Genomic DNA, 61,525 nt, shown 5'->3' with positions numbered 1-61,525 from the left:
AGCTATTCCGGGAGATTCCGCCCCCCCCCCACTCTCCCAACATAACATAATGGTCATTTTCTTAAAATAGCCTATTAAAATCTCCCAGATTGCTTTCAATATCACCAAGAGATTGATGCCAATTCCAGGTGACTCCAGGCCAATCCTGGAGGGTTGGCAACCCTATATGTAATGCCTTGGGGCCCTCCACAGCAGGGGATCCTTCCCTGTTGCTCAGCCTGGGGCCTTCCAAAGGGGGTTGGGCAGGGGAATCATCACCCTACTGTGCTGAGTAAATGCTCTTCACCAGACATTGGCTGTGAAACACCTTTGAAAGTGAAATTTTTAAATTGGCCTCTTTAAGAATGACTCATGGTGCTGGCAATAAATTACACTGGCTTTCACCTCTAGATCATTGGATCAGATGTAGCCTGGCTTCCTAACAGCGATAAGTTACCATCTCATGGTTGCTTAGAGACCTGTGTGGAAAAAACACCCCTAGAACAAATAGGGCTAGTTTTCTCTCTTGAGCATGTCTGGGCTGCTTAGCCAAAGTAATTCCCACAGTTAATGCGGTGGCTACTGTAGCTTATAAAGTAGGGCAGCTACAGTATGAAGGTGAAAATTCTGAATTGGAATTCTTGTATTGCTTCTCACTGATTTCCTCAGCTTGACATCTTACTCAGAATAGCGATCTACAGGTATCCCTCATAGTTACACATTATGCTCACTCAGTACATCCTTCACTGCAAGCCATTTATTTTCCTCATGTGGAACCCTTTATTTTGCATTTTGGTTTAAAGTGATTGAGAGATTCCCTGACCTAGAAAAGCAAATGATGTACTGAACAGCACCTTGAGAGAAAAAAAAAAGTTCTAGATGGGTTATGAAGAAATCCTTCTTGACTCTCTCAGGTGGTATAACACCGTCTGCTATGAACAGAGACAAAAGACACTGAAACAACAAGATGACTAATTAGATGCGAGACCTTTGTCCCTGTGTTTATTTGTTGGTTTGTTTTGGGGTAAAATGGCAATCCTATCAGCTGCTAAGATTCAAGGGATGTGATAAATGACTGTCTTAGAACAGGTTTCAGAGTAGCAGCCGTGTTAGTCTGTATTCGCAAAAAGAAAAGGAGTACTTGTGGCACCTTAGAGACTAACAAATTTATTTGAGCATAAGCTTTCGTGAGCTACAGCTCACTTCATCGGATGCATTCAGTGGAAAATACAGTGGGGAGAATGCATCCGATGAAGTGAGCTGTAACTCACGAAAGCTTATGCTCAAATAAATTTGTTACTCTCTAAGGTGCCACAAGTCCTCCTTTTCTTTTTGTCTTAGAACAGGTGGGGATGGTTTTAGAAGCAGATGATGAAAAGACTGAAGAGGCAAACCAAAAAAGGAGAGAAGAAGAGAGATAACATTTGGAAGTTAAATTCCTTATTGAGTTGGTTTAAATTGCTGTTCTTAAGACAGATGGAGTTGTTAATAAAAGATTTCCAGGGATGAATGTGGTTCACTGTTTTGAATAAGTGTTTTAGATTACCATAGGCTAGCAGATGCCATATTGTCAGTGTTTAAAGATGTGCAATACTTTTGTCTCTCTTCTTGCAAAGTATAAAACAACATGAAAATTAAAGCCTCAACTCTTTAAAACCCTGTCATTTCTGACCATCAAAGGAGACTGTTTAGTCCTCATCACAGGACTGAGACCTTTTCCTACAAAGCAATTCCAAAATATGGCATAGAACTAACCTCCCACTTGTTCTCCCATTATGCAGTGAAAAGATGCTTGTCTGCTTTGGAGAAGTGGGGTCTTCATATCACAGGACCAACCACCAATGTAATATTGACTGTATCTGTATGGGTGTGGGCACACACACATTAATATGTGCATCTCATCTATATTTTAAACAAAATCCTTTATTTGGAGTCTAATGTTCCATGTTAATGATCGGAGAATTCACTGTTCCATATTTCAGCAAAAATACATTATATGATCCTAAGTGTTTGAATTCTCACTGTGTGCAATTTTTACCATGAATAAAAATCATACAGACAGGTGTCCCTTTAAAAATCAATTTTGTCCTCATACCTTTCACACTGTTGTCCTTTTATTTCCTTGAAATGTGAGTGGTTGCCCTAGTTCATCTGGGAAACAAGCATTTTCTGCAGTGCAACCCCCACCCCAACCAGAGGTTTGGTAGTTCAGTAGACTGATTAAAGGAAGACTGGAGGCAGGGGACAAGGAGGAGAAAATATCAACAAATTCTGATGTTTCTTTTCCCAAAGTCCTTTCTGAATTCAGCATTGTGAGCTGTTGGCAAAAGTGAACATGTAGAACTCAAATGCTGAAGGTTTTCCTAATTGGTTGGGAACGTGAGATGCAGTGGGAGCTATCTGGTCACGTACCACTGAGCTTTTTTTCTGCTTAGAGTGAGCTTCAGGGGAGGCTTGGGATGGATTTGATTTTTCAACAAATACCAGGGCAGGGGAAGGGAATCAGTGTTGTATTCTTAGTCAAGCATTTATTGCCATCACTAAGAATATAAAAATGGGGACTAATCCAAACTCTGCAGAAGGGTCTAATTATTTGTTGTTTAACCTTCAAGTGGCATTTGCATAAATGGCAAATGGATTAAAAATAATTTTTTGTTCAATAAACTTGGTTATTTTTAAAGTGGCTTTCCAAATGGTGAGATAAAATAAATGGCCCACCTTAGAATCAGATTATGAGACTGCTTGTGTTTGCTGCAGTCATTGAACAGCTAATGCATCCAGTACAGCCTGAAGGCTCTGTGCTAGCTAAGGATATTGATCAATTAGTGATGGGCAAACCTCAAAAGATTAATTAGTTAATGTGAATCAGGTGCTTTGAAAATGATGACATGCTTTGTAACTGCTCTGTTTTTGTTAAAAGGGTTAGTGGCCTGACTCAGATAAGCACTCAGACATTGGGATGGTTATTCAAACCTTAGCTGAAGTGCTCTAACCACTCAGGTCTGCAGAACTGGGCTGAACACTCAGGAGTTCAAGCATTCTCTTAATACTTCCTACTTCCAGAATTTGGAGAGAAGTGCTGGGGGAAGGAATTTGCCTGAACCTTAAGAAATGGGGGTTAGGGGAAGAGTGAGTCTTTCCATTTACTTCAGTGGGCTTTAAATCAAGTCCCTGGTGTCCATGCCACTTCCTTTCCTTATCAAGATTTCCCCATGGTGAGCTAGCTGGCCACAAAAACTTTGAGCTTGAGACTAACCTGGTTCAGCTGAATCTGCACGGGGATGAACATGCCATCATTCTATAAAGCAACATGCTGCTTTTAGGTGGGAGAGAGAGATGGGCTGCGTTGCTGATTAAAAGAAAAATGTTTTTCTGCCTGGGTCAGAAACTGCCCCAATAAAATGGAACTCGCTGCTGGCAGTGTAAGAGGAATATCAGAAGGAGAGGAAGAGTAAATAAATGTACGAGAGAGCGAGAGAATATATGATGGCATGCACAAGAGAGACTCCAATGTTGCTGGCACAATATTTGTCCTGTTGGTTCGCGTGACCGATTTATTGATGACAATAAATCAAGTGGAGCCCCATGCTCTGCTACCATGATGCAGGTCAAACTTAGACCACAACAGTCAACTTTACTGAATTTCTAGAGTATGTTCCTTCAGAGCAACTCTATTCCTTCTGAGCAGTGACTGGCATGAGAGAGTGGTCAATAGGTGGTTGAAACAGTGCGTGAAAGAGTGCTAGCATCCCTTGCTTTGATTTATGTTGCATTCCTCTGGCAGAGCATCCTGCAATGCTTGCTGGTCTCTGGACTGAAAGCTTAAGGGAATTCTCTCTATGTCCACTTTTTTTGTCCCTTGTTTATATGCTGCAGGAGCTTAGCTTCTGGCAGGTGTTACCCCGTTTTCATCTATATGCCCTGATTCATTATTCCATATTTGTCTATATTTAACAACATTCAGTATTTCTTAGTCAAAAGGCAGAGCCACGTGACTCAAGTCTTTCAAGATCACACTCTAATCTCTGCTATCCAGCCTTCTCCAATAATGTGGTCTGAAATATTTAATTTAAATTAAACAGATGTACTGTAAATAAAACATGTATGCATCCAATGAAGCGAGCTGTAGCTCACGAAAGCTTATGCTCAAATAAATTTGTTAGTCTCTAAGGTGCCACAAGTACTCCTTTTCTTTTTGTAAATAAAACATGTCAACCCAACCCTGTGCCCTATAATGCCCTGCTAATATCTGTAGGGTTTTATTTGTTTCCAGATTTCCCACCCCGCATCAGTTCTCAGTTGCATGAACCACTTTCTCCCTACTCATCTTTTCTAATTGGCAGAAAGAAGAAATGACAGTGAAGGTTTCCTCTAAAACCTTGGAGCTGTCCAATGTGTGCAGTCACATTATGCATCACATGTAGCCAAGATTCCCCATAAGATGATATGCCACATTCAGCCAAAAAAATGGATTGCATTAGGTCTCATGCAGAGAGGTTATTGTAGGTAGCATGATCCAACTCCACCAAAATAAGAGATTGGGTCCAGTATATGGAATAAACTGCTTCTTTTGAGGAGCTGACCTAGCACCTGAACAATGACCTGACAAATTTCAGAAACTTCTGGAAATAATATTTTATGTGAGCAGACAAATACAAATGGGGAAGTAAATGTTCAGTCAGAGAAGAAGAAAAAGGAAAAGAAAAGTTACTCTTCTTTCTTTAGCTCATTTAAACTCTCTAACTCAATCCCTTCTTGGACTCGAATGTGTTTAATTTCATACACAAGTAACCCTTTTGCCCGTCAGAGTTGGCAGCAACAAGGGCCGGGTTCATTATCTAGGGGTTCCATTCCAATAACACAATGCAAAACCGACTTGAGCCCCCACCCAGTGACCTGGGACAAATATATACCACCCCCGCTGGGCGCCTCTAAGAGGCAATTCTTCCCCTCTCGCAAGCACAGAGTCTTGCACAGTGTAGCAAAAGCCTTTTAATAACAGAGAGAAACAAGGTGGCATTATGTTGGGGAAACACCACCAACAGGATTCATAACAAAACCCATGAGCAAAAACCCACCCCAAGCAAATTGGGCTGTGTCCTTCCCTTTCAGTTTTTGAGTCCAGCAACCCAAAAATCACCCAAAGTCCCAAAAGTCCTACAACCCAAAAGTCTCTGTCCCTGGTCAGTGCAGCCCTAGAGTTCAAAAGTTTATCTGCAGAGTTTTATCTCCCAACCTGGGTGGAAATGGGGGAGTTAATGGGCACCTGGCGTGGTCCGAAGCCGACTGCCCCACCTCTCTGTGGGGCTCCACTGTGCTCCACCAGCCGTCCCACGAATCGCTCTGCTCTGCCAGCCACTCCACTCCAGGTGTCCCGTAAACTGTTCCACTCCACCAGCCGTCCCGCGAGCTGCTCCAGCCGTCCTGCGAGCTGCTCTGCCCTGCAATATATCATCAGCCCCCCCCCCCCACTTAACACAATGCTCAGTGATTTCAGCTCGTAGTAATTTTAGCTCTTTCGTGATTTCAGCTTGTAGTAGGGGAGCCTCAGTGCTGGTGCACCATTGGCCCAAAAGTGAATTCAGCTCAGCAGCCTGTAACTAGACTCCTAGTGGAATCAAAAGTAGCTCTGATATTCTACAGTGGAGAGAGGAGAAGGTGCGGGGGCCCATACCACCAGGCATTAATACCTGTCCCCAGCCTCTCTCAATTCACTGGGTTTTGGAACCCATGACCCTTGCCTAGCGAGTGCTGCTTAGTTGATGGCAAGTTCTGTGGAGATAGAGAAAGAAGGAGGCACACCTTGGGGCCCTATTTCACCCAGGGGTGTTCGCTACTTCCCACCACCCAACACAGATGTAATGAGGTTAAGTGGTGTCCATACAAAATAAGTAAGAACTACTAATTATTCCTCAAGAAAGGCTTTTAATGATTTTTGACTATAATAACAGCATAAACAAAACAAGAAAAGGGAAACCAAAGACCAGCACTGAATAAGGATTAATACAAAAGGCAGATTATATTGAAGACAAGCGCAGGTACATGTAATATTGTGGACCATTTGCGAGTTTCTGAACAGTGACTCTACATATGCTGGCCCTGGTAGGTTATAATAAAAGCCCCAAAGACAAGCATAAGTAAAGCTATTATTCACCAGCTCTATATTCCTGGTGACAAACTATTTCAAAGGCAACATAAAGCTGATGAATGACAGCACTACATACATCCACCGGGACTACTTAAAAGACAAGCACAAATACATGCAAAGCTATTTTGCATTAGCCACCTACTATTGATTTTATGCAACAGTATCGCTACAACTATGGTCAATTCGGCGTGAGTGACCAGACTTCTTTACTCCATAGACTTACCCTGCATTCATCCGAAAATACGTTACCCTTCAGTCTGCCGCTTTCCGCACTGGCCAGGTACAGACAGTCGAGAAGTGCACGTCCCTTCAGTTCAGGGGGTGTGGATATTGAACACACACACACAGAGTCCTATGCCTTTGTTCTTTTTATCTGATCTGACGGCCATGTTTTAGAACAGACCAACCAATCAGGGTGGGCCACATTGTTTATGTGGTTGCCCTAGTTGTATAAATTGATGCATATTTAATTTTTATGTCCAATTGTTAGTTGTTCGTATAATTGAGGCCTATTTATTTTCAGTAGCCAGTTAGATTTTGAATGTGGGTAATTTGGGGTTGATAAGTACATAGGAGTCAGCATAAATTGTTATCTGGTTGCAGCGCGTCTTGGCCACAAGCTTAAGCTTTATTTTTGCTTACATTTTGAAGTATATGGAAGTTTGAGGCCTAACATTTGCCATACTTCTATTCGTTCAAGCTTGACAAGGCAGTTGCTCAATTTATTCACAAGTCCCTCCATCATAACAAAAGGCCAAGTACAGTTCCACTGTCCTTGAGTCACATAATCAGGATAACAGTTTATCAAAGAACAAAGAAACTGGGGCTCCTACAGCAGCCAAAGTGACCATCTAGGTGGGGTGGGTATGCCTATGCAAATGCGATCAGCCCCTGAAGTTCTTTTCCACAACCCAACACAACTCGCCACGAGATGTCAGGGTAGAGCTCATCCTGACACAGACATCTAGATCTTTATTTATGAAGAGAGAGAGAGAGTGTGAGAGAGAATCTCTATGGATAGTGATTCCATGCTTGAATAATAAGAATATAGCTGTAAGGATATATTACCGGCCACCTGACCTGAATGTTGATAGAGACTATGAAATGCTCAGGGAGATTAGAGAGGCTATAAAAATAAAACACTCAATAATAATGGGGGATTTCAACTATCCCTATACTGACTAGGTACATGTCACCTCAGGACAGGATGGAGAGATAAAGTTTCTAGACACCATTAATGACAGCCTCTTGGAGCAGCTAGTCCTGGAACCCACAAGAGAGACAATTCTTGATTTAGTGGAGCACAGGATCTGGTCCAAGAGGCGAATATAGCTGAACTGCTTGGTAATAGTGGCCATAACATAATACAATTTAACATCCCTATGGCAGGTTGGAGAGGTAACAACACCACAGCAGCCCACCACAGTAGCATTTAACTTCAGAAGGGGGAACTACACAAAAAATGAGGAAGTTAGCTAAACAGAAATTAGAAGGTACAGTGCCAAAAGTGAAATTCCTGTGAGTATCCAGTGGTTAAGAGACTGGACACCACAGGGGGAAGCCTTGGCAGTTGGAGCATGCCTATCGCTAGCGTTGCCTGTGGCTGGGAGTGTCAGGGAGCCGACCCCTGGTAGGTACAGACAAAACTATCGCACACTGAGCACAGGTGGTAGCGAGGTGCCTCACAACTCTGGGAGGTGTCACAGAGGCCAAAAACAAACAAAGTTAGTGGACATTTCTAAAAACTTTGACCTTAATCATCTTTTGCAGGGCTGTAACCAGAGCAAGGTGCACAGGGCAGAAAACAAACAAACAAACAAAACAAACAAACAATAACATGCCCCCCCTCTCCCTCCCCCCAATTTCTTCTGCCTTCCATTCAACACAGAGGTTTTTAAACTATGTGATGTAGCCCACCTAGAGGGGCACAACCCACAGTTTGGAAACCTGTCTTCTCCTACCAGGAGCCAGCAGATTTGAACCTGGTGAGAGCTGCCCAGCCCTCTTGGGCCCCTGGCTCTCTGTGCTGCGGGAGCTGAGGTGCTGGCTAGATGCCCAGCAGCCCTCCCTGCCCTGCTTCCCGAACCTGGACGCCTCTGCATGGTCAGGCGCTCCTCAGGCAGGGCGGGCAGCACAGCTCTGGACTGCGCCCCTGACGCGCTCTTGCCTCTTCCCTGAAGGAGCCCGTCACCAACTGGTGAGGCTCCCTGGAGCTGGCCTCTGCTCGCAGAGGCTGGCCGCCATGAAATGCTCCCCAAGGCGCTCACTCTCTGCTGCCCTGGTGCTCATGGCTCTGCTGCTGCTTCACAGGGGTGACAAGAGCCTCGGGGAAAAGGCAAGAGCACATCAGGGTCGCAGCTCAGAGCTGTGCCACCCACCCTGTCTCAGGGGTGCCCTGCTGTGCAGAGGTGGCCTGGCTCAGGGAGCAAGGCAGGGAAGGCTGTTGGGCAGCCAGCCAGTACCCCAGTTCCCACAGTGCAGAGAGTCAGGTGCCCGAGTGGGCTGAGCAGCACCCACCAGCTTTGGATCCCCTGGCAAGAGGCAATTGTTTTCAAACTGTGGGGAGTGGCCTAAAGCCTCTGTGCTTAATGGAGACAGAAATCTCTTCATTACATTCAAGGGGCCCTAGAGAATTATTTTTCTGTTTTTATATAACAGTTTATATTTTACTTGTATACAAGCTGTAACCCTAGATGCTTTACAGCGTTAAATACAAGCCAGTAGATGAGAGACCTCAGAAATTACAGAAACTAGAGGTGTCGTGATGACAAAAGCCTTAATGCTGAGGGCCTGTGGGGAAATTAAAAAGGAACAGTTGAAGGATGGGGTTAGCAAGGGGAAAATTGATTATGGATGACAGGAAGGCAAGAGATTTAGGTATTAAAAAACTACAGGTTAATTTCTGAGAATGAAGAAACAGAGTCACTTTTCATCTAGTCAAGCAGCAGCAAATATGACCTAGCTGCTTGCAAACTCTCTTCAGTATATGTTTGTAAGGGTCTGGCACAATGAGACCTCAATCCCTGTTTGGAGTCTTATGCACTATTATAATATGAATTATTATTAAAAATGAAATACTTTCCCTGGGAAATGAGTGGTAAGCATAGCAGGCTGGAATTCAATGCATGGCTGAAAGTCAACGTTAGGGCTTGGGAGAGAGATTACTGGAAAGACTTGGACTGGGCCTGTCTTAGTTATATTTTTGGGGATGGGGGTAGGAGGGATTGGAATCTTACTAGGATACAAGGATTACTAGGATACAAGATTGGAAGCTTACTAGGATACAAACCAGGACAACTTTTGGAGGCTTGAAGCAGCCCCAGAAGCAGTAACGGCTAGAGTAGTTTTTTCAAAGGAGCTAGGTATCAACCGAACACTGCTCAAAGAAGATGCCAATTCTAAATTAGATCTCTTCAGGCAGATAGCAGGGCTGGGTGGAAAGCAGCTGAGCTAAAAAGATATAGATTTGGCTAGACAGCTCCACCATATGGCCTGTCTGTAGGTTGGTGAAAAATAACCAAGCACCAAAGATCAGGTATGCTGAAAGTGCAACAATGTAAGTGATAGCTAGACCTTAATTAAAATGCAGTAGGGCTGAGTAGGCTATTAGCACATTCTATTGGGGAATGACTGCTTCTGAAGCATCCTAAAAAAGAAAAGGAGTACTTGTGGCACCTTAGAGACTAACAAATTTATTAGAGCATAAGCTTTCGTGAGCTACAGCTCACTTCATCGGATGCATTTGAAGCATCCTAAATAGGCCTGTTTTCCCCACAAAGCAATGCTGTTTTGTAATACCTTTACACAAACACGTCATTGTTCTAATTAAGGAACGCTTCACAGATGTGATGTTATTTTTATGGTACGTGTAGTAAATAATTCACTAAGTAGATGTTTATGATCTTCAGTAAATGAAGGGCTATACAACTGATTCATAAAGTATATACTAGGGGCCATAAGCATTCAATCAGAGAACAACTGCTTTTATAATAAAACATTTTATACAGTAAATGGAGCACATTGTGGAGGAAGTTTGGGTATATCAATGTAAATGCTACCTGAATATAAAAGGGAAAGGAGATTGCACTAATACAGACACAGACATGGTGTAGCTCTTGGGATGTTGATATTAAAATATTGGACAGAAAAAAAATACATTTATCATATTGCTCAAACATGTCTTTTTTGGGGGTGGGGGAGCAGAGTTCCCAAAAAGGAGAATGGAAATTTTACTTCTGAGGGCTACAAAAGAGGATATTGCAGTAAAAGGTGCTACACCAAAACATGTTTGCTAAATTGTATCTTTTATAGACCGTGCACCCTAAGATGATTCACGCAGTTAAATAATGTAGGTATGTAATAATAAATAAATACCTAGATCTTATATTTTGTTTTTCATTAATAAATCTCAAAGCACTTCACAATCTTTAATGTATTTATCCTTTAATGTATTAGTGTTTGTCAGGAAATGTATCGGTTTTCTGATGAAAGATAGCAGAAATTTTTCAACAACACTTAACCCCCCCCCCAACCTGATTTCCTACCAGTTCTAATAAAATACCCGGTCTTCCCACAATTAATGCATGTATGTACCACTGCCCTCTACTGGTCATGATGTGTTAGAACTTCTCACCTATGGCAATCATGTTACCCTCATCAACTGGTGTTATACTCTAATACTGCAGCACACAATACCCTTGCAAAAAGAAAAAAGTTTAGGCCAGAGAGAGGAAATCTGAAAGTAAATGAAGAGCCGTGAAGGTACAGGAAAGTTGTACCTTTTGATGGCAAGATATGCATCTATAAATTAGGATACATCTTTTAATGCAGCCTTGCAATACTGTCATGATTTTCTGAGAGGAACTGCAGGTGCTCAACACCTTAAAAAAATCATCCCACAAATCTAGTCACCAACCTTTTCTAGGATTGATAATAATAATGAAAAACCTAACATACCACTTACCCAAGGGGATGGATGGGTGGGTGGGGGGAAAGATATTTCTCACCTGGGCAGATAGACAAGTAGAATTTTTTCTAAACTGATTTAGGAGTAGATCCTTTCTGCCAGTCACTAGTGGCCATATAGGTGGAAGATCAGGTGACAAGGGTAATTTAGTAAAAGAGAAGAGGACAAAATTCTATCTATCTTTGGGGCATTAGTTGTCTCTTACTTCAAGTGCATATAAGGAGCCTAGCACAATGGGTCTCTGATCTTGGCTGGAACCTGTGGGTGCTACCATAATGCAAATAATCAAGAATAAATAAATAAATGAACCAAATTGTTTGAGGACGAATCTTGCACAATATAACCCAAATACATTTCAGGACAAGAAACTTATCTGAGCAGAATCCTGAAAACAAGAACAGTTTGAAGAAGAAGAAAAAAATAGAAAGATCTCACAGCAGTGTCTTGAGGGCACCAAGTCCAAGTCTCAGAACAACAGAGTGTTTTTAATAAACCAAAAAGAAAAGGAGTACTTGTGGCACCTTAGAGACTAACAAATTTATTAGAGCATAAGCTTTCGTGAGCTACAGCTCACTTCACGAAAGCTTATGCTCTAATAAATTTGTTAGTCTCTAAGGTGCCACAAGTACTCCTTTTCTTTTTGCGAATACAGACTAACACGGCTGCTACTCTGAAACCTTTAATAAACCAGTGTGCACTATTGCACTGATGCAGAGAGCATGGGATGAGAATGAGCTACTGGCATTTCACAATAGACTGAGGCTATTATAATCATTCTTTCTCCTCCTGGGAAGATTAGCATTCAGAGATAGGATACAGGACCATAGCACTATAGCACAGCACTATAGAAGTATGCTTCAACTGCTGAACATAAACAATGTACATTAATGGTGTTTCACAACAGTACTTATCAGTGAAAGGTTAGCTGTTAGCAATGTCTTGACAATAGCACCATAGCACTGTTTGCAGTGCCTTATAGATAGCAATTGACTTCTAGCTGGCAGGCAGATCTGAATAAAGCTACAGATACTGAATCTTTAGACCAGCGTCTTGGCAGAATGCCAGTGTTTGGGACCACATGTATTTGCCTTGGTGTTGTTCAAACCTTATAGATTATTCAGATAATTCAATCAAATGAGTTCAGAAGCACCGTCCTTTCCACTGAACAATGCTCATGAGGAGGCTCATCTGACAGCTTATTTTAGGAAAATTTAGAAATGGTGCACAGGATTTCCAGGTGGACCATATACAGTACTACATGTTAAATGGGACAATTTATCTGATAAAAAAATAATGCAAAGTAGTAAGAGCTGAAATTCAAGACCCACTGGGCCAAATCCCAGTCCTTACTCAAGCAAAATTCCTGATTTAATAAGACTACATTTACAGATTAGGAAACAAAAGCAGAGGTTAAGCAGCTTTCCCAGGATCACCGAGCAAGCCTGAAACAGAGCTTGGAATGATTTTGCAGCGCTCCCATCACTACCTCATACTTTAACCGCTACTAGACAATATTTCCATGTGTACTTACAATAGCCACACAAAACATTTCAGTAAAGCCCCCCACCCAAGTTATGTTAATCAATGGATTTAACTGGTTATACTTTTATTAGTGGAAAGTCACAGATACCCCAGTAACACCTCATGGGGGTAGAGGAAGGGAGAAAGAATACAAAGCTCTGTTCAAATAAATGAGTGATGGGAAGGCTGGGGGAGACCATGCCCTTCTGAACAGATTGTATAAACCATATTGCCATATTTTAGTGCTGGCTCAGTGCAGCTGCTTCTCCTCTTTGGAGAGAATGCTGTTATGCCTTTGGGAAGGAGTTAGAGATGAATTACAAGGAATCCTCTACAGCGTGCCTGAGAAAATGCTTTACCATAAGCAGGGGATCTTACAGGCTGCTTGGGAGCTGACTGCTAGTCTCCATTTCCTTCCACTGCATACTATATAAGGGCCTGATCCTGAAACACTTATATGGGTAGAACCAGTGGAGTAAAGACTTGGAGGATCAGTGTCTGTAGCAGAGTGCAGTGACGGAAAGCTGTTAAAGGGCACTCATGCTCAGTGTTTCTGTGTGCTGCCTTACTCCTATTGAGATGCTGAGCATAGCAAAGAGGGCAAAACAAATGTTCTACTCCTTTCTGGGGGAGCCACACATTAACTAAGACTGGATTTAAAATATCAGAAGTTTATATCTCCCACACCATTCACAATATTTACTAGTATCTATAAAGAACTACTGAAGATTTTCTCTTCTATCACAGAACCAAAATTTAAAGGTAAGCCAAACAATGCCAAACAATTCTGGGGTGGAACACAGCAGTTGCATACCACCACGAAGCACCATTACAATGCACTTTAGACCAGAAAAAGAAAGCCACACTGAGCTGGAACTGCAGGGGAATTTCAGGTAGGCAGAATAAAGTTACCCAAGCTCAAATTTTGCCTGGATAGAACTCACAACTCTAACAAAAAGTACAACAGCATCTTTAAAGAATACACAGGCCCTCCAATTTTACATTTCTCCCTAAAAACACTCTTCTCCATTACAGTATCCCCTAGCATTACAGTATCCCCTAGCACTATGCTGGGATGTTCACAGCAGGTACTCTTCCTTCTGAATCAGTGCAGAACTATGCCACAAGCACAGCTTCCTACAGCAAATGGATATTGCTTCAATATCTAGCTTCCAAATATAGACCCAGCCTGACCCAGTGCTGCTTCTACTCCTCTTAGTCACGGCTCATTTACTAAATGTGTTTAGAATCAGTGTCTTCCATGGGTTAATTGTAGCTGGAACAGAGCCAGCACTAAGACATCTGTCTTCACAAACCATCTACAGATAGCACAATAATACCTATTTCCAAAGGCATTTGGGCCTCACCCTTAGAACTGAAAATAAGATGTGTACAAATGCAGCCTTACGTATTTAAAGCAATGAGTCCCCATCCTCCCCCCACATTAAAGAGGCTGCCAAGGACAAGAAAGGGCTTACCCTGTATTTCTAATGAGAGCTGGCAGGCAGGGGTATTCACCAGCTACCTGAGTTATCAGCCTGAAGCTCAACGCATCTCTAAGGAGACAGTTTACTGTACTCAGGAGGAACAAAAACCGTTTGCATGTTGCATGGCTACCTTCTAGGCTGCAGACAGGGCCACACAAAGGCTATGGAAGCACCCCCCCATCCAAAAAAATTACCACTGAAGGGCAAGCAAGGGGTGTGTGTTAGAAAGCAAGCTCTCCCCATGGTGGTAGCTCGTGTCCTGGGAGGGTAGGGGGCTGTGGAGCTGGGCCTGGCTCCAGGAGTTGCAGCCTGGAATGTGGGGGTCACAGCTTCAATCATTCAAATCAATCAAATTTGGCCTGGCTGGTGACAGAGGGGCTACTGGGCCAAATCTGAGTAGAGTTGCAATCCTGCACTCTGGATCCCCCTGCCATGAACTCATATTTGGCCTGGCTACCTGCAGTCACAATAAAGGAGTGTTCAGGCCAAACTGCGACTCCTTTGTGCCAGCTTATAACACCATTCAGTTTGGGGGCCCTCTCAAATGGCAGGCCTCGGACAAACTGCTCTTTTCCAACCACCCTATCTGCATGGCCCTTGCCCCTTATGATCATTCCAGGTACTTCTGCTTAGTTAGAGATCTTGCTCAGATACTCTGAGTTCACACACTGTAAGAATGTCCTCCAGGGGCTGAAATCAGGAGAAAGCTGGGCACATATATGGAGCTGTTGACAATTAGCACATAGGAGCTGTTGCGAGCAAAGAATCTGAGCTCATCCAGGTTTCAGAGTAGCAGCCATGTTAGTCTGTATTCGCAAAAAGAAAAGGAGTACTTGTGGCACCTTAGAGACTAACAAATTTATTTGAGCATAAGCTTTCGTGAGCTACAGCTCACTTCATCAGATGCATTTGGTGGAAAATACAGAGGGGAGATACGCTGACTTCCTGAGGAAACTACAATCCATTGGTGATCTTCCTAAAAACACCATCCTAGCCACTATGGATGTAGAAGCCCTCTACACCAACATTCCACACAAAGATGGACTACAAGCCGTCAGGAGCAGTATCCCCAATAATGTCACGGCTAACTTGGTGGCTGAACTTTGTGACTTTGTCCTTACCCATAACTATTTCACATTTGGGGACAATGTATACCTTCAAATCAGCGACACTGCGATGGGTATCCGCATGGCCCCACAGTATGCCAACATTTTTATGGCTGACTTAGAACAACGCTTCCTCAGCTCTCGTCTCCTAATGCCCCTACTCTACTTGCTCTACATTGATAACATCTTCATCATCTGGACCCATGGAAAAGAAGCCCTTGAGGAATTCCACCAGGATTTCAACAATTTCCATCCCACCATCTACCTCAGCCTGGACCAGTCCACACAAGAGATCCACTTCCTGGACACTACGGTGCTAATAAGCGATGGTCACATAAAAGACACCCTATATCGGAAACCTACTGATCACTATTCCTACCTACATGCCTCTAGCTTTCATCCAGATCATACCACACGATCCATTGTCTACAGCCAAGCTCTACGATATAACTGCATTTGCTCCAACCCCTCAGATAGAGACAAACACCTACAAGATCTCTATCATGCATTCTTACAACTACAATACCCACCTGCTAAAGTGAAGAAACAGATTGACAGAGCCAGAAGACTACCCAGAAGTCACCTACTACAGGACAGGCCCAACAAAGAAAAGAACAGAACGCCACTAGCCATTACCTTCAGCCTCCAACTAAAGCCTCTCCAACGCATCATCAAGGATCTACAACCTATCCTGAAGGACGACCCATCACTCTCACAGATCTTGGTAGACAGGCTAGTCCTTGCTTATAGACAGCCCCCCAATCTGAAGCAAATACTCACCAGCAACCACACACCACACAACAGAACCACTAACCCAGGAACCTATCCTTACAACAAAGCCCGTTGCCAACTCTGTCCACATATCTATTCAGGGGACACCATTATAGGGCCTAATCACATCAGCCACACTATCAGAGGCTCGTTCACCTGCGCATCTACCAATGTGATATATGCCATCATGTGCCAGCAATGCCCCCTGCTATGTACATTGGTCAAACTGGACAGTCTCTACGTAAAAGAATGAATGGACACAAATCAGACGTCAAGAATTATAACATTCAAAAACCAGTCGGAGAACACTTCAATCTCTCTGGTCACTCAATTACAGACCTGAGGGTGGCTATCCTTCAACCAAAAAACTTCAAAAACAGACTCCAATGAGAGACTGATGAATTGGAATTAATTTGCAAACTGAATACAATTAATTTAGGCTTGAATAGAGATTGGGAATGGATGAGTCATTACACAAAGTAAAACTATTTCCCCATGTTATTTCTCCTCCCCACCCCACCCCCCACCGTTCCTCAGATGTTCTTGTTAACTGCTGGAAATAGCCTACCTTGCCTGTCACCATGAAAGGTTTTCCTCCTTTCCACCCCCCCGCTGCTGGTGATGGCTCATCTTAAGTGATCACTCTCCTTACAGTGTGTATGATAAAACCCATTGTTTCACATTCTCTGTGTGTGAATATAAATCTCCCCTCTGTATTTTTCACCAAATGCATCCGATGAAGTGAGCTGTAGCTCACGAAAGCTTATGCTCAAATAAATTTGTTAGTCTCTAAGGTGCCACAAGTACTCCTTTTCTTTTTGAGCTCATCCAGGGTCTGTAAAGAATCTGGGTGTAGGGAGAACTTTTTTAAAGCAACGTTTTAAAGCCCTGGATTCCTGACTCCTATGTTTGGGGGACCTCACTGGTGTGGTAGGTTTTCCTTCTCCTACAGGAGCAGCGTCTAGCATACAGAATGAGTGAGGGCAAGTAAATCCGCTCCCTAGAGTCTGAAGCGCTGCAGCAGGAAGGCCTGCTGCAGGACCCTGTAGGAAGAGAAATAGAGAGAATAGAAGGAAACAAATGGAAAGGGGGAGAAAGAGTACCAGAGAACTGATTTTTTCAAAGAAGAATAGTCTTGGACCCATTCCACAAATACATTCCCCTCGCAATACTGAAGAAAATATATAGCTCTTATATGGCTTTTCATCATTAGATTTCACAAAGTCAGCCAGCATCATTATCCCTAATTTACAGATGGATAAATTGAGGGACAGAAAAGGTGAACGGCTCGTCCACAGCAGGCCAATAGAAGCTCTGGGAATAGAACCTACGTCTCGCTAACTCCCAGTCCAGGGCTCGCCCTGCGAGGCCTCCACAGGTATAGCACCGTCTGCCAAACACAGCATTTCGACCTTCACCTGGTAGTGGCAATTTAGAAAGCTTTGATGAAGACACTATGCTGAACACCAGCTTTTACTGACAGGAGACTTTGTGTGAAAACTGACAAACAGACTGGACCCTTTTTTGTTTTACAATGTGCTTTCTGGCTGGTGACACATGGGCAATCTTATCCCCAAATCCCACTGTGATGAAAAGCCTTTTTGTCCATTTAACGTTTTTCGTGAAAAGAGCTCCATACATCAAGGACTCCCTGCTTTTACCAGCTCCAGGGAACCCCCTGAGACTGATTTCAGAGGTAAATCACATCATATTTACATTTTTAATGTGTCAGTTATAAGCAAGTACTTAAACATGGCACTCTTCCATCATCTCTCAGGAGTCACTAAGCCTTAACTAATGATGATAATAAAACAGTCTTCAGGAAGGTACCATACCCTTTAAAATCTGAATGGTTCCTAAGCAGAAATATAGCAGTGGGGAGAGTGGGGAGGGAATTGAGTATTAGACTATATTAAGGAGACTACAATGCAGAAAATACATCATAAATCATTCTGCATCTTAAACACCACGTTCATTTTTGGTCACCATCTCTCAGAAAGACAGAGCAGGGTAGGAAAGGAGCAGAAAAGGGCAATAGAACCAATCTGAGATATTTGGGAGAGCAGGAGAGTCCAGATAAGGAGAGACTAACAGCCCATGGAACTAGTTGGTTTAGAAGAGAGCAAGAGGAGCTATAAGAGGCATTGTCATAGTCAGTTCCCTGCAATTACCACTCCTGGTCTCTAGATTTTTCCCTGTGTCCCAGGGTGACTACAGTACCTTTAGGGAACAGGTGCCCTTTTGTCCAAAGCAGGGACTCCACCTTCCCCCAGGAGTCAGAGATTTGCTTTCCTTCGCTGTGGAACGGTCCCAAAATATTAGCCCCAGAAACAATCTTCAACGAAGTAGCATTCTTGTCCCAAACTAGCACTAGTTTATCGAGCTGTGTTACACATACACATGAAGAACCCTTCCTAATTTATCTGCAGTACCAGGATTTCTCCTGGATAGTATTCGGCCCTATAGAGGGAGATAAAAATGAACGCTATAAAGAAGGTCAATCAACTTTTCCTCAATTATAACAAGAAATACCTGAAATTTTAAAATAAAATATAAATTAAAATGAATGCAAAGACCTGCTACTTATCTATCACCGCTGTAGGAGTCGTGCTGTCTGCTACCACCAGATTCTAAGGTGCAACAGGTTTCAGAGTAGCAGCTGTGTTAGTCTGTATTCGCAAAAAGAAAAGGAGGACTTGTGGCACCTTAGAGACTAACAAATTTATTTGAGCATAAGCTTTCGTGAGCTACAGCTCACTTCGTCAGATGTTCAAGGGAACAATGATCTCCTTCCCCTCCACTGATATAAAGCAGAGGGGTGACACCTCTGGGGACAGTCAGCAGGATGAGATTTTTAAATATAAGGCTTAATAAGTACTGCAATAGGTTAATAAGGTTTGTGGAATCCCCATGATTTGAGGTTTTTAAGAATAGGTTAGATAAATACCTGTCAGGGATGGTCTAGGGCAGTGGTTCTGAACCTGGGGGCTGCGAGCAGGTTTCAGGGGGTCCATCAAGCAGGGCCAGCATCAGTCTTACTGGGGCCCAGGGCAGAAAGCCAAAGCCCCAGTGCATGTGGCTGAAGCCTGAACAGCTTAGCTTCATAAAGCCTCAGGAAATTGCCCTGCTTGCTACCCCCTAACACTGGCCCTAGCTTTTATATGCAGAAAATCAGTCATTGTGACACTGGTAGGCCATGGAGGTTTTATAGCATGCTGGGAGGGTGGCTCAGAAAGAAAAAGGTTGAGAACTCCTGATCTAGGGGTCCTGTCTCAGCATTGAGGAATGGACTAGATCAGGGGTGGCCCACCTGAGCCTGAGAAGGAGCCAGAATTTACCAATGTACATTGCCAAAGAGCCACAGTAATACATCAGCAGCCCCTCCCACCCCCCCGCCATCAGCTCCCCTGCCCCACTGATGAGCACCTCCTGATCAGCTGTTTTGTGGCATGCAGGAGGCTCTGAGGGGGAGGGGGAGAAGCAAGGGCACTGCAGGCTCAGAGGACGGGGTGGAGTGGGGGCAGGGCCTGTGGCAGAACCAGGGGTTGAGCAGTGAGCACCCCCAGCACATTGGAAAGTTGGCACCTGTAGCTCCAGCCCCGGAGTTGGTACCTATACAAGGAGCTGCATATTAACTTCTGAAGAGCCACGTGTGACTCCAGATCCATAGGTTGGCCTCTCCTGGACTAGATGACTTCTCACGGTCCCTCTCAGCCCTACATTTTTATGATTCAGTAAGAGCCACAGTCAACATCTAAAAACTCCTGTTTTTTTGTAACACCAGTAGGGCAAGCTGAGGGAAGTATAAGCTTCTCAAGCAGGGAAGTTTTTCTGATCACCTAAGGCAAAAGAGAACAAAGGAAGGTAGACAGTAGGACTGGGAGAGGAAAACCAAAAAAAAAAGCAGTGATTGTGTTGGGGAAGCTGGGACTAGGAAGTATAGGGAAGAAGCTAAATAAAAGGGGAAAAAACCTGAGTCAACAAGAAAAAGTATTTGTTTTCAAATAGGCCCCAAAGCAACAGTCTTTGAAGAACCAGAGTAGAGTAAACAACAGAGCCTGAAATGCAAGGCAGACAGATGGTGCCAATCAATCCATGTAGCAAACCACTGTGCTCAACCTGATGGAAATGACACCAGAGACCTTCTGCTTCAAGGATTTTCCACCTCAGCTTGTGAGTACTATGGCTACAAGGAACCTGAGAACTGAATCTGGGAATGCTTGAAACAAAGCTGCCATGCTAAAGATTTCTGTGGAGAGGAACATTTATGAATTTCTACCCAATTTTATCATCAACCCTTTGTGGATTCTACTTTCTCCCAGAGATTAGAGAGAACCAAGGGTGTCTTAAATTAGGAATGGAAGTGTCAAAGGCTCTCTTCAAATTATAAGGCCAATGACCACCCAGGTGTCCTCTATAATGGAAATAAAACAATGTAAATTTTACAGTAGAACATTGAGAAAGTTTAATATTCAAAATGTGTCTAGCCAGAGTAGCATCTGCAGTTAAATTACAAAAAGAAAAGGAGTACTTGTGGCACCTTAGAGACTAACATTCATTAGAGCATAAGCTTTCGTAAGCTACAGCTCACTTCATCGGCTGCATTGAAGTGAGCTGCAGCTCACGAAAGCTTATGCTCAAATAAATTTGTTAATCTCTAAGGTGCCACAAGTACTCCTTTTCTTTTTGCGAATACAGACTAACACAGCTGCTACTCTGAAACCAGTTAAATTACAGTATCACTGAGATGCCTCTTATCAGGATGAGAGTACTACTGGGAAATGGTACCATTTAAATTTGATAATGATGCAGAGCTGGGTGTAATCTACTTACTGATGGCACTTTATGCCAAATTCTCACCAGCTCTCCCAATGGTTTCAGAGATGTTAAGATGGGGAGAGGATTGAACCTTGTGAAGTGAGAGTGTTTGAGGTGGAGAAACTGTTGCCCAAAGCAACTCTTTGGATTTTCAGTGAAAGAAAAGACCTGAAATATTTCAGGGTGTTTCCTTTCAATCTCTTGGAGGTAAAATGGGATTATATGAAAGTCAATAGTACAAAATGTGACACAAATCCATAAGGATGATTACTGATGTACTCTAGCCTGCAGACAGGTCAGCTGCCAGACCAAGTGCTGTCTATACCATGTTCTAGCCCTGACTGAAAGAGGCCAGAAGGCTGACAAGCTAGGACTGAAGCCTGTTTTTCCAGCTTCTCAAGTAACTTGCTTAGCTAGCAGTTATACAATAGGTACTAATGATGGTTTCTTCAGTACTACTTGGAGAATGGCAGGTTTTAGGATAGTCTCTTGGAGGACGGGAGTCTTATCAGGCCCTTATTGAACCCGGAGGCGGATTTACCATGAAACAAACAGTATAGTGGCATAGAGCCTCCCAGTGACAAGACCCCCCAAAATGCAGGACAAATCTCATCTGACAACCTGCCCGCAAGTCCTGGCTGGCTGCACAGCAGGGCTTAGGCAGGCAGTGCTGGGTTTAAAATGGCTCCAGTGGCTCCATGAAGCTGGGCCCATGCCGAGAAGGGGCCCAGGCCTGCTCCGCTTGCACCGCTCCCCAAGACCCCGCTGGCTCCCCCTGCCCACCACTTGCTCCTCTTGGCCTGCCTGCCAGCTAGCCCTCTCTGCACCCTGGCCTCACCCCCTGCTCCTCTCAGCCCCCTGGCTGGACTCTAGTGCACCTCCAGCTCCAGGCAGTATCTGCTTCCCACCACCTGTGGGACCCTGCCTGTCTCCCTGGAGCTGAGCCACCTGGGACTGGTGCAGAAGCCTGGCCAGTCTCAGCCAGGTGTGAGGGGAGACAGTGCAGAGGGCTTGGCTGGGCCCCTCCAGGCAAGTGCATCTTAAGGGAGCCCAGCCAAGGCAGGCCCCGGCCTGGCTGATTGCACCACTTCCAAGGGGCTGGAGTGATTCCCGGCCCTGGGACCAGCCCTGGCTGCGCTGCCAGCTCAGCCTGGCAAACACAGTTGCCTCCCAGCAGGGCAGTGAGTGCAGCCAGGAGGTAGGGCTTGGGAGAGTGGGTCTGTGGGGACTCTAGTGGGGAGGGTGAGGGTGCTGGGCTGTGAAGGGGCAGGGAGGATCTGTGTGTGATGGGGCACTAGGGAGTGGGGATTCTGTGTAGGGGGTGCTGGGTAGTTGTGGTGGGGCTGTGGGCAGGGGTGATGTTGTGCAGGGTGCTGTGCAATTGTTGGTGGGTCTTGGGGGGGCCTCTGGTCATAGGGAGTCAGAGGGTGTTGGGTGGGGGCGCTGTGTGGTGTGGCATGGGCCTGCCCCCAAGGGAAAGACGTATGCTGGCAGCAACTGTGCATCTGGCAACTGCCTGTTTGTAAATAGTGTCCTCACATTGGGTAGAGCAGGGCCACCCTTGCTATGCTATGTCCCATTGCCCCTGGCTGGGCCCTTGCTCTGGAGATTGACCTCCCCGCACCATGCTCCATTGCCTCCATGGGGGCCCTACAAATAGGTTTGGTGCTGGGCCCACAAAAGGTTAATCTGGCCCTGCGGGCAGGCTGCCTGCATTCGATGTGGCCTCACCCCACTGCCAGAAGTGGCTGACTGCTGGCACATCTGTGTGCCCCTGGCAGGGGAGAGGGGGACCCATGCGCTGCCCCCACCAGCGCACAGAGACCCACTGTCCCCAAGGAGTGCACAGAGATGTGCCAGCAACACTAAGGCTGACCCTGACCACGCTGTCCCTCTCCCTCCGTGCTGCTCCTAGAAGCAGTCAGCATGTCCCTGTAGCCCCTTGAGGGGAGGGAAAAAGAGGAAGGAGTGTCTCCACATGTTGCCCCTGCCCTGAGTGCCAGCTCTGCAGCTCTCATTGGCTGGGAGAGTGGGTCTGTGAGGACTCTAGTGGGGAGGGGGTTAGGGTTAGAGAACTGCAGGCAATGGGAGCTGCGGGGGCAATAGCACAGAGATCCCCTGCCTAGGAGCTGCTCCCAGAAGGGGGAGCCGTGCTGCCCAAGGTTAGCACCACCCCGCCCCCAAGTCCCTGCCCCAGCTTCCCACACCCAAACTTCCTCCCAGAGCCTGACCCCTGCTCCCCAACTCCCTGCCTCAATCAAAGTACCTCACTTTATTTTCATTTACTTTCTATTACTTATAATATAGAAGGATGAAGAAAAAAAATGAAAAGCAGGGGATGGGTGTCTGCAGTGCTACCTGCAGGTACCACCCCCAGAGACGAGAGGATGTTCTTCTTGGCTGGGTCTTGGGGGACGGGGGCAAAAAGGAAGCTACACACAGGGCCCCACTAACTCCACCTGCCACTGACTGAACCAGTGGAATCCCAGTCTCTTCCCCTCAGGTACTGCTTTGTCAAGCACTTGTTTTTCAGTGTTGCACTGTTGGACTCTTAAGCAGCCTGGATGCAACAGTACCACCTACTGGGCTTGCACAAATCAGGGGAAATTATCCTGCTCTGGGGTTCCCAAATGGTGGGTAGTCCACAGGCACAGCTGTGTTCTCCAGTCAAATTAACTCCAACTGACTCATGTAATCTAAGTAAAAGCTATACAAGTAACTTTTGAGCAGTATACGGTGGAGTATAGAAATTGTTTTTTAAAATGCAATGTCACATTTAATTCTCACAAGTACAATGGTGTGTTTCACTTCAAATAACTTAGAGCAACATACACTGTCCACCATTTACAACAGTATAAAATGACCAGCAGTATTTCAATCTGACATGGATATATTTATTTTTCAAAAAATAAAAGGAGGCACTGGTGGAGAAGATATTTACTGGATCAGATGAGTACCTGTTGCCTCAGGGTTATTTTTATTTACAATATTTGATTTTCTAATTAGTAGAGAATAGCGGGGAGTCTATTTACATAGCACACATTCCAATTTTACACTAAAAAATTGAAAAGTATTCAAAGTTGGATTGCTTTAAAATCAATGAATGTTGATTAACATGTTTTTTATACATTGTACATTAATATATGGTGTGCTCCTCTGAATACATTTTGCTCTCAACTTTAATTTAAAAAAGTTTTAGTAGAACCATTTTGTTTCAAAGATACTGAATTTCTTTGAGTGAATAGTGGTAGGGATTTCTATTACAACCATTTACATTAAAATGAAAAGGAAATGTACATTGTTTAGTTTATATGTAATATTTTTCCTGCAGTGGAGGGCCTCTGGCAAAGTAATAAAGAGTCCTGATCTAGCTGATGAGGGAAACAAAAACCCTCCTAAGCAACAAAGATTTGAACTGCACCTTCCCCAATCAAGTTTAAAAGTTCAACTGTGTATATGTAAAATTTCAACAGAAGTTAAAAACTACCTCATCCCTACCTTATACTAAGTGTTACATCCCAACATTATCAAAACTTTATCAGGTGAGGGATTTATAGTAGAGGATATGTGGTGAACTTCATAGTCCAAAGAGAAAGGGACAAATTCTCAGCGTCAACTCAGGTTTGATTTACCACAAAGGCAATGGAGCCTTCTGAAATGGTTTCATACCAGACATTGTGCTGTAAAATGCCACCAATTCTGCTAGAGACCATCCATTATGTCAATGTGGGGAGCCAAAAAAATGATCATATTGTTGAGGACTGCAAAATGACAACTTCCTGGAGGTCTTCATACCTTGAACTTTGTTGATAAGAACACTGGTGCTTGGCTTACAGAATTGCCTACACCAAATCATGCACTGTAACCTCACAAGCCTGGTGGCTCTAGGGCATAAGCCACTCTAAACATCAAAGACTCATTGGTTTATCAGAGCACCTAAAATCATCAGCAGCACAGCTCCATATAAACAGTTTTACATCCATTAGACAAGGACTATGCATAGACTTGTCTGCACTCACCGGTTTGTCTTATAAAATGGTTAAATTTGAAATTAAAAGACTGGTAGGGTCACCTGCTTCATAGTTGAACTTTAGCCCTTTCAGATTCACTTATAGTACTTAAACATTCAAAACATCCTTCCATTCCCACCCCCCCTCCAACAAAATTAGGCTTAAAATATGATATGCAGCTTGGATCAATGCCCACACAAATATAATCTGAAATGGTGGGAAACAAGCAATCTGAATAACAGTAAACTGTGAGAAAACTGAATGCTACTTAAGTTAAAAACTGCACTTGTTTCAGGAGCATCTCTCACTGTTGGGCATGTAGATGTGTAACAAAGGGGCACAAGCTCTTCCCAGTTTTTGTGTTTAGATACAATTTTCAGTTCTCCTTAGCATTAGGCCTTAAATATCTAACTCCCAGCACAATTTTAACATGCAATTGATGAGATTCATGGATGCATTCAAGAAGTGGTCTGAGGTGGTAGTTTGAGCAGCATGCATGGACATATCCCCTTTACTGCTATCTTCCATTATTTGTGATTTTTAAGGAGTTACACCTATATGATGGGAGCCAAATGCACACTGGCTTTTTTATATTGCTTCAGTTTTCCATCTGTCTGGGTTTCAACAGCCCCCATCCTACCAGCTATGGCCAGTTAAATGTGAATATAGGCTTTCAGTACTGACAGCCAGTGAACTTCTGTCTTTACTCCTTCTTAGTCTGTCTCTAGATTTTTTTTGAGTCAATCAACCTGGTTTACTGCCACCATTAACTCTTGGCTCACCAGCCCTGTAAATTGCCTCTTGAAATTATTCAACTTTGCAGGAAATGGCTTCTTTATATTGCTTGTTTTACAGATCCATTGGTCACTTACACCGGCCTGAAGGAAAGTCAAATCAGTGCCCAAACGTACTTTTACTTGTTGGCTAGTACTTTATCATAGCTGTAATTGAATCAAGCCAATTAAGGTGACTGAACTTCCCCTTTGTCCTTCTGAAGTATTCTGACTTCTCTATTTCCTTCCACAGCTGCATTTTTTGCTTATGTATAACAAGCTACTGTTTTGAGACTTCCTGTACTATGGGTCTCTGTTTCATGATAATCTAGACTCTAGAGAGGGATCAGAAAGGGAAACTTGAGCTGACAGTTGATGGGGATCTTAACTGAGGGGCCTGGAAGCAAGTCTTTACTCTTCCCCAAACTGTTGTCTTGGAAGGTCTGAAGACACTTAATATGACCCTAGGAGTGGATTGGGGCAACTGCTTTCTATGGAGTTCTTCTGTCCCTCTTCCCCTTTGAGAAAAAGTGGTCTCACGGTTTGGCTTTTCTTGCCATGAAGGATTTGGCAGTGCTTAAGGCCTCAAGATTTCTTTATACTCCCTGGCTTTCCCTGGAGTGGCTCCTATTGTGCTCTATGAAGCATGTGTGTCTGAAAGAGCACAAAAGACTTTACAAAGTGAAAATTGCAGGTTATATCTTGGGCATCCCAAATCTTGGCAAGTGCCCCATCTCAAGTTTGCCTACGTCTAAAGAAACTAACTGGAAAGTAACAAATTGAGATTTCAGAAAACACCAACATAAATATACCAGAAAGGAGAACCAGAAATGCAAGGCGTAAGAAACAGATCTTTTATTTACTTCTTTCACTGTACTTGTACAGAAGTTAAGACCATTCAGTGGCAGTCCCAACCCACTCAGTGGCCTGTGCTGTGGGAGCTGCAGACCAGTCTTCAGTGGCAGGCTGGGCACTCCAATCCTCTGAAACAACAAAGTGACTATCAGGAACTTCTACAGCAATTGTACTCTTTCTGTGCACCTACTGACAAGTTTCACATGCATATCTAATCATGCATTTGAATAGGCAAGAACGCTTATGGAAACAAAAGTGTGGCTGACTGTTTATGAATCCCATTGGAAGACAATTTGTGACCACTAAGAAGCACTGATCCAAGGGTTTAGGCTTTTAAGACAGGGAAATCTATACAAATTTCCCAGATGAATATACAAAATACTTCCCAATACTCAGCCATGCCAGCCAGAAGACACCTGCAGGAAATGTTTGGCAAATACTATGGAACTGCACCCAAACCTAATGAAAATCTGAGGAAATTCACTCAATGCACATGAAAACTAGTCAGAGCTCTATGTGCACCTCCAAAGTTTCATACAGTTGACTACCACCAACTCAGGTCTTTAAAAAAATCCCCCACATAAGAACTTCTATATTTGCCATCAACTCTTCAAACATTTCTCAAAAAACTCACCAGTTGGGAACGGTTGGATTGGCACAGATGGTACCTGCACCCCCTCAGACCAATCTGCAACCTCAGGCTGAGGAGCAGGAGCAGCAGCAGCCGCTGCAGCGGTGAATTCAGGTGCTGGGGCTGTCCATTCACCCTGGAACTCCTCCTTGGTAACTGCCTTCTCAGCTGCAGCCTGCTCCTCCTTTTCAATCTACCAGACACAAGATTGTGAGAATCTCAGAGGGAGGGAGTACATTCCTATATTCATTAACTTGCACTGATTGAAAACAATTTAAAATTGGAGGTTAAAGTGAGGTTTTAACTATTTTAGTGATTGTATTACAGATGAAACTGTCCTCAAGTGACCGGCAAGGTTGTTTCCATACCCTCCCCTACAAGCACACTCCCAACCCAATCCAGAAGTTTTTACCTCCTCAGGATCTCTGTAGAAGTAGAGGTCAGGCATGACCTCCCACGGGTGTTCACGGGAGATGGTGCCACGCATACGCAGGACCTCACGGGCGAGCATCCACCACATCAGACCCACTGAATGGGCCCCCTGAAACACAAACTGGTGTCTAACCTTGGTTCAAAACCAGTCCTTTAAAAAAAAGATATACGTAGCTAAAATCTATAAAGGAAGAGCACAAAATGGACATACCAACTCCAAACTGCTTAAAAGCACAAGCTCTTGGAACTGACTAATGTTTATTTTTCCCTCAAACCCTTCCTGAGGGTCTTTCACAAAGCAAGATAAAGGCAACTCTCTTGGGCACTGCTCACTTTTCAGATCAACAGCGAAAAGACCACATGAATGTAGAAACAAACAGTTCTATTTATGACAGACATTAGTATGGATCAATCACTGACACCTGGGTGGACTGTACATGGCTCAGTGAGAGTCATCCTCTTGGCTTATGAGGGTCAGACCCCACAGACACCCCAAAAGCATCAAGATTTTAAGAACAGATATGAGTAGTATGTTTATGGGGTAAATGAACTGACGTAGCTAGGAAAGCCTGACCAAACAGACATGATTTACAGCATATTCTTAATATGTTCAAGTTTTGACTTAGATATGAACAAATTTCAGAGGTAAGGGTCTAATCAACATCCTAGGCTCCTGCCCCCTTAAGTCTCACCATTGGGGTAGTTCCAGAGGGAGTGTAGATGTTTCCAGAGCAATTTCTTCATCAGCTGGAAGACTCGTCTTGGTGCTTCCCTTTTATCTCTCATATTTAAGAAATGTCGCAAGAATCACTATCAAACTCCACTCACTGGACCGCAAAGGCCCTTGTGGCGTTAGCGAAAAATCCTGCTGAGGTTACTGTAGCACACGTCCTACACTTGAGAGTTCATTGGCCAGAAACTGACCTCAGCTCCAAGCTCTAACAGTGTGCAGTTCAATCCCTCCTTCACACCATCTTCTCCCCTTCCCACTATGCCAAAGGCTTTAAGTGGTTTTTACCAAATTAGATATGCCACTACTTTCTAGCCCTTCTCTGCAGATAGGGTTTTGAAAGAGTGCATACTAAGGTTTCCATACCATGGATCTAGAGTGAGCGCCAAAGGGAGAAGCACTGAATACTAGAGCAATTACCTTATTATTGCATGGGATAGCAATATCCACATAGCGCAGCGGGGAGTCTGTGTTGCACAGAGCAATGGTTGGGATGTTAACGTAAGATGCCTCAGTCAATGGCTGATGATCAGCCCGGGGATCTGTAACCACCAAAAGGCGTGGCTCACGGAAGGCAGCCTGGATCTGATTTGTGAAGGTACCAGGGGTGAAACGTCCAGCAATTGGTGTAGAGCCAGTGGCAGCAGCAAACTTCAGAACAGCACGCTACCAGGGAAGTAAAAACAAAACCAGGATTATACAGATGGATTAACAATCTCTCTATTGTGGCACTGTGGCAACCAAAGAGGATATGTATTTTTGAATGACCCTCTTTCTATCTTAATTTCCACTGTCTATGAGTGAACTGCTCTGGCATGAAACAGAATGGAATTGTATTCACAGTTATTTCCAGTTCTGCAAGACTGAAATGAAGGAATAAAACTTAATCTGTCAGTGAAATAAGCAGCCAGCCCAGGACTCTGGAAAACAAGGTATCACTTCCTAATCCTAACCATGTGTGACTCCCCAGAGGTCTTCTCTTAAATGTCTCTAATAATCTAGCTTTACCATTTACCTTGCCTCTGTATTTACACTGATCCTCTTGTAACAAATACAGGGTGAGGGTGAAAGGTGTAAGGAAACGGAAGACAAAGAGCAAGGTATCTCTCCCCAAATTTCTATACAGTATTTCAACTTCCCATATCTGGCTGCAGCAAAACTTTAATCACAGGTGAAAAAACTCCGTTAAATTTACCTGTGACAATGTCTCAGGAATATATGACCAAGTCTAATTTATTGAAAAATTCTTTAAGCCTATCAGATTTCTCAACTAAACTGGCATGTGGCAGTGATTGCCATCAAACTCCAGTCACGGAAAGACCGTCTTCTGATGTTAGCAACCATCCTGTCATACTGCTTCACTGTAGCACACTTTTGGCACTTAAGAGGTCGTTGGCAAGAAACTAGAGTCAGCTCCAAGTTTTAACAAGATGTAGTTGAAGTATACAACAAAATACATTCATAATCTGATGCTCTTCTGCTTATATCTTAGACCTATACAATACCTACCTATCATGGCACTATGAATTTGAAACCACTTTGGCCCATCTCTACCAATGCAGAGAGGCAAACGCTAACAGTGGCTAGGCTGGACTTAATTTGAAGGGTATATTCCCTGCTGTATCACAACTGCTTTTATGGCAGCATCTCTAGATTTGGAGAATGAAAGTAGGTCTTATAAAGAGTTTATTACTAAAATGAAATGTGAAAGCATTGCAATGCAGGAAACTCAGATACCATCTCATTCAGCAACAACCCCTACCAACATGCAATGTTGACGGATTCCCAAGGGACTTGGGAAAAGTGACAGCTGCAATACTGGGCCTCCAAAAAGGATGTATAATGCAGGAGCTAGTTTTTCCCAAAGATTACCAGAAGTGAAGAAAGAAATGTGCATAATTAGAATGCATGAGAACCCATCTAAAACAAGTGATTTAGTCACTAATCTGTCGTTACCTTAATTACTGTCACCTAGCCCTCACATCCAAGAGGCTTGCTGTAAAAGAAACAGACCAGCACACTATGAACTATTCAACTTGTATCTGCAAAACATACAGATTTGAAGCTTTTGTGTATTTGTGAAATTTGCTGGAAATGGACACTCACACATTCTTCCCAAGCCCCAAATGCGAAGAGTCTGTGTCCAAAATAAGCATTAGATTTCGGGTCGCCTGCTTCCATTTACTGAGCCTCACAGCCCTGCACGCAACATATGTTCAGTGAGCACAACTCTACAAAAGCAGGCCTTGCACCCTGAAAACAACATACCTGTCCAGTATTCCTGGAAGAGATGACGCTCACATCAGCTGGGTTTTCAATGGCAACGATGGCACGGGCTGCCAATAGGAGCTTCTCCCAAGTCCTCTTCAGATTGATGATGTAAATACCTAGCGTTAACATCAGCATCCACAATAACCAACAAGTATAAGCTCTCATTGGAGCTGCACTTTTGTGTAACTAGATTGGCATGTGGCAGCGATTACTATCAAACCCCAGTCACAGAGGGAACACCTCTCCTGGTGTTAGCGAATATCCTGCCATGCAATTCACTATAGCACACTTCCGACACTCAAGAGGTCATTGGTCAGAATCTGGCCTAATCTCTGAGCTTTAACAGTGTGCAGTTCAGACTTATATTGAGGAAAAACAAAACAAAGGATCACCACATATGCACAAAACAATTTTGTTATTCAAACCCAGAGCTATAGAAATTTTCTGAATTTCAGTTGTCAATCACTGATTTAACAATTTGACAAAAAGCATTTTTGGATCAACACTATAGCTGGGGGAAAAACTGACAATAAAAGCCTCAAAGTTTTGATTTTCAAAAACCAGTTACAAATTTAAAAATCCTGCACAACACTTTCCCCCCTATTTTTAGCCAGCTCTATTCAAGCCATTCCTGCTCATTTGGCACATCATTGTGTTTAGAGATGATACAGTAAGGAAAAAAAGATACAAACCAAAAGAATTTACTAAGTGATCTGAAAGACAAAAAATTACACGGGTCTTTATTTGCCCCTTTTTTGAGGTATAGGTGGAGGCCTGGAATTGTAACATCATACCTACCTAAAACATGAAAGCTGAACAACTTAGAAGGGACATGATATGGAGTCAAACTATTTTTGTTAGCATCTATTTAACTCCAGCATTAATTAGTATTTTGGCTAAAGGACACCTTTGTTGAACATCCTTAAGACCTTCCAGATATCTTCCAGCATAATCAGGTTAGACTAGACTATTTCTAAGGTAAAACCATAAGCAGGAAATAAAGGTTTGTGAAAGTTTATGTGCATCATAAGCCAGAAAAGGTACAAATCAAGTTTTAAAATATGCTTTGCGGGTTAACTTTCAGTCACATATACATATCAGGGAGGAGGCTGTAGAGGTCAGGGGTGCGCAAACTTTTTGGCCTGAGGGCCACATCGGGTATGGAAATTGTATGGTGGGCCATGAATGCTCACAAAATTGGGGTTGGGGTGTGGGCTGAGGGTGCAAGCTCTGGGGTGGGGCCAGATATGAGTTCAGGATGTGGGAGGGGGCTCCAGGTTGGGCTGCAGGGGGGGGCAGCACTCGAGGTGCGGGGGGAATGAGAGGTTTGCGGTGCAGGAGGGAGCTCCAGGCTGGGACCAATGGGTTCAGAGGGGGATCAAGGATGGGGCAGGCCGGATGTGACCGTAGTATGCCCATCCAGGTACTCAATGTTGCATAAGAAGAAACAGAACCCAGCTCACAATGCTGAGTTGATTCTTCAAGGATAAAACTTAGCTGTGAATGGGTGACATTCTTGCGTAACCCTGCTAAACATCATTGCCAGTTGCTGCTACTAAACATCCATTGCAAGTCCTAAAGAACTGCCAAGTACGTACCATCACTTTTCCTTTTGTAGATATACTGTTCCATCTGAAAGTCTAGATTGGTGCCTCCCAAGTGGGTTCCTGCAGCAAGGAATTTGAGGACATCCTCCTCCTTCATCTGCAGGACATCGAGACCTCCGGACATTGTGAAAGTTCCCCTTTTAAAGTAACGGCAGGGAACCTGGAAGAAGAAATCGTTCACTCCACCACAAACTTACTCTGAAGTAATTGTGTGAAGTAACAGAACATTGGGGAATCCTAGTCACTGGAGGTTTTTAAAGTTTGTACAAACATGTAAAGGATGGTCTAGATCAGCGTATCTCGCGTGCAGCCACCATGGGCTTTTCTTGCAGCTTCAGCTCCCCCACCCCGGGGGGGCAGGCGCACATGCGCATGACAACAGCCCCTCCCCCAGGCCCACCACAAAGGGTTGGGCCCTACCTCCCTGGAGCCAGCCAGAGTCCCCCACCTTCCCAAGAGCAATGGGGCTCAGCCCGGGGTGTCAGGCAGCAGGCTCCAACCATGGGGTTGCAGGCTTTGGCTGCATCCCCCTGCCAAAGGGCTGCAGCACCAACCCCACGCCCACCTCCCCAGCCAAGGCTTAATTTGTCCCCCAGCTTGCCAGGGCTGAGTAAGTCTGCTGTGAAAAGTGATTTGTATGTTTGTTAATCACTTCTGACTGCCTCCCACCTAGCTATCACCTCTGCTGCTAAGAAAAAATGATTTCACAGCAGTAGACTTACTAGCTAACAAGTCTAAAAAGTAGGGCTGTTGATTAATCGGACTGTTAAACAACAGAATACCAACTGAAATGTATTAAATATTTTGGATGTTATTCTACATTTTCATATATTGTATTCTGTGTTGTAAGTGTATATTTTTCATTAAACTTCAGGTCCACTGTGTCTTAAGTCTTGTTCAAGCAATCACTAAGACAAACTAGTTTGTTTACATTTACAGGAGATAATGCTGCCCGCTTCTTACTTACAATGTCACCAGAAAGTGAGAACAGGCATTTGCATGACACGTTTGTAACCAGCACTGCAAGGTATTTACCTGCCAGGTATGCTAAACATTCGCATGCCCTTTCATGCTTAGACCACCATTCCAGGGCACAGGCCTGTTAACTTTTTTTGTTTTAAATTAAATGTGTGACTGAACTCCTTGGGGGAGAATTCTATGTCCTCTGCTGTTTTACCTGCATTCTATCATATATTTCATGTTATACGAGTCTCAGATGACCCAGCACACGTTGTTCATTTCAAGAACACTCACTGCAGACCTGACAAAACACAAAGAGACTTCCAAAGATAGCTACAGTACTCGACCCAAGGTTTAGGAATCTGAAGTGTCTTCCAAAATCTGAGAGGGACGAGGTGTGGAGCATGTTTTCAGAAGTCTTAAAAGAGCAGCACTCCAATGTGGAAACCACAGAACCCAAACCACCAAACAAAAAAAAAATCAACCTTCTGCTGGTGGCATCTCACACAGATGATGAAAATGAACATGCATCGGTCCACTGTGCTTTAGATCCTTATCGAGCAGAACTGGTCATCAGCATGGACACATGTTCCCTGGAATGGTGGCTGAAACATGAAGGGACATGTGAATCTTTAGCGCAGCTGGCACGTATATCTAGTGACACCGGCTACAAGAGTGCCATGCGAATGCCTGTTCTCACTTTCAGGTGACATTGTAAACAAGTAGATGACAGCATTATCGCCTGCAAATGTAAACGAACTTATTCATCTGAGCGATTGGCTGAACAAGAAGTAGGACTGAGTGGACTCGAAGGCTCTCAACTTTCATAGCGTTTTATTTTTGAATAAATAAATTTATTTAGTTTGGCTTTTGCTTAAGCCACACGCAGTACGGCTGAGCGAACCCGAAACGAGCGACCCCCCACCCCCAGCGAATACAGGTTTTTTTGCACATAATATTACATTTGTAAGTTCAATTTTCATGATAAAGAGATTGTACTACTGTACTTGTGTAAGATGAACTGAAAATACTCTTGTTTAGAGTGCAAATGCATGGAATCAAAAATAAATATAAAGTGAGCACCGTACACTTTTGTACTCTGTGTTGTAACTGAAGTCAATATATTGAAAATCTAGAAACATCCAAAACCATTAAATAAATGGCATTCAAACAACACTGCAATTAATCACGATACGTTTTTAATCGCTTGACAGCCCTACTAAAAAGAAAACCACCATAAAAGCAAAAGAAACAAAAAATGAGAACATGCAAAGCACTTTATTTGTGTTTCTATTCTGTTCAGGCTCAGGAAAGACAGATAATACCTTCTTTTTATTGAGTTTGCAAAAAAAAAAAACCCCTACATCAATACATTACTCTGAATTGCACGTATGACGCACGGGCTTAATTAACTTTAGGGGAAAGTGTGAGAGCAGCCACAAGCAGGAGTCCGTGCCCGTATCCTGAGCCCACCCAGAAACCTGTTGAGCGACCCAGGGGTCTAGCTTTGGTCCTGCCACGGTACAGGGCTCGACTTCTTGAGGTGGCGTCCAGCCCTTCCTGCCCATGACAACCCCTGGCGTAGGGGGGGCTGCGACGCAAGTCAGGGGTGACTGAAAACCCGCAGTTCAACGGCGGCAAAAAAAAAACAAAACGCCACCTGCCCACTCCGCAACCGGCGACTGGTTTGGCTTTTGCTTAAGCCCCACGCCGTGCGGCTGAGCGAAGCCGAAACGAGCGACCCCCCGCCCCCAGCACGGGGCATGCGGCGGCCCTGCGCTCCCCGAAACAGCAGCAGCAGCAGCGACGCCCAACCCCACCGCGCGCGCGGGCGGCGGGGGGGGGAAGGGAGGGAGGGAGGAGAGACACGCGCGCACCGCTCGCTTGGCGGGAGCCGCTTGGCGGGCGGGGTTCACGAAGGGCCTGAGCCGGGACCGGGCCAGCGGGAGGGGGAGGGGAGCAGCCCGGAGCCGGCCCCGAAGTTTCCCGAACCCGAAACCGGCCCAGAAGCTTCCCGATCCGTAGCCCCGCTCCCCATCCCGGTGCGGACGGTCCCTCAGGCCGGACCCCGCCCCGCGGCTCCCCCGCAAGCCTCACCCGCTGACAACGCCGTGTGGGGCCCCACGCTTGGCTCAACGAGAGAAAAAAGGGAGGCCGCCGGCAGTGACGTTCATTTATATAGTCCCGTCGGCCAATCAGCGGCAGCCACGTCAGCGGAAGCGAGGCAATAGGGTCGCCGGTCATCTGGTTCCTAAGGGGCGGGAGGAAGGCTCGGGGCCTTAGCAACAGTCCCGCGGGCAGCCGCCGGCAGGTGGCAGCGGAGCTGCGAGAGCGGGGGACCCCCCTGCCTAATGCGGCTGGGGCTGGGCGGGGCGAGCTCGGAGGGGGCCTGGCCCCGGGCTCTGCTGGGAGCCAGGCGCGCACGGGGTGCTAAGCTACAGGAGGGCTCTGGGGGCAGGGAGAGGCAGTGCCCGGGGTGGGGCCCTAGAGCAAACACGTGGCCGTCACTCCTCTGGTACAGCGGCTCCCAAACTGGGGTTAGCGAAATGTGACGGGGGGGGGGTTCTCAGGGGAAAAAAAATTCCCTAATGGTGGACAGAGCTGTCCCTCGGGACCCTGGGCAGCACGGGCCCGGAGCCCCTGGACTTCCAAGAGCTAAGGAGATCGAAGCATGCCCATCTAGCACACTGGAGAAAAGAAAAGGGGGACTTGTGGCACCTTAGAGACTAACAAATTTATTAGAGCATAAGCTTTCGTGAGCTACAGCTCACTTCATCGGATGCATCGGATGATGAAGTCCCTAAGGTGCCACAAGTCCTCCTTTTCTTTTTGCAAATACAGACTAACACGGCTGCTACTCTGAAACCTGTCATTATGCAAGGCACTGGAGAAAAGAAAAGGGGTACTTGTGGCACCTTAGTCTTTGTGGCTCCTTAGTCTCTAAGGGGCCACAAGTCCTCCTTTTCTTTTGCGAATACAGACTAACACGGCTGCTACTCTGAAACCTGTCACACTGAGGAGATTTAAACTTCAAGACTCCTTATAAGAAATGGAAAGGGAGGTGGACATTTCTTGCTGGTTTTCAAATGAAATCGGCAGCTAGTATTGTTTTTAAAATTATTGTGAAGAACAAGTTTAACCTTTGTCGTAACGGGCGTTGTTTGCCTGGACTGCTCAAGACCTGAATGCTTGCGTAGGAGGAACTCTTTGAGTTGGCTTCTTAAACATCTTCATGCTGTTTCTCATTTGATACTCCTTGATGAAACATGGGAGCCTTGTCTTCTAGCAGGCTCTTTCAAAGTGATACAAGTTACAAAAGTGAGATCTTGGAAGAGTGTTGCCATTTTCATAATGTAATAAAAATACTGTAATGATAAATAATAATGTGTAATAAGCATGTCATAAAAACCAATTTTGTATTTCCAAGATCACTGCTTTTATAATTTATTATTCAGATAAAAGAGAAAATCCCTGGAAATATTCATTTTTAGGAGGGGGTTTGCGAGACAACATTTCATTGAAAGGGGTTAAAGTTAGGGAACCACAGCTCTAGTGTAAATCACAACCCACCCACCCCCACTGCTGCCAGCTCCCACCATTTGATCCCCAAGCCCAGGCCTGCTGGTATTTGGGTTCCAGCCCCAGCAGCTGGAGTCCTTTGTTCTGCCCAGACCCTCAGCTTTCACCCCCATACAAATAAGGGTCCCAGCCCTCCTGGTTGTGGAGAAGAGCTTGGAAACAGGAAGCACCTGCACCCTAACAGCTCAAAAACCAGTACTAGGCAAATTAAAAGAACCCAACTGATGATTTGTGAATTATTTGCGATTAGCAGTCCTGCAGTCTGCATTGATCACTGCAGTGCTGAAGTGCTGCATATGAGTAACTCGTAGCTAGGGCTTATCAAATTCATGGTACATTTTCCGGCCAGAGGGTTTTAAAATTGGTCAATTTCATGATTTCAGATGTTTACATATAATTGTGTGTAACCAAAGGTTATTCCATAGTAATTGACAAATCCTTTGATAATCTTCATAACAGTATTAACAATAATGTTCTGATCTTAAGGAGTTTATAAAAGATATAGGCAAGGGTTGGGTGAAAATATATTGCGGCAATTGGGGAAGAGTTTTAGATGTTACTGCCTTTCTCCCTGCTCCTATTCTGTGTTTTCTGTTTTAGATTGTGAACTCTTCAAGGGTGGGATCCATCTTACAAAGCTTATACTGACAAGCAGCCTTTAGGGCAGTATAGAAATAATGGCTTTATAATTCACATAGTGAGCACAGAGTATTATTGAAACATGCAATAGCCTTGCTTTTACTGTGCCAGTTAGATGTTTTTCTTCTCCTTAGCCCTTCTATCATAGGTCTTGGTTTTAGATGCACACAGCAGGAGGCAAGGGACATTAGAATAATCTTTCCATAGCCTGAAGGTGACTTTGTGCTTCGGAATTACCTTGATCTTCCATTTTTCCCTCTGGTCTATTTCTACATTAGCCAAGGGTTTTGAACCTTATCAAGCAGCAGCTGTGCATAGCAGATAAGAGCCAAACTGTTGACTCCACCCCATCTTCCTTCTGATCCATGTTTGAGGCTGAGCCCTGCAAAAATCTCTTCCTTTTGGGACAGCACTAGCAGAGCTAGGCTGGTAGACAATGTTGTGTGGAGATGGGGAGGTAGGGCTGGAGCCACTTTTAAGGGCCTAACGTAGGCAGATTCTGTAGAATCAGTGGAGCTCTATGTAGTACACCTGGGAATTGAATCACGAAGAGCAGAAGGCTGCTGACTTTTATGCCATAGTAGCATATGTTCATGCTTTTAAGATCTACAGGTTTTTCCTGGTAATTCCACTTACAAAATATATAGCATTGGTAGTAGTCAGACTTGCACAAACCAATTTCACCTTAAGCAGGTTCCATTGTAATTTACACATATCGCCCCCTCCCCCCCCAAAAAATAAATTGCAGACTATCATTCCTAACGCAAAGAACTTTAATTCTACACCCCACAAAAAACAACAGCTGAGGAACTTTCAATCCATGAAGTTAGATTAGCTTTCAAAGGGTAAGGAGCCAGAATTGGGGTTTGTATAGTACATTTCAGACTCCAGTTCTCTTAGAGGGGTTGAAGAAGGGGAGTGATGGTACAAACCCATACGTTAGCTGTTATCTGGTTAGCAGCAGGTTACACACAGCTTGGGGTACCAGAACTTTTTTTTTTTTTTTAAACTGAGCTCAACATCCTGATTCCTGCGCTGCCTTGTATCTTGTACTCCAACCTAGGGGCACTAGATTGGACACGCTTTGTGGCAGGGGCTTTTTTGTTCTGTTTGTTCACCACCTAGCCCTCTGGGGGTCTTGCACTTGTGTAGTCATTTCCATCTGTGCACAGTGAATATCCATCCTAAGGGGAGCATTTCCTTCTCCTTGGCATTGGTGTGAATGACTATGCAAGACCCCGAGCAGTAGAGAACAAGGCCCCAAACACTGTCACACATTTTCTTTGAAAAATGCCTGGGGATTGTTAATTTCCACAGGGAAGCCTGGCAAAGGGGGTCTGCAGTTGGTTTCCTATGAAGGCCAATACCATTCACAGAGCAGATTTCAGAATAGCAGCCATGTTAGTCTGTATCCACAAAAAAGAAAAAGGAGGACTTGTGGCACTTAGAAACTAACAAATTTATGTGAGCATAAGCTTTCGTCAGCTACAGCTCACTTCATCGGATGCATTCAGTGGAAAATACAGTGGGGAGATTTATATACATAGAGAACGTGAAACAATGGGTGTTACCATACACACTGTAACGAGAGTGATCAGGTAAGGTGAGCTATTACCAGCGGGGGGGAGGGGGGGAAGAGAACCTTTTGTAGTGATAATCAAGGTGGGCCATTTCCAGCAGTTGACAAGAACGTCTGAGGAACAGTGGGGGGTGGGGGGAAGGAATAACATGGGGAAATAGTTTTACTTTGTGTAATGACTCATCCACTTCCAGTCTCTATTCAAGCCTAAGTTAATTGTATCCAGTTTGCAAATTAATTCCAATTCAGCAGTCTCTTGTTGGAGTCCATATTTTTGTTGAAGAATTGCAACTTTTAGGTCTGTAATCGAGTGACCATACCCATTGTTTCATGTTCTCTATGTATATAAATCTCCCCACTGTATTTTCCACCGAATGCATCCGATGAAGTGAGCTGTAGCTCAAGAAAGCTTATGCTCAAATAAATTTGTTAGTCTCTAAGGTGCCACAAGAACTCATTTTCTTTTTATTAACAGTGCAGTTACCTTCCTCTCTTCCCATGATTGCCAAGTTAGGGATTCCATTTAGTGTTGCCTCTAAAGGCTAGAAGAACCTTCAGCAGCTTAAACATGAACATGCTTTATGTCTTGCCAGATGTGGAGCTCAGTGGTAGCAGAATCTGCAAGCTTGGTGGGGAGGCTGTGCACACTAGTGGTTCAATTTCTGTGCCCTGATTCCATGCCAGAGAAACCTGCTGACAATTAGACCGCTCTGTCCAAAGAGGCACACGCAGATGCCCTCGGAAAACAACTTCTGCTTCTATAGCTCTCCCTCCCCAATCCTGGAACATGAATGTCTCAGCAGATAAGGTGTCTGCAAAAGGGCCCAGCTATGCTCCTAGGAGACCATTGCCACAGGAATGCCTGGCAGATATCAGCTGTAGCAGGGAGTTAATGTTTTTTGGCAGCATCCCCTGAGCAGCGGGCTTCCTCCAGTAATAGAAGCTCCTGTTGTGTGTGCCCTTCAGGCAGTATCTAGGCTCTCCTCTCTACAAGGGCCATCATCTTAAATAATCAAGAGTTTTTCTTGCTATAAATGTTTATTGGAGATAACGTACAGTGCCACACCCTTAAGCAAGTGCTCAAAGCTAGGGGCACTGAAGGGGAAATGCATTCCTCCCCCTACACAAATGGGAAGCTCTTTGAGGCAGGAGCTGTGGTTTGGTTCTGTTTATACAACGTATGGCACAATGGGGTCCTGCTCCGTGAAAGTTCTCAACAACTCCTTTGAGAGCAATACTATGTGATTCTTCTGTAGTGCACCTGCTTAGGAAGAGACAGTCTGTCTACACAGCAAAAAAACCAAACCAAAACAACAACAACAAAACCTTGCAGCACCAAGTCTCAGAGCTCAGGTCAACTGACTCAGGCTTATGCTATAGGGCTAAAAATCACCCAGGGAGCAGGGAGGGCCCAGGCTCCAGGAAACCAAGCCCAAATGCCTATACAGCTATTTTTAGTCCCAGAACACAAGCCTGCATCACTTCAGCTGGGCTCAAATTCGCTGCGGTGGGGTTTTTTGTTGTTGTTTTGCCATGGAGACATAACCTGACTCTGCCTCTCCTGCAGTTTCCCGCAAGGCTGTTTGCCCTCATTGGTTTAATAGAACTAGTCCCCATGAAAGTCAATTGAGCTGTGTCTCGCCTCATCCCCCACCCCACACACCAGGGAGTTTGTTTTCCATCCGTTTCTTAGGTGTTCTAGTGTTTTTAAAAAGAGAAGGAGATGCTAGCCCATTTTGCAGCCACAAATGTAAATGACAATGTAGAATACAACCTTCTTGCATATGTTTTATTATAGACACATTTACATTCATTGCAGTTAAACCTGGATAATGGTCCAAAGCTACAGTTCAATTTAAACAGTGCAAGAAAAACAGCCGATACAGAAAGGCTGCAAATGGAGTTTCAAAAGAGACTATTTCTCAAGTCCATTTTCTGGCCTTCCATCTCTCTTAGCTAAGTCATATTTCAAGACAGTCAGTGCTTTTGCCTAGCCATGGTAGTCATGTGGGTAGGCATAATAAATGCCTATAGACAAAGAATAAAGCCAGTGGAAAAATGTCTTCTGCCACGACACTGGGTCATGCTGTGGGAAATACAACCTAAAGCACAAGGGTAGAAGCGTAAAGGCCTTTGCTACAAGCCATAACGGAGATGTCAGTTAGGTTCCCAGCTACTTTATCCAACATCAAAGCTCCTGTGCAAGGTATGGTAAGACTGCATTTCCCAGCATTCCTTTCAGCCATACATTTCCCCCTCTATCACTCAAATACATGTATTAATACATTAAGCAAACTCTGAAAGAAATGGTTACACTGGTCCCCTTGTAGCATTCTCCTCCATGCCTTCCCTCTGGGTGCAGAAGCAAAAGACACTGACAGATAACAGGACGAGTGTCAGATGGCACATGACCTGGGATCGTAGACTGGGTACACCACCAGGGTAGAAAGTTGCTGAGTTCTATAGTCCAAGTCCAATCACTTCTTCCCCAGATGGCTTCTGTGCAAAAGTTTCTCAGGGCACACAGGACTATTCTGAAGGGGTTTCTTTCAACAGCCTTTACCGTAACCATGTAAATTCATAGGATACTGAAACCCTCCCATCTTCCAAGGAAGTTGAATGAAACGGTCCTCCTGGAATGCTTTACTCTGAAGATGCAAAAAGTCAAAACCTTCTCTCCCCTACTTGCATCTGTGTCAGAGAGGGTGTGTTTTGCAGCCTGGTCCCCTGGATCAGAAATCATTATCGCTTTACCACAGTGGAACAAAGATCCACCCCCGCAGAACTGGGAAATCTCCTACTCACCTGGATCAGCTGGTGAGACATGAAGGGTTTAGGCTGGTCTCCTCCACTGCAAGTCCTTCAGGATTTCAGCCCCATTTTTGCCATCATCTGCTCATATAAAGTCCATGCCATCGCTGCCATCAGAGTGCGCCGCAAGGCACGGGGGACACCACCACGGAAAAAGCCAACTAGTCCATAGTCCTGCAGGAGGAGACAAAACAAACACCATCTGTCTCACTTCATTTAATTCCTAGACATCTACTGGATGGCATAATCTATGGCTGCACTGCAATACATTCTGTAGTAGTCCCTAGTGCCTGAGAAATCCATGCTCACACAGCACTCAGCCAGAGGGACAGCAGCAAGGAAGGGATCTCTAGCATCACTCAACTGCGGTGACTCCTGCTGATGAAGGAACAGCAGTTACTGGACAGCAGCTATACCATGAGGCACGGTACAGAACAGTAAGAAGAGGGAGGGGAACCATAGGGCATGGAGGGAAAGCTCCACCTCTGCCCAGCAGAAAAAAGGAGAAATAGACAAGGAACAGGGGGACTGAGTCATCTATCTGCCGTCCCGATCAGCAAAACTGAAGAGTCTGCTTCTTGCCAGGAGCTAGGATTCATGATGTGACGGAGAGACTGCCGAGACTCATCAAGCCCTTGGATCTCTACCCCTTCCTGCTTCTCCACGTGGGCACCAATGATACTGCCAAGAATGACCTTGAGCAGATCACTGCGGACTATGTGGCTCTGGGAAGAAGGATAAAGGAGTTTGAGGCGCAAGTGGTGTTCTCGTCCATCTTCCCCGTGGAAGGAAAAGGCCTGGGTAGAGACTGTCGAATCGTGGAAGTCAACGAATGGCTACGCAGGAGGTGTCGGAGAGAAGGCTTTGGGTTCTTTGACCATGGGATGGTGTTCCAAGAAGGAGGAGTGCTAGGCAGAGACGGGCTCCACCTAATGAAGAGAGGGAAGAGTATCTTCGCAAGCAGGCTGGCTAACCTAATGAGGAGGGCTTTAAACTAGGTTCACCAGGGGAAGGAGACCAAAGCCTCCTTTTGTAAGTGGGGATGTGGGATACCTGGAGGAAGCACAAGCAGGAGAATGCGAAAGGGGAGGGCTCCTGCCTCATACTGAGAAAGAGGGATGATCGAGTTATCTCAAGTGCCTATCCACAAATGCAAGAAGCCTGGGAAACAAGCAGGGAGAACTGGAAGTCCTGGCACAGTCAAGGAATTATGATGTGATTGGAATAACAGAGACTTGGTGGGATAACTCACATGACTGGAGTACTGTCATGGATGGATATAAACTGTTCAGGAAGGACAGGCAGGGCAGAAAAGGTGGGGGAGTTGCATTGTATGTGAGAGAGCAGTAGGACTGCTCAGAGCTCCGGTATGAAACTGCAGAAAAACCTGAGTGTCTCTGGATTAAGTTTAGAAGCGTAAGCAACAAGGGTGATGTCGTGGTGGGAGACTGCTATAGACCACCAGATCACAGGGATAAGGCTTTCTTCCGGCAACTAATGGAAGTTACTAGATCGCAGGCCCTGGTTCTCATGGGAGACTTCAATCACCCTGATATCTGCTGGGAGAGCAATACAGCGGTGCACAGATAATCCAGGAAGTTTTTGGAAAGTGTAGGGGACAATTTCCTGGTGCAAGTGCTGGAGGAACCAACTATTGGCAGAGCTCTTCTTGACCTGCTGCTCACAAACTGGGAAGAATTAGTAGGGGAAGCAAAAGTGGATGGGAACCTGGGAGGCAGTGATCATGAGATGGTCGAGTTCAGGATCCTGACACAGGGAAGAAAGGAGAGCAGCAGAATAAGGACCCTGGACTTCAGAAAAGCAGATTTTGACAACCTCAGGGAACTGATGGGCAGGATCCCAGGAGAGCTGGCTGTATTTTAAAGAATCCTTATTGAGGTTACAGGGACAAACCATCCCAATGTGTAGAAAGAATAGTAAATATGGCAGACGACCAGCTTGGCTTAAGAGTGAAATCCTTGCTGATCTTAAACACAAAAAAGAAGTTTACAAGAAGTGGAAGACTGGACAAATGACCAGGGAAGAGTATAAAAATATTGCTCGGGCATGCAGGAGTGAAATCAGGAAGGCCAAATCACACCTGGAGATGCAGCTAGCAAGAGATGTTCAGAGTAACAAGAAGGGTTTCTTCAGGTATGTTAGCAACAAGAAGAAAGTCAAGGAAAGTGTGGGCCCCTTACTGAATGAGGGAGGCAACCTAGTGACAGAGGATTTGGAAAAAGCTAATGTACTCAATGCTTTTTTTGCCCGTCTTCACGAACAAGGTCAGCTCCCAGACTGCTGCACTGGGCAGCACAGCATGGGGAGGTGACCAGCCCTCTGTGAAGAAAGAAGTGGTTCGGGACTATTTAGAAAAGCTGGACGAGCACAAGTCCATGGGGCCGGATGCGCTGCATACGAGAGTGCTAAAGGAGTTGGCAGATGTGATGGCAGAGCCATTGGCCATTATCTTTGAAAACCCCTGGCGATCGGGGGAGGTTCCGGATGACTGGAAAAAGGCTAACGTAGTGCCCATCTTTAAGAAAGGGAAGAAGGAGGATCCTGGGAACTATAGGCCAGTCCGCCCTCACCTCAGTCCCTGGAAAAATCATGGAGCAGGTCCTCAAGGAATCAATTCTGAAGCACTTAGAGGAGAGGAAAGTGATCAGGAACAGTCAGCATGGATTCTCTAAGGTCAAGTCATGCCTGACTAATCTAATTGCCTTCTATGATGAGATAACTGGCTCTGTGAATGAGGGGAAAGCAGTGGACGTGTTGTTCCTTGACTTTAGCAAAGCTTTTGACATGGTCTTCCACAGTATTCTTGCCAGTAAGTTAAAGAAGTATGGGCTGGATGAATGGACGATAAGGTGGTTTGAAAGCTGGCTAAATTGTCAGGCTCAACGGGTAGCGATGAATGGCTCTGTGTCTATTTGGCAGTCGGTAGCAAGTGGAGTGCCCCAAGGGTCGGTCCTCGGGCTGGTTTTGTTCAGCATCTTCATTAATGATCTGGAGGATGGTGTGGATTGCACCCTCAGCAAGTTTGCAGATGACACTAAACTGGGAGGAGAGGTAGATACGCTGGAGGGTAGGGATAGGATACAGAGGGCCCTAGACAAGTTAGAGGATTGGGCCAAAAGAAATCTGATGGAGGTTCAACAAGGACAAGTGCAGAGTCCTGCACTTAGGACGGAAGAATCCCATGCACCGCTACAGGCTAGGGACCGAACGGCTAGGCAGCAGTTCTGCAGAAAAGGACCTAGAGGTTACAGTGGACGAGAAGCTGGATATGAGTCAACAGCGTGCCGTTGTTGCCAAGAAGGCCAATGGCATTTTGGGATGTATAAGTAGGGGCATTGTCAGCAGATTGAGGGACGTGATCGTTCCCCTCTATTCGACATTGGTGAGGCCTCCTCTGGAGTACTGTGTCCAGTTTTGGGCACCACGCTACGAGAGGGATGTGGAAAAATTGGAAAACGTCCAGCGGAGGGCAACAAAAATGATTAGGGGACTGGAACATATGACTTATGAGGAGAGGCTGAGGGAACTGGGATTATTTAGTCTGCGGAAGAGAAGAATGAGGGGGGATTTGATAGCTGCTTTCAACTATCTGAAAGGGGGTTCCAAAGGGGATGGTTCTAGACTGTTCTCAGTGGTAGCAGATGACAGAACGAGGAGTAATGGTCTCAAGTTGCAGTGGGGGAGGTTTAGGTTGGATATTAGGAAACACTTTTTCACTAGGAGGGTGATGAAACACTGGAATGCATTACCTAGGGAGGTGGTGGAATCTCTTTCCTTAGAAGTTTTTAAGGTCAGGCTTGACAAAGCCCTGGCTGGGATGATTTAGTTGGGGATTGGTCCTGCTTTGAGCAGGGGGTTGGACTAGATGACCTCCTGAGGTCCCTTCCAACCCTGATATTCTATGAACAAAACCATTTCAGGTCCCTTAATATAGTGACCAGCCTCACTTCAGAATTTTGTGTCAGTTAATATTTACAGAATTGCCCACAAGTGTTTTTAAAGCTCTGCCTAGGATTTACATTCATTGAGCAGAAAGAGAAATTCTGAATGGGAGCAAATAGACTCCAAGCAGAAGCGTGGCTGAAATCCAGATTCAAACAGACCCAAACTTTAAGGAGGAGGATTGATATGGACCTGAGCTGCAAAATTCAGCTCCAGAGCTTTCATTCTGAGTTTGCAGGCTCTCACTTGCAACAACGAAACAGTCTAGCCAAGAGTCATCTCATCAGCAAGGTAACCCAATGTCAGGACAACTGAAACTCAACTCTGATGTTGTGTAACCCCTAGCATTACATCACAGGAGTTGTGAATCACATACTGGGCTAGCATCCAATGGACATACATCTCTGGGGCCAAATACAGGTCGATGAGTGCTCCACTGGGGTATCCACTCCCTGCATCCCCATCCAGTTCCTTGGATAACAGATCTGTACATTCACTTCAAAGGATAGATAATTGTTTTATAGCCCATTTATCCTTGACACTCGTGTTTATACAGGAGCATATTACAAAAATCCTCCTTCCTCAGTCTGGCAATCACAGGAGTACTACAGTGATAAGCCATGGGTGCCAGCAGCCCAGGACTGGGTACAACCAGATCCTGCAAGGTTATTTGCTAACACAATTGAAGTGACATCAGTAAGTACATTCTATTAATAACAGTCTAAGGGTAAAAGTGCTCTTTATAACGGAGTGAAAAAAGGTGAAGTGAAATCTGTAGTCATACGATGGCTCAGGAGACAAGTTAAGATTATGTGTGAGGGGTGAATGTAACATGCCCAAATGTCATCCCCTTTTTATTCACTCACTCCCCATGCTCAGCTAGAGAGAGAGTGTTTGCTTTTCCAAGGGATTTGTCCTATGTACATAGGTAAGGGATGGTGGAGCACCAGGAATAACCAGGTGGTGGTGAAGTTAACTGTCTAGCACATTAAATTTTCATACCGCTCAGAAGGAGCAAGAAACAAACAACAGTAGCGTGCTGGGAGCTGTCTGCTCCCAAGGATGCTGATGTGGATATCTGCCCAGTGGGAACTGGACTCAGACCACCAACCAGTCATCAGATGGGAGTAACTTCAGTCACTACTGACCCAGGCTGTATGTGAACCAGTGACCAAGAGGTGACGAGTTCACTCTCCCATAGCATAACACAGAGGAAGCATTTCAGAAACTACATTGTGTTCACAGCACTATACCTAGCAATGACTCATTTGAAGGTCTGCTTTAGAGATGAAGGCAAGAACCTTATCAAATTTCTGGTGAAGTGACCAGAACTGAGGTTACATTCACACAATCTTCTCAGCCTCACCTTGAAGATTGAGGCAATGGCCTGCCCTGTCCACTGGTATTTTTCAGGTGTCAGCTGCATGTGGGTTTTGATTACATCAGCAGGCTGTGTCGCCAATGAAGCCAGGATTCCAGCAAAGATTCCGCAGCCGAAGTTCACTAAGGGGGTGAGTGCTGGATCAAACTGGTCTGGAATGGAACAAGACGCAGCTTAGTCAGACATAATACAGTACAATTCTGTTCTGTAGATAGTGACTTTCTTATGACTATATCCCAGACTAAATAGTTACCAAATTATGAAGTAGATAACTGAGGAAGAGATATTTCAGGCATAGAGAAGAGACTTTTCAAAGGAGATTAGAAAATAGACACACCAATGCTAATTTTAGCTAAACAAATCACTTCCACTGGGACAGAATTTGACAAACACACAGAGCTAAAGAAAGGCTGGTTTAGAGGGCAGAAGCTGCAGAGGAGAAGGCTCACATACCAAAATCAGGCAAGTCTCAATTTAGTAGAGATTGCAGGAATGTTGGGGAATTATACAGTGTGCATGAAAATGAGCAACTGGCAATGTCAAGTGTTGAGCAAGTTTTCCTTATACACAGCTCTGCCAACTCCTCATCCCTAACCCACAGTACCCCCTGCGTGGTAACTGCATCCCTGAAGTATCTGTCTCATACTTTGCTCATAGGCGAACTCAACAGATCACCATGAAGTGTGCAATCTAGACCGGAGTCCCCGAGCACCAGCGTGAGGCCCATGTCATTTTCATTTGAGACTCCTCCAGAATGTGAACATCCAGTTCTCTACAGGTGGAACACTAATGCCCCACCTAAGCCCTACAAGGGATTGATTTAACCACCGAGAAAAAGGCCAAAGTAAAGCATGTGGACAGAAACGGAAGGATGCTTGGAGTGAGAAGAACCACATTCTGTGTTATTACATCCACATTCAGCCTTACCCTGAGGCATAACTCTTTTGGTCTGGGTATAGAACATCAGATAGATGCCAGAAAAGGGTGCATCACGCAGGAGCGTTGCAGTCAGCCCACAGAACAAGCCCCGGGCCCCTTCTGTCCGATAGATATTCCTCAAGGCTCCATACACACTCTCATAGCCATACTTCCCACTCTGCAGATGACACACAAAAATGGTTACCTACATGTCAGATATAGGTTCCCTGGTGCTGGGACATCATTACTGAGCAAGCCTTGAAGTGAAATAACCTCTCTACACACAAAGGGGTGGACACTTACCTCCGACTCCTAAATGCTTCAGATACACCACAAGGGCAACCAGTCAGATTTCTCCTTTCCCAAGGCCAATCATATATTGTAGTTACAGAATATTTCTAAGTATACACACAAGGCAAGATGACATAGGAACTATTCCAGCGACATCACAGCAGGACCAGAGAGCAGCTGTCTTGCTACAGTGTCAGCAACAGAGCTTCCCACAGGTTTTATCACGGATATTTTATCAGCTACTTCTATAGCAATTTACTTCTCCCACTCCATCCACTTCCACTGGCTGGAAGATTTAATCCCAGTCTCCTCGCAGGGCTAAGCATGGTGCCTCCCCAGCAACCCCCACCAAGGATGCAAGAGCTAAGGAAGGGAATTTGAACTTTATCTCTTGCATGGCAGATCTGTGAAATGGAACTACTACATATAAAATAAATATACACCATACAGACCAGCTTTGCAAGAGAGTGTTAACAGCCCAAGATACATCCACTCTCCCCCACTCCTGCCATCATGATGATGATAAAAATTTTATTTCTTGATGAGCAAGTAAAATATAAAAGCTACTTGCTCCAGGTGTGTGAGTGTGGAGAATTTTTCAGCCCATCTAGGTTTCAAACCATACCAATCATTGCAGTATTTAAGCACCTTACGCAGTATAGAAGCAGCATATAGGATCTCAGTTTCTCTGTCCCCGATACCCAAGACAGAAGAATTTTTTGTGCTACAGGAGAGGGTATGATATCACAACACAACAGAAAATTCTACGAGCATGAAAATTGTGACACTCACCTCATACCGTGTCTTCACCACGGTTATGGGCAACATGCAAACACCTGCTACTGTTCGGGAGCTAATGCCCAGAAGGACAGACTCTAGGGCTGTGGGGGAGCGGTCTGAGAGAAAGTACTGTTTCATCTTGTACAAGGTGCTGAAGTAAATCCCGACCCCAGGGATGCATCTTGCGAAGGACTGCAGAAGAGTGAAAAATGGAGAGAAAATAGGAGGGAGCAAGCATACACTATAGAACATTAATACAAGTGTGCATTAAGCCAGCTGGAAGCTTCGGGCCCAGGGAATGGTCACTGGAAAGAAAGAACTGGCACTCTGAAGAAAGGAGAAGAGGTGAAGGGCAAAATCATGACTCCACTGAAGTAAGAGTTTTGCTATTGACTTTAATGGGGCCAAGATTTCACCTAAAGACTCCATCCCCAACTACATGCACATTCAGGAACTGAAACAGGCTTAGGCCAGTGCACCAGTCATTACAGATATATAGGCCAAGATTTTTATAGATATTTATTAGACATGGCTTCCTCTCAGCATTGCATGGACTAAGTAACAGACAGCTACCTCCCAGTTTCAAAAGTGACTTGGGCACTTAGGAACCTTAGACCCACTGCCCTTCAGTGAGAGAGACTTAGGCTCTTAAGTGCCTAAGTCACTTTTGAAAATAGGACAGCAGTCTAAGTCACTTTGGCCTTGCAACACTGGGTGGAGCAACATTTAAATACCTTTTAAAATTCTAAAACGTACTTACTAACACATACTAGGTAAGAAAAAGTCAGGGTTAAAATAGTCACTTACTGGTGAGACCCCTTTCCAGAGCCCTAGGAGGCTTTCAGTGCGAACAACCCTAATGAACAAAGCTACCATCCCAACATGACCTGACCTAAAAGGAAAACAAGAAAGGAATTACATAGATGTATTGCAGCAGTTACCCCACGGGACCAATCCTACAGCCCTGCTCTAGTCCTCCCTCACCACCCAGAGCACTCCAGAAATATACCTGTGTACTAGCTATAACACCTTTAGAAGCTCTTTCTCTATTCACCCTATTCTTCCTTGTTCAGTAAACCTGTCTCCATCCATGGTTTACTGGGCCACAGTCACTCCCACTGGGATTATCTATGGATTTTGACAACATAGTTAGCATCACCCTATGGAAGCAACTATGATATCACCGTTTACTATTACTGACATCATAGTTCATCACCACCAGAGCAACTGTAGATTAACAATGGAGGGGGTCATGGATGAATATATGAGGCAAGAGGAATAGGTTGGTTAGATATTGACACACCAGTTCCCCATAGGGTAAAGGTATGTAGCAGTCATATGGGATTTTACAGAGCACGGTGGGCATCAGTGAAACCACATGGGCCTACCTAGGACAGCTGCTTCAACAATGAATGCAGTGCTCTCAGCTATACGCTTCCCAATGTTATGACTGAATATCACTAGGATAGAGCTCAGGAGAATAGGGTCTCACTACCATCTTTCACTTTGTAGGCTCCTTCAAAGTACTTCCCCTCTGACACACATACTCCGAACAATAGAAGCTTCAAGCACTTACCCACTGATGGAAGGCTGCAGGGTCTGCAGCCGGGTTTTAAGCAGATCTAGGGGCTGGAAGAGAAGGGTGGAGCAGGTCCCACTGATGGAACCGCACACAAAGGCCTTTAGCACTGGATGCATCTGAAAGAGAAGTCCTGGCTTTAAAAAAAAAAAAAAAAAAAAAGTCTCATATAAAGACTTAACTGGAAAAAGTGCAAGAGGAGATGAGTATTCACTAGTTCTATGGGTGATTTCTGAAGGCAGGGGGAGCATTTGGTGGATGAACACTGAGCAATAGCAGTTCAATGTGCAAGAATAGTTGCCTAAAACCTTCTGAAGTGCACATACACACACTCCGTGAAAGGTGTTACAAGTGCTTTTTAATTTATCTTCATGGATTTCCTCCTCACTGTTGTGCACTCATATACTACAGAGGAGGGTGCAGTATAAGGACCTGAACAGAACAGAACAAAAGCATGTATTGGCATAAGAACATAAGAATGGCCGTACTGGGTCAGACCAAAGGTCCATCTAGTCCAGTGTCCTGTCCTCTGACAGTGGCCAATGCCAGGTGCCCCAGAGGGAATGAACAGAACAGCTCATCATCAAGTGATCCATTCCCTGTCGCCCATTCTCAGCCTCTGGCAAACAGAGGCTAGGGACAACATCCTGGCTAATAGACATTGATGGACCTATCCTCCATGAACTTATCTAGTTCTTTTTTTGAATCTTGTTATAGTCTTGGCTGTCACAACATCCTCTGGCAAGGAGTTCCACAGACTGACTGTGCATTGTGTGAAAAAATACTTCCTTTTATTTGTTTTTAAACCTGCTGCCTATTAATTTTATTTGGTGACCCCTAGTTCTTCTGTTACGAGAAGGAGTAAATAACACTTCCTTATTTACCTTCTTCACACCAGTCATAATTTTATAGATCTCAATCATAGCAGCTACAGAGGTGAAAGGGACTGCTGCAATGCAAAATACAAAATACACAGCAGGCTAGAGAAATCCAAAAATAATTCTTGCTCTACAAAGCAGATGCTAAAAAGTGAGGAGTTACTTGGAGGATGTTGGGATGTGCTCAAAGCAAAGTACAATATCTTCTCAGCAGATCGAGAGACTGCAGAAATGAAGAGTTCATTAATTTTCTTCTCGTTCTCCTCATCTCACGCTTTCAGCTCCAAATCTTGCTCCTGAGGCAGGTTCTTTCCCGATCCAAAGAGGACTTAAGCATAAGTCACAAAGCAAGCAGCAGGCTTACTTTAAATAAAACCACCTCACATGATTCCCAAGAGACAAAGAGCTTCTGTGCCGTCCGGACAGAACACATCTTCCTAACATAACGCTGCCCGGACGCATCAGAGAACCTCATGACTAGCGTTCATGTTTTCAGCTTCGCTTGACGTGTGTTTAGCTGTAATAATAAGTCTTTTAGATCTCACTAACTTCTAATGTTTACTTTAGTTTAGAGCATCTTTCTCTCACGAATGGATATCACCGGACTCCCATGTGAGGCTCCTCAAGCATTATCATAATTAGAGTATTAAACAAAGTACAGGCCATAAACAATAAGCTTTCCCCCCATTCTGTCTTGGCAGTGGCCTGGCTGAGGTATTATGATCATTACGAGCTCTTTTATGGGGAAAGGAAAAAAGACATAAAAGGCTACACACCCTGCACTTGAGGACCTGGTTTTCCTGTACACCCTGCACAAGGCACTGGAAGAGAGCGGAGGGAATCTCCTCTCCAAGTACAGACCCACCCACCCCACTTAGCCAGGACAGGAACATGCCCGGCTGGGCCTGACTAAAGATTACAGCAGGGGTCCCCCATCCACGTCCTGGCCCAGCCTAGCCCTGCTCAGCTTGGGAGAGGAGCTGGGATCGCAGGCATGGGGCAGCAGTATTGTCACAGGCTCCCCACAGCCACACCAATCACTCTCCTCATCGCCACTTGCGGGCCTGCCCCGGACGTTCACGGCAGCGGGAAAGGCAGTGATGTCAGATTTCAGAGTAGCAGCCGTGTTAGTCTGTATCCGCAAAAAAGAAAAAGGAGTACTTGTGGCACCTTAGAGACTAACATATTTATTTGAGCATAAGCTTTCGTAAGCTACAGCTCACTTCATCGGATGCATTCAATGGAAAATACAGTGGGGAGAATGCATCCGATGAAGTGAGCTGTAGCTCACAAAAGCTTATGGTCAAATAAATATGTTAGTCTCTAAGGTGCCACAAGTACTCCTTTTCTTTTAGTGATGTCAGAGGCATCCCTCCAGAGCCAGCCAATCCCGGTAGGCGAGCTCCAGCCAATCAGGAAAAGGTAAGGGCCCAGAGTTCTGTTAACTCTTCTCTCCCCTCCCAGGGAAGCCTGTAGCCGCCCCGCAGCCTGCCATACACACTGCGACAACCCTAAAATGCCCCGCACCCTACTCTGCTCCTGTAGTCCCACAATGCACTGCCCCACCCCTGCACCCATCTGTGTGCAGTCCAGCAGTACGCTGCGTTACCCTCCAGCCTGTACTATGCAGCCTCCCCTCTGATCTCCTAGTGCACTGTCCTGTGCATCACACAATCTCCCCATACACTGACACTCAACTAACAGCACATCCTTCCCCTGCGCTGCACTCCCATCCAAGCTATACCTTGCAATCCCCTATATATCAACTGTACTGCTCACCATGGGCCATGCAGCCTCTACAAGACATTTCATTGGACCTACCCCCATTATATACCATCTACTCCCCGTGGTACTGTAACTCAGTGCTATACAACCTCCACTGCTCTGCACTGCCCCGCTCTGTATGCCATGCAGTTCTCCTACTGCACCCCAGTACCAGACACACCCACTGCACGGCACTGCACCATATGACACACAAGTTTTCTTGTGTGCTCAAATAAATTTGTTAGTCTCTAAGGTGCCATAAGTACTCCTTTTCTTTTTGCGAATACAGACTAATATGGCTGCTACTCTGAAACAAGTTTTCTGGCTCCAGTCATCGTGCAGCCTTGCACATATCACACTGCATATTCTCTACACACTGTGAGACACTCAGCACTGCTCCCCATTGTAAGCCACACAACCTGTAATACTGAACTGCAACCTCCCCCCCACCCCCGACCGTGCAACAACCCCAGCGTGATCTCTTCTGAACGGAAAAGACTGATTTCTCTACATGAACTTGCTCAATTTCCAGTAAGAAAAATCCTGCAATGCCCAACACAGTGGACTTCAGAAAACACAAGCATGCAAAGTTGACTCTTAAAGGGACAAATATACACTGAGTTTTTCAGGACGATAGGACATCACTGTCATTCCTCCTTCCCTTCTCCAGATTTTCCATTCCAGGGATTGTGGCAAACAAACAAAACCACACCCATCACCCTTTTCCATTTCCTTACCATTAGTGTTTCCATCTTGTCTCCTACATCTTGAGCCTGGAGCAGCGGAGGACTGGTTTTCTGGATCATTTAAGAAGCTGGACATATAAATGAGGAGATGATGTTTTATAAGTAGTTAAACAGATTTCCCCCCACCCGCTCCTTCCTGGAGATAGGAAAGAATTGGGTCTGAACAGGGGCCAGCAAGCAAACAAGGTCTGTGAGAAGTGATCATAATTCTGATTGGCTCCTCCCAGATGTGAAGAGGATTTCTTAATTCCAAACTCAAATCACATTTGGTGATTTTTTTTTTTTTAAGAAAAAAAGCACATCCGCAATTCAAGAGCGACACAGGAAAACAAGACACTTCGTTTTTGCCAGAAAAATAGAGACTACCCTGAAAAACTGGAATGATTTTACCCTTTGTTAATATTCAAATGTATACTTAGCACACACACAAAGTTCCTTGATTTCTCTGCCTTTTCTGCTCTTTGCAGTTTCCTTCCCATCTGGTTATTTCCTCCCCCTCATTAAGCAGGTTCACCCTCATGAGGGGTCTGCCTTTTTAACAGTCTTTGTATGGACAATTCTTGTAAATCCTTCTTGTTTTTGAATACTTCCCACAGAGGATTACCCAAACGCTTATCTCCCCAAGTGCTCCTTCCCAATCTTTACCAGGCCTTCCCGAGGTCAGATTTTACAACAAACCAAATGGCTATATTCACCTTTAAACTCCAGGAATCCTCGTTTGTGGGATATTACATATGCATTTCCACAGCACCTAACACGGTGGTTAGTAGTCCGCACGCAGGCGGCTAGCCTTCAGACAATTTGCACTCTGCTTTCACTGCACTCACCAGATTGCTAGTCTTCTTCCACAGTGTGCTTCCAGGCTGCTCGCTCTTCTCTTCCTTGTATAGGAGGGTGATGTTACAGCAGCTCTGCCATGTCAGCCTCCGCTCAATCGACCTAAGATCCTTGAACCGGAGCTGCGTATGAGCGGCCAGCCGGCTTCCGGCGTGATAAAGCCAGCTTCACGCTCCATGCCGGAGCCACTCCTGCTACAGCACGCGAATGACACCAGCCGGTGAACGCTGGGTACGGCAGTCAGTGTGACAAAAATTCAATTTAACAAGAAAATGTTTTAATTTTCTTTCCAAATTGGCCGTAACGCTAACAAAATGTAATTGAACATTACATTTTCCTGAAGAAAAAAAAAAATCATGTTTCAGACAACCCCAGTGTTTGGTGGGATACATTTTCAGTTGAAAAAAGAAAAGGAGGACTTGTGGCACCTTAGAGACTAACAAATTTCTTAGAGCATAAGCTTTCGTGCGCTACAGCTCACTTCATCGGATGCATTCAGTGGAAAATACAGTGGGGAGATTTATATACACAGGTACACAGAGAACATGAAACAACAGATGTTACCATACACACTGTAAGGAGAGTAAAAAGAAAAGGAGGACTTGTGGCACCTTAGAGACTAACAAATTTATTAGAACATAAGCTTTCGTGAGCTACAGCTCACTTCATCGGATGCATCACACGTAGCTCACGAAAGCTTATGCTCTAATAAATTTGTTAGTCTCTAAGGTGCCATAAATACTCCTTTTCTTTTTGCGAATACAGACTAACACGGCTGCTACTCTGAAACCTGTAAGGAGAGTGATCACTTAAGATGAGCTATTATCAGCAGGAGAGCGGGGGGAGGAGGGGGAACCTTTTGTAGTGATCAAGGTGGGTCATTTCCAGCAGTTGACAAGAACGTCTGAGGAACAGAAACTGCGGAACCACCTGATCAACATCCTCTACAGCAAACAGGGAAAGATTAAGAATGAGCTCTCAAAACTGAATAACCTCATAAAAAAAAAAACCTTCCACACAAACTTCCTTGTGGATGGACTTTACAAAAACTAGTCAAGCCATTTACAACACACACTTTGCTTTTCTACAAAAGAAAAAGGACACTAAACTATCAAAACTACTACATGCCACAAGGGGCCAAGGTTCCCTGAACCCACCCAACAATATTGTTAATCTATCCAACTATACTCTTAGTCCAGCAGAAGAATCTGTTCTATCTTGGGGCCTCTCCTTCTGCCCCTCCACTCCCACAAACATGATACAGTTCTGGGGTGACCTAGAATCCTATTTTCGACATCTCCGACTCAAGGAATATTTCCAACACACCTCTGAACAACATACTAACCCACAGAGACCTTCCTACCAATACTACAAAAAGAAAGATTCTGGGTGGGCTCCTCCTGAAGGTCGAAACAACCGACTGGACTTCTACATAGAGTGCTTCCGCCGACGTGCACAGGCTGAAATTGTGGAAAAGCAGCATCACTTGCCCCATAACCTCAGCCGTGTAGAACACAATGCCATCCATAGCCTCAGAAATAACTCTGACATCATAATCAAAAAGGCTGACAAAGGAGGTGCTGTCGTTACCATGAATAGGTCGGAATATGAAAAAGAGTCTGCAAGGCAGCTCTCCAACACCATTTTCTACAAGCCATTACCCTCTGATCCCACTGAGGGTTACCAAAAGAAACTACAGCATTTGCTCAAGAAACTCCCTGAAAAAGCACAAGAACAAATCCGCACAGACACACCCCTGGAACCCCGACCTGGGGTATTCTATCTGCTACCCAAGATCCATAAACCTGGAAATCCTGGACGCCCCATCATATCAGGCATCAGCACCCAGACAGTAGGATTGTCTGGCTATGTAGACTCCCTCCTCAGGCCCTATGCTACCAGCACTCCCAGCTATCTACGAGACACCACTGACTTCCTGAGGAAACTACAATCCATCGGTGATCTTCCTAAAAACACCAGCCTAGCCACTATGGATGTAGAAGCCCTCTACACCAACATTCCACACAAAGATGGACTACAAGCCGTCAGGAACAGTATCCCTGATGATGTCACGGCTAACCTGGTGGCTGAACTTTGTCCTCACCCATAACTATTTCACATTTGGGGACAATGTATACCTTCAAATCAGCGGCACTGCGATGGGTACTCGCATGGCCCCACAGTATGCCAACATTTATATGGCTGACTTAGAACAACGCTTCCTCAGCTCTCGTCTCCTAATGCCCCTACTCTACTTGCGCTACATTGATGACATCTTCATCATCTGGACCCATGGAAAAGAAGCCCTTGAGGAATTCCACCAGGATTTCAACAATTTCCATCCCACCATCAACCTCAACCTGGACTAGTCCATACAAGAGATCCATTTCCTGGACACTACGGTGCTAATAAGCGATGGTCACATAAACACCACCCTATATCGGAAACCTGACCGCTATTCCAACCTACATGCCTCTAGCTTTCATCCAGATCACACAACACGATCCATTGTCTACAGCCAAGCTCTACGATATAACCGTATTTGCTCCAACCCCTCAGACAGAGACAAACACCTACAAGATCTCTATCATGCATTCTTACAATTACAATACCCACCTGCTGAAGTGAAGAAACAGATTGACAGAGCCAGAAGAGTACCCAGAAGTCACCTACTACAGGACAGGCCCAACAAAGAAAAGAACAGAACGCCACTAGCCATCACCTTCAGCCCCCAACTAAAACGCATCATCAAGGATCTACAACCTATCCTGAAGGACGACCCATCACTCTCACAGATCTTGGAGGACAGGCCAGTCCTTGCTTACAGACAGCCTCCCAACCTGAAGCAAATACTCACCAGCAACCACACACCATACAACAGAACCACTAACCCAGGAACCTATCCTTGCAACAAAGCCCGTTGCCATCTACGTAAAAGAATAAATGGACACAAATCAGACGTCAAGAATTATAACATTCAAAAACCGGTTGGAGAACACTTCAATCTCTCTGGTCACTCGATTACAGACCTAAGAGTGGCTATTCTTCAACAAAAAAAACTTCAAAAACAGATTCCAACAAGAGACTGCTGAATTGGAATTAATTTGCAACTGGATACAATTAAGTTAGGCTTGAATAGAGAATGGGAGTGGATGGGTCATTACACAAAGTAAAACTATTTCCCCATGTTTATTTCCCCCGCTCCCCACTGTTCCTCAGGCATTCTTGTCAACTGCTGGAAATGGCCCACCTTGATTATCACTACAAAAGGTTTTCTCCCCTTCCCGACCCCGCTCTCCTGCTGGTAATAGCTCATCTTAAGTGATCACTCTCCTTACAGTGTGTATGGTAACACCCATTGTTTCATGTTCTCTGTGTATCTGTGTATGTAAATCTCCGCACTGTATTTTCCATTGAATGCGTCCGATGAAGTGAGCTGTAGCTTATGCTCAAATAAATTTGTTAGTCTCTAAGGTGCCACAAGTCCTCCTTTTCTTTTTGCGAATACAGACTAACATGGCTGCTACTCTGAAACTTGTCATTTTCAGTTGAAAAATTTCTAAGCAACTGCTTTTGCGAACTCTGTCCAGAAGCTAAAGAGGAAAAGGGGGATGAGGCACATAGAAATATGAGTATTTTACATTAGCTACCAAAGGAAGCTTCAGTCACATCTTTAACATAAGAAATCTGAATGATGGAACAAAATCAGGAATATCAGGAATAACATCTTTCAGATAGTTTTGTAGGTGTCCAGAGTTCTATGTGTATATGTGTATATATATATATTAACACTAGTAATACTGTAATATATATATTTCACATTACAGTTTACTAGTGTAAAAACAAATCTGTTAAACTCGCTCAACCCTCATGATTCAAGGCATAAATCAACCTCTTACCACTGAATGCTAGGAAGAAATTTCCCCTTTACACAAGTTGTTCCAAGGCAGTAGGAGGGCAAGCAGACTAAACTACAGATTTATTTGGGTTTTATATAGAGAAGTCTTAACTGGTTTTTAAGAAGAAGTCTGTGTGTCTACAAACACAAGAAAGAGGAGATACCCTTTATAAGGCTGGTAAAGAAACAAATGATGTCTCAATAAGTTCTTGAAAAGTGTTGTTTGACTTTATTTATAAGTGAAGGAAAATATACAAATCTCAAAGAGCTGATTTTCTTTGATCTTGTAACAAAGTGCTTGATAAGAATACAGAAAATAAAATCAAAACATGATAAAAAATAGTTTCTAAGCCCTGGTCTACACTAGGCGTTGAGGTCGAATTTAGCAGCGTTAAATCAATGTAACCCTGCACCCGTCTACATGACGAAGCCCTTTTTTTTTTACTTAAAGGGCTCTTAAAAATGATTTCCTTACTCCACCCCCGACAAGGGAATTAGCACTGAAATCGGTTTTGCTGGGTCGAATTTGGGGTACTGTGGACGCAATTAGATGGTATTGGCCCCTGGGAGCTATCCCAGAGTGCGCCATTGTGACCACTCTGGACAGCACTCTCAACTCAGATGCACTGACCAGGTAGACAGGAAAAGGCCCGCAAACTTTTGAATTTCAATTTCCTGTTTGGCCAGTGTGGCAAGCTGCAAAAGCTTTTGCAAAAGGTTTCTGGGGAGGGCAGCCTTATTCCATCCACCATGGTAGGACACTTTACTGCTCCAGGCCAGTAGCACGTACTCGGGAATCATTGTAGAACAAAGCATCGCAGTGTATGTTTGCTGGCGTTCAAACAACATCCGTTCTTTATCTCTCTGTGTTAACCTCAGGAGAATGATATCATTCATGGTCACCTGGTTGAAATAGGGTGCTTTTCTTAAGGGGACATTCAGAGGTGCCCATTCCTGCTGGGCTGTTTGCCTATGGCTGAACAGAAATGTTCCCCGCTGTTAGCCACGCGGTGGGGGGAGGCAAAATGCAACCTTGTAACAAAAGCACATGTGCTATGTATGTAATGTTAACAGCAAGGTTTACCGTGAAAGAGAGTGTACCCATTGTTCTATAAAAATGTGTCTTTTTAAATACCACTGTCCCATTCTTTTTCTCCACCAGCTGCATGTGTTTCAAGGATCACAGGATCTTCTCCTTCCCAGAGGCTAGCAATGATTAGAAGGCGAAAAAAACGCATTAGCGATGAAATGTTCTCTGAGCTCATGCTGTCCTCCCACACTGACAGAGCACAGACGAATGCATGGAGGCAGACAATGTCAGAGTGCAGGAAAGCACAAAATGACCGGAAGGAGAGGTGGCGGGCTGAAGAGAGGGCTGAAGCTGAAAGGTTGCAGCAGCGTGATGAGAGGAGGCAGGATGCAATGCTGAGGTTGCTGGAGGATCAAACTAATATGCTCCAGCGTATGGTTGAGCTGCAGGAAAGGCAGCAGGAGCACAGACCGCCGCTACAGCCCCTGTGTAACCAACCGCCCTCCTCCCCAAGTTCCATAGCCTCCTCACCCAGACACCCAAGAACGCAGTGGGGGTGGCCTCCAGCCACTCAGCCACTCCACCCCAGAGGATTGCCCAAGTAACAGAAGGCTGGCATTCAATAAGTTTTAAACTTTTAAAGTGCTGTGTGGCCTTGTCCTTCCCTCCTCCACCACCCCTCCCCTGGAATACCTTGGTAATTATCCCCCTATTTGTGTGATGAATTAATAAAGAATGCATGAATGTGAATCAACAGTGACTTTATTGCCTCTGCAAGCGGTGATCGAAGGGAGGTGGGGAGGGTGGTTAGCTTACAGGGAAGTTGAGTGAACCAAGGGGCGGGGGATTTCATCAAGGAGAAACAAACAGAACTTTCACACCGTAGCCTGGCCAGTCATGAAACTGGTTTTCAAAGCTTCTCTGATGCACCCTGTACCCTCCTGTGCTCTTCTAACCGCCCTGGTGTCTGGCTGTGCATAACCAGCAGCCAGGTGATTTGCCTCAACCTCCAACCCCGCCATAAACGTCTCCCCCTTACTCTCACAGATATTGTGGAGCGCACAGCAAGCAGTAATAACAGTGGGAATATTGGTTTCGCTGAGGTCTAATCCAGTCAGTAAATTGCACCAGCGTGCTTTTAAATGTCCAAATGCACATTCTACCACCATTCTGCACTTGCTCAGCCTGTAGTTGAACAGCTCCTGACTACTCTCCTGGCTGCCTATGTATGGCTTCATGAGCCATGGCATTAAGGGGTAGGCTGGGTCCCCAAGGATAACTATTGGCATTTCAACATCCCCAACTGTTATTTTCTGGTCTGGGAAGAAAGTCCCTTCCTGCAGCTTTTGAAACAGACCAGAGTTCCTGAAGATGCAAGCGTCATGTACCTTTCCCGGCCATCCCACGTTGATGTTGGTGAAATGTCCCTTGTGATCCACCAGTGCTTGCAGCACTATTGAAAAGTACCCCTTGCGGTTTATGTACTCACTGGCTTGGTGCTCCGGTGCCAAGATAGGCATATGGGTTCTGTCTATGGCCCCACCACAGTTAGGGAATCCCATTGCAGCAAAGCCATCCACTATGACCTGCACATTTCCCAGGGTCACTACCCTTGATATCAGCAGATCTTTGATTACACTGGCTACTTGCATCACAGCAGCCCCCACAGTAGATTTGCGCACTCCAAATTGATTCCCAACTGACCGACAGCTGTCTGGCATTGCAAGATTCCACAGGGCTATTGCCACTCGCTTCTCAACTGTGAGGATGCCCACATTGGCAGGGCC

General features: G+C 44.9%; 2 protein-coding genes and 3 non-coding genes across 13 annotated transcripts; all 5 read right to left on the bottom strand.

Moving 5' to 3' along the window:
• Nucleotides 1-13,571: 13,571 nt before the first annotated feature.
• Nucleotides 13,572-35,311, bottom strand: RPSA (ribosomal protein SA). 2 transcript variants are annotated; one of them, XM_038391455.2, is made up of 7 exons: nt 35,163-35,310; nt 32,097-32,265; nt 30,496-30,614; nt 28,648-28,893; nt 27,478-27,606; nt 27,069-27,258; nt 26,420-26,562 (listed from the first exon to the last, which is right to left on the bottom strand). In XM_038391455.2, the coding sequence occupies exons 1-7, from the start codon at nt 35,307-35,309 to the stop codon at nt 26,468-26,470; spliced, it is 1,095 nt and encodes a 364-aa protein (XP_038247383.2). In that variant the 5' UTR covers nt 35,310; the 3' UTR covers nt 26,420-26,467. The 2 variants fall into 2 exon arrangements, with proteins under 2 accessions (XP_043364799.1, XP_038247383.2); XM_043508864.1 differs by lacking the exons at nt 26,420-26,562; nt 27,069-27,258 and adding an exon at nt 13,572-13,638 and having other exon boundaries at nt 27,452-27,606; nt 35,163-35,311.
• Nucleotides 28,291-28,450, bottom strand: LOC119852339. The gene has a single exon (XR_005291607.1). It is a non-coding gene; the product is annotated as a small nucleolar RNA SNORA62/SNORA6 family (small nucleolar RNA).
• Nucleotides 29,506-29,664, bottom strand: LOC119852341. The gene has a single exon (XR_005291609.1). It is a non-coding gene; the product is annotated as a small nucleolar RNA SNORA62/SNORA6 family (small nucleolar RNA).
• On the bottom strand, nt 30,693-30,852 carry LOC119852340. The gene has a single exon (XR_005291608.1). It is a non-coding gene; the product is annotated as a small nucleolar RNA SNORA62/SNORA6 family (small nucleolar RNA).
• Nucleotides 35,312-40,625: 5,314 nt separating the features above from the next.
• On the bottom strand, nt 40,626-55,007 carry SLC25A38 (solute carrier family 25 member 38). 8 transcript variants are annotated; one of them, XR_005291312.2, is made up of 9 exons: nt 54,801-54,964; nt 53,965-54,041; nt 50,583-50,722; nt 49,814-49,898; nt 49,019-49,198; nt 47,945-48,113; nt 47,003-47,169; nt 41,668-41,847; nt 40,626-41,589 (listed from the first exon to the last, which is right to left on the bottom strand). XR_005291312.2 is itself a non-coding variant. In XM_038391789.2 (8 exons), the coding sequence occupies exons 2-8, from the start codon at nt 54,031-54,033 to the stop codon at nt 41,725-41,727; spliced, it is 915 nt and encodes a 304-aa protein (XP_038247717.1). In that variant the 5' UTR covers nt 54,034-54,041; nt 54,801-55,007; the 3' UTR covers nt 40,626-41,724. The 8 variants fall into 8 exon arrangements, 6 of the variants coding, with proteins under 6 accessions (XP_038247717.1, XP_038247714.1, XP_038247718.1 ...); XR_005291313.2 differs by having other exon boundaries at nt 50,583-50,704; nt 54,801-54,960; XM_038391789.2 differs by having other exon boundaries at nt 40,626-41,847; nt 50,583-50,704; nt 54,801-55,007.
• Nucleotides 55,008-61,525: the final 6,518 nt, after the last annotated feature.

The sequence above is a fragment of the Dermochelys coriacea genome, chromosome 2, assembly GCF_009764565.3.
Source record: "Dermochelys coriacea isolate rDerCor1 chromosome 2, rDerCor1.pri.v4, whole genome shotgun sequence".
Lineage (NCBI taxonomy): Eukaryota > Metazoa > Chordata > Testudines > Dermochelyidae > Dermochelys > Dermochelys coriacea.
This window is presented reverse-complemented; position numbering and strand designations above follow the sequence as displayed.

What these genes read in the sequence shown, in the direction of transcription:
- SLC25A38 (XM_038391786.2), bottom strand. Translation starts at nt 54,033, where the DNA reads ATGATCCAGAAAACCAGTCCTCCGCTGCTCCAGGCTCAAGATGTAGGA. An exon ending in TCTGGAAAGGGGTCTCACCA is followed by an intron (nt 49,199 to 49,813) that starts GTAAGTGACTAT and finishes ACTCTTCTGCAG; the next exon opens with TCCTTCGCAAGATGCATCCC. An exon ending in TGGTGAAGACACGGTATGAG is followed by an intron (nt 48,114 to 49,018) that starts GTGAGTGTCACA and finishes TGTCATCTGCAG; the next exon opens with AGTGGGAAGTATGGCTATGA.
- RPSA (XM_038391455.2), bottom strand. Translation starts at nt 35,309, where the DNA reads ATGACCGGCGACCCTATTGCCTCGCTTCCGCTGACGTGGCTGCCGCTG. An exon ending in CTACAAAAGGAAAAGTGATG is followed by an intron (nt 30,615 to 32,096) that starts GTACGTACTTGG and finishes TGTTAACGCTAG; the next exon opens with GTATTTACATCATCAATCTG. An exon ending in CTATCCCATGCAATAATAAG is followed by an intron (nt 27,607 to 28,647) that starts GTAATTGCTCTA and finishes TTTGTGTTTCAG; the next exon opens with GGGGCCCATTCAGTGGGTCT.